This window comes from Rhamphochromis sp. 'chilingali', assembly GCF_963969265.1.
Source record: "Rhamphochromis sp. 'chilingali' genome assembly, chromosome: 7".
NCBI classification, from domain to species: domain Eukaryota; kingdom Metazoa; phylum Chordata; class Actinopteri; order Cichliformes; family Cichlidae; genus Rhamphochromis; species Rhamphochromis sp. 'chilingali'.
Window position 1 is genome coordinate 6,981,113 of NC_137934.1, and position 72,089 is coordinate 7,053,201.

Here is a 72,089-nt window from a genome sequence, read left to right on the forward strand (position 1 = left end):
AGGAATTGGCCAAAATTTGTATAAACTATGAAATAGCAGAACAAAAGTAAAAAAAAAAATCTTTATCTGTTATCAGAATCAAATATTTGATTAGAATAAAAAATTTAACTTTCTGGAAGATTTCTCGTTACATCTGTCATAAAAGTAACAACATCTCAGAAAAGAAACATGATAGCAACAGAAAAATATGATAGCAGTGTGATGTGATGGTCCCTGGCCAGATTTTTACACATATTATAAGCCCTGTGACACAAAAACCACAGAACTCTGACACGCACAGACTGTTTTCCTTCGTGCTAATGAAGAAAAATGCTGGTCTGGTATGTAAAAGGGAATTTATTCTTCCAGGACCTGAAGCTCCGTAATGCAGCCCTCCAACAGCCAAACCTATCTGTTCTCTGATTGTCTTGATGCATGCTCAATCATCCAGGTAAGTAAATCTCCAAAAGTTGATTCTGTTCATCTGGACGTAGCGCTTGCAGCATTTTCTCCCACTGAAAATGCTACGTCCAGATGAACAGAATCAACTTCTGGAGATGTTCTCTGATTGGATTGTTTAATTGGTGATTGACATGAAATTGACCAATCAGCTGAAAGGAAGAAAAATAGGGTCAAAATTTGGATGTGTAAGTATAAATCCACACACAGCCAGGAAAGCCGAGCGCAGAGTTGTTTGTAGCACCAATTCAGCCAGAGTGGAGCCAGATGGATTTTCCATCCATCCACACTGTAAAGTCTATAGACCAGCAAGTGATAAATTAACAGTGTTGTTGGTATTTTCTAAAACAGTTGTATGCAATAGGAATTGCTGTTTATAGTCCTCCTGTATATCTGCATGTTCCCTCCCAATTAAAACCTGTGATAATGGAGATTCAAATTCATGTCATACCTATACCAACAGTTATCAAGTATCCAGATCGACCTTTACTGATGTGCTCTGTCAGTGCGCCCCAGGGCAGCTGTGGCTACAATGTAGCTTGCCATCGCCAGTGTGTGATTGTGTGTGTGAATGGGTGAATGACTGAATGTAGTGTGAAGCGCTTTGGGGTCCTTAGGGACTAGAAAAGCGCTATAAAAATGCAGGCCATTTACCATTTAAAGGAAAATTGTTATTTCCATGTATTTTCCTGTTCTGCCTTCAACTTTGAGGACTTCCCCCCACATTTCTAGTTGTGACAGTGCACCTACAACAAAAAAAATCTGCTGTGATTTACATTTGTTGAAAGAGCAATTTTGTAAAATAGTCTATTTTTGTATGCACAGTTTACAAATCTGTCCTGTACAGCATGGACTGATTGCATGCTAAAAAGTTGTTGCTTAAAAATAAAACAATAAATTTTTAATTAATAACATCAGCAGAAAGCCTTGTTATTAATTAGATGTACAATTTCTATAGAATACGAAACAACTCAGTTCATTTTTGATCATATCAATACCAGCATATTACACAACTAGTGATGGGATTTTCGTCTCTTTTTAGAAAGCCGGCTCTTTCGGCTCCCAACCGGCTCTTCAGGTTGTTTTGTTGCTTTAATTAATTTATTATTAACAACAATATAAAATTATGAACAAAAGGAATTACTAATGTAAAAAAAGAAATGTGGTTTTATTTATATATGTTTATATATAAATATATATGGTGGCCCCTAGAGACAAAGCATGTACAAACTCCAAAACCCATTTCTAGCGTCAACTGAACTTCCAAAACAGAGCTATCTAGATCACTTAATTTACACAATTGAAATCATATGTGTATTTTTTGTGTATTTATACACAAGCACTCATATATATTCATAAAAAATTCCAAAAGCTGTTCATTTACCTGTTACTACCACACACCAAATCCGGTCGTTGGTACTTCCTGGCTTGTGTAGCCACTAGGTAACAAAATCTCAACACTGTGCCTAGCATCCTGGAGCACTTCTGTTGTGTTTTGTACGTGCTTTGGAGTTTGTACGTGCTATGGAGTTTTTACGTGTTTTGGGGTTTGTACGTGCTTTGTCTCTAGCAGCCACCGTAAATATACTTTTATTTATTCTCTCCACATAAAATGTAATAAATAAATCATATAATACAAAAAAAAACAACTATTTACATTTCAACTTTTAACTATTTAAATTTTCAGCTTTTTCCTTTTAAACAAATTTAAAGTGAAACAACACAAAACACTGCAAACCACAACACAATTAAATATAAATTATAATATGAAAACAAACAGAAGATGCACATTCTCTGTCATATGGGCCTGCATGAATAAACTTTCTGAATCCTTTATCATCCGCAATTGAAAATAGTTGTGGATGATTACTATACCTTTCTAATGTGACGTTGTTGTCCCTGGCTCTCTTTCTCTCTCTCTCCCTCCTGCTCTGTTACTGTGCTACTGTGTGTGTAACAACCGCCCCTCCCCCCTCTTCCCAGCGCAAAGCACAAGGCTCGCATGCGGAGTGAAGCGGAAAAAAAGTGCGAGAGAGAGGGTGAGAGAGAGAGAAAAAACACGCTTGTGACGTTCACTTCAAAGAGCCGTTTCGTTTTGACCAACACATCACTAACAACCATGATGAAAAACGCTCATCTGCTTCCATCACCATCAGCTGATTAACATTGAGCTGCTGCAGTCAACACCATCAAACTAATTTACTGTTTAATGTTATGTTATTGAATGCTTTTATTTTTAAATCTTTACCAGCGCTTAAAGACTGTAGATGTTCACACCTGGTGTTAGAAAACCGAGCTCACTGCAGTATTTTTTTTTATAACAGGAAATTTAAATTTTTATTGGTTACCGTGTTTATTACCACTTTTATCAGTAATGTACTTCCTATAAAATATGGATTTGATAAGTTACCGGTTTATTGAAATCAGCTAGTGAACACATCGATCACTTTATTGAACTACACGCCTTACACTCTTGTGAGCTCTGGTTACTAACAGCAGGTGTGAATGTTTGGAGTCCAAAACGCAGATAAAGATTAGAATAACAAGGCAATGTAAAATCAGTTTAATGCAGTTGACAGTAGCAGCTCAGATGGAAATCAGCCAATTGTGAGGAGAGCAGAGGACCAAAACTGTCAGAGTTGTGGGTCAAGTGAAGAGAACACTGTTGGCATTATTGTTAGCATAAAAGATGAAAATTAAATAAATGTTAAATTTTAAAATAGATCATTGCCTCCTGTGCCTAAATAAATATATATACTTAATACCAATAAAAAAAAAAGGATGCCCCAAAGACCATCACTTTTCAAAAATAATAATAATAATAATAACAAGTAATACAAATAATATGAAAGTTACTTACATGTCAAAGATGGTGCTTGTGATCTTGAAGAATCTAAACGTGATAAGGAAATGAAAGAAAGTGCATGAGAAAATACAAACATTTTTGTTTTTTCCCAGGATAATTCAATATAAAAGATTCTCTTACTAATGCACAAAATGAACAGTGTAATTAAAAGTTTGAAAGGCACTGCATGTGTTTATATGATAAACTGACTAATTCAAGCAGCAAACACTAGCAATGCAAAAATGTATCTAACTAGCTGACAGACTTTAAAGTCACAGGAAGATATATCAAAATGGTGACTTATGCCAGAACAAATGACTTGACAGACATAAATCCTAAATTCCTTTAAGTAAAAAAGGAATTACTTTTTTATAAGTGGTCCCTAGTGGTTTTCAAATTATTACATGGCTTGTTAATTTTTTATTAAATTATTAAGAAGCCAGATGAGTTCAAAACATTTACAAATTACTATAAAGCACTATCCAAACTTCAAATCAAGTGGCAAAATCTCCAAATTAAAAGTACTCGCAAACTATAAAAATTTGATTAGTATACTTAAAAATATGCAAAAACTAATTTAGTGGAATTTTTACCTGCTCAAGAATACATTGAACATGCAATATTTAATTGAAAAGAACAAAATTTGTGTACTTTTAGAAAGGATTATTAAATATTTGGGGATACTAGACATAAAGAGGGTCTCGTACATTTACGGGCATCTAATTTCCTGGATTTAATGGTTTAAAAGTTTAATAGGTCTTTGAAGTTGATAATAAAATTGAGTCCATTATTAGCAAAAAGAATTAAAAAAAAAAAAAAGAGCAAAAAAATGCTTAATATATAATAATTGTTTTAAACTTAAGCTTTGTAATTGTAGCAGATTTCATTATGTCTGTAATTTTTTATTTAGCCCCACAGTAGTAAAAGCCATAAATGGGAGTTAGATTTATTACTAGTATTTTACACAGCATTCAGCTATAATAACATGTTCTGCATTTTCCTACTCCACCATCTGATCTGAACAGCTGCACTCTCTTAATTAATTAATGACCTAACATTTCTCAGTAACCAATAACTAGATGGAACAGCACAGTATCTAAGAGAGTGATCAGACAGTGTTTGAGCTAAAGACGCTGTGTGTTTCTTTTGGGGGCTTTTTACACACTGATCCACCACCGTTTTCCCATAGTACAATGCATATCTGGTAACATTACCGTATTCAGATCAGAAAACCGTTTCAGCTGCAGGCATCTACTCCTGTAATTTAAACAATCACCTTGCTACACTGCACATGAATATTACGTAACATGGTATGACTAGCTCATGTTCAGACATTTAAGATACTGTTCAGCCATTTTGTTTACTGGGTAGTGCATAATGGCCGAGTTAGCTGAGCAGGAATCCACTAAAGCCAAAAAAATAATATAAATTTTTTTAATTAATTACAAAAACCTTATAGGAAAACCCAAGAAACAGTTGCAGAAGCACAGAAAAAAACTGCCGTGTACGTTATAGTGTGTAAATTCAAAAACTGTATAGAGAGAATGGTGCAATGAAAACAGAATAAGATAAGATGAACTTTATTGAGTAGAATATAGGCAGTAAGAGTTTTTTAATTAACTTTAAATTATGTTTGCCAAAGACAATGCAGCAAATTAACCCAGTTCTACCTGCTAGCTAAAGATGTTATGCTTCTCCCCCTTATACCGTTTAGGACGACTATAGAAAGTTACTAAAATAACCATTGATGAAAACGTATCAAACTTTAAGTATTTACCTTTGTCATAGTTTTCGATTCTTTGGTATCCTTTTGTCCTCCACGTTCTTAAACACCAGGGAGAGAAAAGGCGCTACAGACGAAAGACCGCGAAGACTAGACGCTAGGCGGTGCAATCTGCTCCTCCCTCTTTTTAAACGAGCCAATAGGAGCTGCTCACATTAAAAACAACTTTATTTAAAAAGTCGTTTTACACCTGATACAAAAATTTTAAAAGTCAAACAATGCACAAGTTTAAAAGAACAATTTTATTTTTAAAAGTTTTTTAAGCATAGGGATGGTTAATATGTTTTAAAAAGTAATATATAATATTTATCAAAAAGTGTCACCCAAATCAACATCATAATAAAAATATAATTAATAAAAATATAATAATGATAAGAAGAAGAATAACAGTTTACCTAAAAGCTCTTCTAACATTAGACTGGTTTTGAAAAGTTTCAATAGTGTCAATACACCATAAGGACAAGGGAGTTTCACAGTTGAAGTGTGACTGCTTGAAAGACCCCATTCCCTCTCCTTTCCACTAGTTCAAAGAAAATATAAATTATTTCTGGTTATATAATTTGAGGGCACAAGTTTGAAGAGTAACATTTTAACAGATCGGTAATATACTTCAGGAGCTTTACTGGATCTGATTAACCAAAACTTCCATCTTCCATGTAACTAACTGTCTTTTCTCTAATACAGTAGAGTGTGTCTGATCTACTAAAAATCCTCAACTGCATGTTTGCTCAAGTAAATAGTCTTAATTGTTTGAACAACCAGTAATCCTTAATTTGCAAATGCCAAATCTGGATTTTGTCTGTGTAATTCACTTTTATCTTAGGTTTTTTATTCGTATTTTTTGCTTTTCTTTTTTTCTACTCTTGTGTCCGTTTTAATCACTTATTATTGCTGCTGTGACAAGTGAATTTACCTAAGAAGAATCATGAAGTCCTTATTTTATCTTATCTGAGCCTCACCATGCAGCCTACCATGCAGAGTTCACATTAAGTACATAAAATGAAATCTAAAATTAAAAAGTAACCAGTTTCAAACCAGTTATTTGGAATAGTGTGCAGAGTGTTTTGAGTAACATTGAATGTTCAAAAACACCAAAGTTCCTATAGTCTCACTTGACAGCTGGGTTGTAGTGTCTGATAACACATAACATCTTGAGGTCTCAATGTGGACTTTGAGTACATTTGCTAGCCAAGGCTAAATACTGAGAGGGTCAAAAATGAAGGGTCAAGAACATCTGACTGTACGTAAGGGTAGCAAAAGTGATAGACTGAGGTTGTGCCAAATATGTTAAAGTTAGGGTGATTTCTTAGAGAATGGTACCACATGGGTGCCGTCTGCAGGTTATAAAAGAGAGTTATGTTCATACTTTCTTTTGAGATTATTTTTACAATTTGACTTTCAGAACTCCCTGGGTTGTGCGCAATCTGTGATGGGCTTGTTTGGAATAAATCCTCCTTTATTCAAATAACACTTTCTCAGGCTCTTCACAGAAGAAGAATCCTCACATAAGCATGTGCTACCATTTTGAACCAATGTACACATTTACCATCACTAACCCAACTAGGACCTACATTGGATGCCCACCCATATGGATTTGATGTTAGAAACGCAAGTGGGTCCCATATATACTAAACAATCTTGAGCCCATGTAAAATATATGCCCATATTAATTTAACACAACCCATTTGGGGCCCACATAGACATGTTTTCAGGGTCTGACTTGCATTTGCCCATGTGTGACACATATAGTTTGACCAGGTGGGCCCCACCTATGTCATCAGTACCAAAAAATATATACCGATTACCTCACTTTGCCCCACCTGGGGCACACAGCAAATGCTTTTCTTTAAATGACTGTGTTTGCCCATGTCTAACCCAGGTGAAAAACCCAAGTGGGTCCTACGTGTGTTTCCCATTTTGAAACAAGTGAAGTGTTTCCCATGTTTGACCCAGCCAGGACCTACTATATGTTTCCACTCGGTTTTGCCCATATGGCTTTAATGTGAGAAACCTAAGTGGGTCCCATATATACTAAACAATCTTGAGCCCACATAAAATATATGCCCATATTAACTTAACATAACCCATATGGGGCCCACATAGACATGTTTTCAGGGTCTGACTTGCATTTGCCCATGTGTGACCCATATAGTTTGGCCAGGTAGGCCCCACCTGTGTCATCAGTACTAAAAAATATATACTGATTACCTAACTTTGCCCCACCTGGGGCACACAGCAAACGCTTTTCTTTAAATGACTGTGTTTGCCCATGTCTAACCCAGGTGAAAAACCCAAGTGGGTCCTACGTGTGTTTCCCATTTTGAAACAAGTGAAGTGTTTCCCATGTTTGACCCAGCCAGGACCTACTATATGTTCCCACTTGGTTTTGCCCATATGGCTTTCATGTGAGAAACCCAAGTGGGTCCCATATATACTAAACAATCTTGAGCCCACATAAAATATATGCCCATATTAACTTAACATAACCCATATGGGGCCTACATAGACATGTTTTCAGGGTCTAACTTGCATTTGCCCATGTGTGACCCATATAGTTTGACCAGGTGGGCCCCACCTGTGTCATCAGTGCTAAAAAAATATATTGATTACCTAACTTTGCCCCACCTGGGGCCCACATAGACATGTTTCAGGGTCTGACTTGCATTTGCCCATGTGCGACCCATATAGTTTGACCAGGTGGGCCCCACCTATGTCATCAGTGCTAAAAAAATATATTGATTACCTCACTTTGCCCCACCTGGGGCCCACATAGACATGTTTTCAGGGTCTGACTTGCATTTGCCCATGTGCGACCCATTTAGTTTGACCAGGTGGGGCCCACCTGTGTCATCGATACTAAAACATATATTGATTACCTAACTTTGCCCCACCTGGGGCACACAACAACAGCCTATCCTTAAATGACTGTGTTTGCCCATGTCTATCCCAGGTGGAAAACCCAAGTGGGTCCTACATGTGTTTCCCATTTTGGACCAAGTTAAGTGTTTCCCATGTTTGACCCAGCTAGGACCTACTAAAAGTGCTCACTTGGGATGGCCCATATGGGTTTAATGTGAAGAACCCAAGTAGGCCCCATACAAAAAGCCCAGTTTGAGCCCATGCCCACATGGTACCCATCCAGCCCGAGCAAAAACCAGGTGGGGCCCATATATACATGTTGGCTGGGACAGTGGTCAATACAGACCAAAGTGAGACATTCTGTTGCCTTTTTCTGTCAGCGATTAATTTGCACCTAAACACAACATTTATGAGAAAATCCTAAAACTGTGAAATGTAAAGAAAGAAAAAAAAATGAACACAACAGAAATAAATGAATAAACTATCATACTCAAAAATTAGAGCTGGAAGATATATTCCACCTCTGTGCTTTGACGGCATCTGAGCAGAGAAAATTACTACTGTCTGTACAGCTCCTCATTCATTCTCTTGCTTCTGTCAGCAGTGAAATTATTAATAAATGCCAGTGTGCCAGTTCCAGTAACAGTCTTACATATTCAAGCCATAACAAAAGCACTACTGTGTTTGGCAGAAGAGAAGGAGCTTTGGGTGAAGAGCTGTTCCTTTTCTTTTTCTTCTTTCCATTATTTTGAAAGGACTTGATTTTTATCTCCTCAGTTCACAGAACTTTGTGCAGGTTTTGCTTATAAAAGCTTCACTTGATTGTTGACAATAAAACATCCCTACATGTCTACATCCTGGATTGCATTTGTGACTGTGCAGACATAAAGGGCTGGATCCCTTCATTCATGCCATTTCTCTAACACTCCTGACAGTGGAGGTTTTTGATACGGGCAACACGGGCGGTTGCCCGGGGCGGCATCGTGGTTGGCATCATGGGCATCGGCAAAAAAAAAAAAGAAAAAAAGAAAGAAATGCTCGTACTCATGCAGCCCAGACGTCGTGCCAGTGCATATTGGGAATGGCATAGGCACCGATCGGTTTTCTGCCGCACATTTGCTAGGACTAAGGGCGCCCTCCGTTTGCGAGGTGCTCCTGCTTGCTGCACAGGGAAGAGGGCAGGGTGGCGGGGGATTCTCTGGCTGGCTGGAGCAGCATCTAATAACCAACTCGTGAAATAAAACAAAATAAAAACAAACCAACAAACACGAAAACACCAGACATAATGATACAGTCTTAAAATTTGCACCGATGTTTTTTCGAAATTCTGTATGGGAAAAGTGAGCGCGAGAGCCCTCGGTGCGCCTGCTTGCTGCTGTGCTGAAGTCAAAGTAAACTTTATTGTCATCTCCGCTATATACAGTACAATATATAGAGACGAGATGACAATGCTCCAGTTACAGCAGTGCAAGTAAACAAACATCTACCCATCGGTACATCTACCCATCGGTATGAGAAGAGTAAGAAAATAAATATACACTTTAGGTCTAGGGGTAAAGGGACCAATAACAATTTAAAATTTATAATTTACAGTTTGATGATTTAAAGTCTCACACACATAACCCGTCGAAAGGGGAGGGGGCCAGCTGCTTCCAAATAGAGCGCATTTCATGTATAATGTTGTAAATCCAAGTCCATTATGTATTCATGATTTGAATCCTGGGTTGTGTGAAATCCCAGAAATAAACTCTAGACAAAGTGAATCTGTGAATTAAGGTGTAGGTCTATTACGTTATGTTGTGGTGATCCTCGAGTTGGGGGATTTGTGTTCATACTGGAGTGCAAAATCAAAACCAATGAAAGATGGACAAGAAAGGTTCAAAGTCATCAGGTGCTCAGTTTAGAAAAAAGAGAAAAGTAGAGGAGGAGAAACGAGCAAAAGATACAGGTAAGAAGATGTGTCATTGGAAAATGGCAGGTCATCCTGAAACAATCAGAATACTTTATTAATCCCTAAGGAAATCATGTGGGTTACAGTTGCTCCAAGGAGACATGGTAAAACTAGTAACAGTAACAGACTAAACTCCGAACAACACATTATGTTACAGCTTTTAATATTGTGGTGGCGCGAATGAGGGATAACCGGGGACGATAAATAAGATGTTGACAACGCCACCGGGGGGAGGGAGTTACACTCCAGGAAAGATTTCTCTAGCTAATGTAAGTGTTACACTGGCTACCAAAGCCCACAGACTCGTTATTAACAGCAGAGGTGAGACAGATAAATTTTACAAATCAAAATTGATTAAGAAGAACTACTAAAAGCATAGAATTGTAAAATCAGAAAGGTACCTAAGGTAGCAGGGTTGAGACGGCAAGATAGTTAATTAAAACACTTTATTAACAACCAATGATTAAAATGACCAGACTCCCTACCACGATGGTACCCTAAAATGATGAATTTTTATGAATTATTATGTCAATTTTTTTTATGTTTAAGGACAACAGATGGAAATTTGCCTTTGGCTATAATCTGGCATGTTTACATTCATGTAATTTTTTTTTTTTTTTACATTTATGTTCATTAACATGCACTGTCCTAAATAAATAAATAAATAAAACAATCACAGCTTGATTAAAAGAAAAAAACTAACTAAACAAAATAGTGGAGACTGGCCACTTGAGGAGGCAACCTACAGGGAGGAGTGCCCAAGGGTGCCACCAATTACTCACCCGTGTAATTCCACTGCAGACCTCACTGTCACTCACACTGAACTCTAAATGGTGCAACCTACCTATGGCCGGTGTGTACACTCGCTTGCATCGGGGAGGGGATTCCACCTCACGTGCCTAGCCCCTCAACAGGCGGCCGCACCTCCACTAAAGCAATAAAACAAAGCATAAAACGTTAAATTCAGTGTGGTTCCGACAACAGTTTTATGTTAATGTACAATCCTTAATATGTTTTTTTGTGTGTGTGTGGGGGGGGGGGCAGACAAGGGCCAGAGGGAGTGTTCGCCCAGGGTGCCAAATAGGCTAGGACCGCCACTGACTCCTGAACAAGGCTTGTCATTTTCCCCTTTTCAGTTTCTTTTAGAATAAAGTCAACATTTGATACCAGCTCCCACTGATAGATCTGTTTAATTCTTCATTAGATTAATATAAGGAGTAAAGAGTCAGACGTGTAATTGATGAAGATAACGACCACCAACTTCAACTAATTGGAACCTCCAGGTCTATGCTTAGTTTTTTTTGTGTTTTTTTTTTTATATTTGCAAATGATCTGAGAACACATTGATCTTCACACCAAATATATAAAAAGAATAACTTAGTAATACATTTATTTATTCACTTTTCAAATTAAAGTTTCAAAGTGCTTTAGAGGACAACGTAGGAAGTAAACAACAAATAAAACATTCAAGAAGACAAAAGTGAAAACATATAAAGGATAAGGTGTACTGGAAGCAGAAGGAGACAAAAAGGGAGGGGGCAATTACAAATGAAAAACAGACAAAATTAAAATCAAATAATAAAAAGAAGGAAATAAATTAAAAATAATTTCTAGTGGAAGATGATAAAACAGTAATGAAGGGCAACACTGAAATAATTCAAAGTGGAGAAGAAGAAAAAGCCTGCTTATAAAAACATGTCTTTAAGAGACATTTAAAAGATGATAATGAGCTAGTCTGTCTTGTCTACTCGATTCCAAAGACTATGTGGCCTGAAAGAAAAAGTCAGATTGCCATTGATTCTCAGCTGAGATTTTGGGATGGCCAAAAGAGCCTTGGCTTAGGACCTCAAGTTATGACCATAAGCATACATTAACAGATAATCTAAAATACACTTTGGAGCCCCGTCTTAAAATCAAATATAATATGAATAGATAACAAAGGAAGGGAGGCTAAAGAGGGAGCGATATGCTCCTTTGTGAGGAAAAAAACCATGTATAACAATCTCCAGATTTTTTTTCAATTTTTAATATAATTGAGCTGAGTTTACTGAATCTCCGTAGCTACATAAAACAAGACTGAACAGCTGAACTCACATGCTTATTTAAACTGAGGTGGTTGTTAAAAGTGACACAGAGGCTTTTACAATATTGGCCCAACTTTATAGATGAGGAGCTCAGGTGTGTTGCACTGAGTGTGCTAGATGCATCAAAACTAATAACAATCACTTCTGTTCATTTTTGTGATGTCCAGCATATAAAATTTTATTAGCTGTGCAATTTTTTGAGCAAAACTCAGTTGTGAAAATATACTTGTCAGCTTAAATAACCTAAAATGGAAACACAATATATAAGGCAAAGAACAAGCTTGTGGGATGACCACCTTTATTCTAACTCAACACAGTCTGAATTGTCTTTCTTGTAATTCCTTTAAGTAGTCATCAGGAATACTTCTCCAGGTTTCTTGAAGGACATTCAAGGCTCTTCTTTGGATGTTGGCTGCCTTTTGTTTTGTTTTCTGTCATAATCCCACATTGCTTCAATAACATTGAGGTCCGGGCTCTGGGGAGGCCAATCCAATAATGTTACATTATGTGCTTTTCTATCCAGGTATACTTTTACTAGACTGACAATATGTTTGGCATCACTACCATGCTGTAAAATGAAGCCTTTGGTAATGAGATGATTGCATGGTGGATCAAAATCTGATGGTAATTTTCAGTGTTCATCATTTTTGAAAAGATCCCCAACCCACTGGGTGAATTGCAGCCCTAAACCATGACAGAGCCTCCACCATTTATTACAGATTGCTGTAGACACTCACTGTTGTATCTCTCTCCTGACCTCAATGCCAAATGTCAAATCTGGATTCATCACTACAATGCTACAACTTGTCACTGATTTTCATTCCAGTTCTTGTGTACTTTGATATATCTCAGCCTTTTCTCCGAGTTTCCTTTACTGAAGAATGGCTTCTTGACAGCCTTCCTCCACTGAAACTATTTCTGATGAGACTTCAACGAACAGTGGATGGATCAACTGAAGGGCCAGATGCATGTGTCAGGTCTTAACTGGATTTCCTATTTCCTAGCGACATTTCAGACTTTCAGATGCTATTCATTGGGTGTAGATAGCTTTGTGGGTCTCCCACTTCCTCTTTTGTGCTCCACTTGTCCAGTTTTCATCAAATTTTTGAAGGACACGGTGCACACCATGCCGAAATATGCCAAGTTTTTCAGCTAATAGCTCTTAGGAAATTACCTTGTTATAGCAAAAATACTATTTTCTGCCTGTCAGACTGTTTTATCTTTGGCATTTTGTAGATACAGCTAAAGAAATTGGAACAAATGTGTTTTTGGACAGACTGCTTCTTACATAGGAGTCTAAAAAACTGGTTCTTTGCTTAGTCTTCACTTGTGCGTAGACACAACACAGGTTCCTCTCATTCCTCTGAGTATGGCATGCGGAATGAATCAAGAATGAGTGAAAAAGCAGCCAGTGCCCAAAATACACTTTGAAAGGCCTTCAGAAACCTTGAAAACCACTGTTGAAGACCAAAAATGACAAGAAGGCCTAGCTCCTTGGGAGCAAAAATAAAGAAATCAGGGGTCGCTCATTTGCACAGTATCATAGATATTGATCATATAAGCTATATCACTCTGTGCTGTGAGGCAAGTCGAAGCATCCCTTGGGATTTTCTGTCAATCATATATTATGATTGTGATACAAAATCAAACAAAAGGTAATGACTGAATTTTTAATGTACTATATTAGTATGTTGAAGGCCCTCATTTACCAACACAGTCGCAACATACGCTACATTACAAAAAAACATAAAACCTTCTGTCAAAGAAAACCCGAGTCTGTTTTCATAGTTACCAGATGGTGGAAATTATTACAGAGTGACACATCAAAGGCCCTGGATTGATATCAAGGAGGATAACAAAATTTGTAAAGGGGTGGATCACTTTTTTGTGTGGAGTAAACAACTAATCAGCAATATGAGTCACCACCCGAGGAAAACAGGGAAAAATGTTGGTAGAAACTATTGGGAAAGCTCCATGTCTTATGGCTTCAGCTGGACTGAGGATGTCCACAGGCCTCAGCATGAATGCGCCATCTGTCAGGAGATGTTGGCTAATGCTAACATGATGGCAAGCAAGCTAAGAAAGCACTAGAAAATCAAACATCCCTTCCGAGAGAAACTAGGCCTACTTCAAAAGAGGACTGCAACTGAACTGAAGGGAGCAGGGCTTTTTGTTGGACTGTGTAAAAGTGTCTGATAAGGTTATGGAAGTGAAGTATTTACTAGTGGAGCTTAGTGGAAGGAAGGAACTGTAGGTGTCATGCAAAGTAAAATCAAATGGGCCTTCATCTAGAAAAAAAATCAATCAAAAGAAGAACCGATGACATGTCAGACGACAAAGAGGCTGTTTCACATAGATATGAATACACCTGAGCCTTGAAAATTTGGTTTGCCCTTGGGCGTAAACTTTGCATTATATATTAATGGTTGTTTACTATTCGTCAGAGGCTTTGAGGCTTCACAACACTACGCCCCCAATTAAATCCGTATAGGAGTTGTATGGTGTATAGATGAGTGTTCTCTTATCTGCTAGATTTTTTTGATTCATCACTCATCCCGCTGAACAGCAGGGTGTGCACATTTTTGTTTTCTCGTTTTTAAAGTGGAAATGCCACACAGGTGCCCAGGTAACACTTGGTAGCTAGTGTTCAATTACTTTTGAACACTTGTAATCTGGGTACTTTGTGTTAAGAGGGCTCCATCTCATGCACAGTTCTTTAAATATTGGCATAAGCCTGCTTAAATTAAAGCCGAGACCATGCATTTTAATGTAGTTTTAGCTTGCTTCCAATTAAATGTGCTGAAAGCCAGAAGAAGGCTCGAAGAACAGAAGGTATAATTTTCCAATTTAGTGTGTGTGTGTGTGTGTGTGTGTGTGTGTGTGTGTGTGTGTGTGTGTGTGTGTGTGTGTGCGTGCGTGCGTGCGTGCGTGTGTGTGTGTGTGTGTGTGTGTGTGTGTGTGATTTTTTTTTTCCCCCCATCTATAACATAAATTAATAAAGTCAAAAACAGATCTTCAGAGAGAGGGTCGTTATTAAGTGTGGACACTTATGATTAGCCATGAAAAGTGATCTGTTCTGTCTCTAAAACATAATTACAGACAAGCACAGTCTGATTAGCTAATAACACTTGTGCAGTTGTGGTTTTACATCTTGACTAAATACTGAATAATTCCTAAAAGTGCAGGCTGGAAAAAAGTGAACTCTTGAGTCAGTAACGTGTAAACCTTCTTTCAGTGAGCATGAGGGGAGATTTGGGATTTGGGTTGTCGGTATAACAGCCCTCTTAGAGTCACAATATCTATCAGGAGTCCAAAACATGCATACCCCCCCCCCCCCCCCCCCAATCCTTCTTTTACTGATTCACTTGTGTGCTTTAAATTATTGTCTTGCTATGTTATGCTATGTGTTGATGAAGCATGATGCTTCCTCCACTGTGCTTCAGACTGGGGTTTTGAGGCAGTATCTTTTTTCCCCCTCAAAAATAGTGTTGAGCATTTTTCTGAGAATTTTTTTTTCTCCCCTGACTATTTTCTGGTCTCTTCAAAGAACATCCAACTGTTCTTTGCAAACTGGAGTGGTGCTGCAATACTTTTCTTTCTTTTTTTGTTTTCCTTTTCCTTAATCTTATTCCATTTTTTTTTCTTTAAAGTGGATGTATGAAAAAAGATTTCACAACTTCTTAAAAATCTGCAACTTCTTTGCTGTTACCTTGGGTTATTTTTTTTTAAACATATTTTCAGGATTGCATATTTAGCTCTTGGTGTTGTTATCTTTGCAGGACATCCACTCCTGGTGAGAGCAGCAACAGTTCGAACTCCTTTCAGTTTGTAAACAGTATTGCTTTATTGTGGACTGATGAACATCCAGATCTTAAGAAATACTTTGTAACCATTGCCAGCTTTGTGAATCTCTGCAACACTTCCTCTAAGGTCCTGTCAAACTTGTGATCAAGGCAAGAGCCGTTAGTCGTCAGTTACCAGACTTTGTATGCATTTATTTGTAGGGAGGGGCCTTCTACAAACCACACTTCCCACGCCTGACTCCAGACACCTTTTGGAGAAGTCAGAGGTGACTTTTTCCAGCCTGCACTGTGAGTAAATAATTAGCAAGTACGACTGCATGAGTGTTATTTATGTACTTAGGTAGTGTTTGCCGATCATTTTGACTTCGATGAAGATGAGAGAACATTGTGAAGAAGAAATGTAGAAATTCCAAACAGTTTACCATCCAGTGACAACACTTTTATGCTTCATAATTGTAGAGATGAATATGTTAACAAAACAATGTCTGATCCCATCAATGAACATGAGAAAAATACAAACAAATAAGAACATAAGAAACTAGCTTCTCTCAAGGTTCACCATTGTTACTTGTTGTAAATTAAAATGAGTCTGGTGTTGTTTTCCTCCTATCATTATACATGCTAATGTTTCTTGAAAAGGGGATTTGTACCATTATCGCAGGTGGTGGGTGGTTTCCAAATTCAAAAGGTGCAGATTTCTCAACTACTATCATTACAAATGCTGAATTAACAGTAAACGGAGAAATGGGGGATAAAAATGCACAATTACTCGAGTTTGAGTAAGCCGCACCTTTGGCACAATGGGATCTTCTGCATTCTGTTAAATTAAAAACCGTCTAAATAGTCCCATGGCATAATATTTATTCATAAAGGTTATGCATTTGTAAGTAAACTTTCGTAATAAATTATTTTGTGCAATTTGCATTAAATTTGAATATTTTTACTTAAAATTTAAAAGAGAATATTGGGGATATTGACCCAGCAAAACCTCCTCCAAGCAAAAGTCCCTGAGGCTTTACAGAAATGTAATTGACACGCCAACGGATATAAGAACACCATAATGTGCAGCACAGTTGTATATATAAGGATGTAGACCCAGTGAAACCAGGCACAGCTGTTGTGAAAACATCCTCCAGTAGTACGGTTTCTTGGATCAGAACCCTTTCGGCTGACAGATGAAGTGTGTCTCTTTCTCAGAGTCTGTGGATAACCCTGTCCGACCTCCAGGAACATCAGTTTGTAGAACATTGTGTTAGAAAATCCTCCTGGGATGTGAGTCGGGGAGCTCTGGAGCTAATAGGTACAGATATCCATTTTCTTCCCTGCCTGCACTTTCTTCTTCATTCGGCTGCACTGCAAAAAATGTCCATCTCAAACGTACTTGCACAAATAAAGTGGCAGCTGCTGGCCAGGGCTGAAATGGTTTGAAATGAATGGCACTGTACTGCAGCCAAAATAAATTAATGGCTCACTCACACTGCAGTAACAACAGGACGGCAACTTCCTTGCAACTACAAAAAAATGAGTATTTGCCCGGTGATTATTTTAATTTAATTTAATTTTTTTGCTGTGGGACACAGATTGCAAGCAGTTTTAGTGACTAACTGGTCACCCTGTGTTTAAGTGTTCAGCATCTTCAACCTCCGCATGACCACTTTGGATCATATGGCAACACAATTTTTTTAAAATTTAAAACTTGTGTATATGTAAAAATTGTGTATGTTTCTGTTCTGTGTCTTGTGTACTGTTTGTTTGTATATGTGTCTTTCTTGCTGCTGTTACACCCAAATTTCCCCTTGTGGGACAATTAAAGGATTATTCTATTCTATTCTAACTGCACATGTCACCTGGTGAAATGCTACATGTCTCCAAAACAACTGACTGACTGCAGTCACTCTCAGACAGACTGGCAAAGGTTGGCAAATAACGGCCACCTAATTTATAAATGCGACCAGGTTTCCAACATGTTGCAATCAACGTGTTGAATCAAGCTGCATCTCATCTGCAACATATCTCTTTGCAATATGGGTCTTCAATCCTTTGGTTGCCAGTGATTGTATACGTGTTATATTCCTATACAAAAGTAACATTGCCAAGTGCCTATTTCATTTTGCAGTTAACTCGCTGTGCCACAGCTTCATTATTTTTGGAGGAAATTCTGTTTTAAGTCTGTGGATTTCTGGCTGGACTCTGGATGAAGGTAGTTAATTCTGTAGTTAAGTAGTTAAGTTCTGTTTAATGTGACTTTCTGTGTCTGTAGACAGCAACAGATTTTCAACAGACAGCAAAGGATTTGTGATTTTTTTACAGACTTATTGCAGTTTTATTGGCATACTATTACAGACAGATTGCATATAATTGCTAACTTTGCCCCATTCAGTCACAAACGGATAACAGACTGACTCTGTCTTATTGCAGTTTATCAAGTTGCTTGGAAGACAGCAGCAACTGTGAGTCGTTGCACATCTGGTGCCTGTCTTTGAGGAGGCTTTTTCAAATGCAGTGAGATCACAAGTCCACTGCACACAGTTGCACGGTCAATTTTGGTTGTAACACAGTCTCCAACCATTTTTCCCTGGTCTGACATTGGTATATGGGGAGTTGCTGTAATATATGACTTTATGAATACACACACAAAAACAGACTAGCATGTGGCAGTGACTTACGGAATGCCAAGGAAATTCAGCAAGCTATAGTGATGACACATGCAAAGCAGGTCAAAGCTCGTCAATTTTGAGGTGAGCCATTAACAAGACTACCAGTAAGAGCTAAGAAAACTCCTGACTTGAATGTAATTTTAAGATATCCACAATGATGGTGATGAGCTAATTTTGAGAACAGTTCACCAAATGATTGGAAGCCAGTTGTGGCTGAGCAAAAACTTTAAATGAATCCATATTCATGGATTCTAAGTCTTCAGCAAAGGAGAGACAGCGTGTGCATTTTGTTTTAGTATTATATATGCGTATTTGTATATATGTGTGTGTGTATTTTGCCATAGTTTAAATTTTCTTCTATGTAATTGAAAATATAAACTAAAAGTGCTCATAGAGTGACAGAATTAGTTTGTGTGTCAAAGATGGTGTTTTTTGGCTGATTATTGTAAATTACTGTCCGTTACTTTTTATGTTACCACAGGAAATAACACACATGTACAAATCTTTGGCATAAAAGGAACCAAAAATGCCTGTTAGCAGTTACAAATTAATGAATCTTTATGAAAGCTACTCTTTTGAGTTTAGCAAGTCTGAGGAGGAATGTTGCAAAGTATATAAATTTAGTGGTTGAGGTACAAAGACTGATGAAATTTCTGCTCTTGGTACTCTATAAATGGCGCACACTACAATTCAGTGAGAAGTTTCTTACTGCAGTTACCTTTGTTATACATCAGTGAATGCTTTTTGATATGATTGCACATTTAGGTTTCTAAACATTACCAATTCATTCAAATATTCTCTCAGATTTAAAATGGAAACGTGGTTCTGCATTTGTGCTCTATTGCGGATAGAGGGAATCAACCAGTGTGGTAAATGGTAAATGGCCTGTATTTGTATAGCGCTTTTACTAGTCCCCCCTAGGGACCCCAAAGCGCTTTACACACCCAGTCATCCACCCATTCACACACACATTCAAACACTGGTGGAGGCAAGCTACAGTTGTAGCCACAGCTGCCCTGGGGCAGACTGACAGAAGTGAGGCTGCCATTTCGCGCCATCGGCCCTTCTGGCCAACACCAGTAGGCGGTAGGTGAAGTGTCTTGCCCAAGGACACAACGACCGAGACTGTCCCGGCTCGGACAGACACAACAACGGAAGGTTTGACAGGCATTCCGATTACAAGGCGAACTCCTAACTCTTGAGCCACGATCGCCCTGTGGTGGCTACAGAGACACAATCCCAGTCAGTTGGCTTGTAAAAGAAAGAAGGACAAAAATGGTGGGAAAAGGGGTCAAAGATTAAATAAAGAATTGATGAGAAGCACAAACAGCAGCTTCTGATCCTGCATGACGTCTGTCTTCTCTGAGCATCAGGAGCTGAGCAAAAGGACCAACAACAGCACAAAAATGAACCTCACAACAACACAAGACCAGCTCTTGCACATATTTCCCCCCACATAGCTACAACATATAGACACAGATCTCTTGAGTTCTCTGTGGCACCTGTGAGCTCCCAGAGCAGCACCTTGCCCAGACCTTAAGTGGTGTTTACTACCAGACACAAAAATAAAGTAGCTATAACTTCAAAAATTATTGCCATTAAATTTGAGTTGTCATTGGAGGATAGTTATGAGTGCAGGGGACCTCATGTACTTGATCAGTCACAGCACAATCATGAGATTTTCCTCTGTTTTGAGGGATCTTTGCAAGGACTACAAACTATCTTAAACGGATGCCGGTAGGTGGCCTTATTTTGAAATAATGAGCCTTTGCTGTTTTAGACAGCACTTCAGCTCTCATCGCTGGCCTGCGTGACTCGTTAATTTGGATATTTTTTGCAGCGCGCTTCACCTCTAACAGAAAAAGACAGAGACGAGAACAGGCTTCTGGGAGATGACTGACGGCTGCTCTCGGCCAACCAGAGCAGGGATGCTGCGCGCACCTCGCCTGCTTCTCTGACGCTATTGGCTCCTCTCTGGAGAGTCGGGGGTTTGTTCTAATATTAATGACTGCCGAGGAGACGGCGGCGCATCTATGTGGTCCGCCTGACACTTGATCGAGAGGGAGAGATGCGTTCGTAACAGCCGCTGTTAAGACGAAGGGAAGGGAAGGAAGGGAAGGGCACGAGGATCACACGAATCTTTCTCCGTTCCTTCGCCACACTGCTTTTGGACTTTGCCGTTTCGCCTCATGCAGAAACCCGTGCGTTTTCCCGGGGAATAGAGACCACAACTGATTCCTCATCAGCTGCGTGAGAACAAGAAGACCACACATTGTTGACTGGCTTTATGTTGCGCGCTGGGGCTCTCTCCCGTCATCGGAGGGGCGCACTTGATGGGAATACAGACACAAAACTGCTTTGTATCCGAGGGTGATGAAACCCGGTAAGTTTACTCTGTTTGCTGCTCTAATTTATATTTGTCGTTTTCGTCCGTGTCGCGCGATTGCGTCTGCGCAACGGCTCACAAGTTCACAAAAAAAAACCCGAACGAAATTGAGCGATTCCTGTGTTTTTTGTCGCACACACAGAGGAAAAAATACACATCAGGTTGCTTCCTAAATGTCAGTCACTCATGTGCCGATTGCAGAAATTAGGGACAAATACTACTGGATAACGAATCTTGTGACTGGCCTCGAATCTCCCTGTTTGGATGTAGGGACGCGCTTTTGCGCAACTATGCAGGATGCGCCTTTTAACCGGACCGGATTTTGGCTGTGTTTGGATTAAGAAGGAAAATCAGTTAAAGACAAGAAAAAGACAAGCCCCCGTGGTTGTGTGTGTGTGTGTGCGTGCGTGCGGGTACGCTTCTATGTTTGTGTGTTGGTGGATGGAGTGATTGGCTGGCAGCTTCATGTCCTCGGGTGCTGCTTAGTGAGCACACACCAGACACGTCTCTAAGAAACCCACAGAATGTCCCCCCCCCCTCCTCCTCCCCTCACTCTCCCCCTCTTTGTTAAACCTTCCTGTTGCAAACACAGAAGTCGATACCCACACATGCCACGAGAGTACACGTCCACTGGCTTTATTTTTCAAACCCCACGCTCCTCAAATTGCTTCCTCCGCGGCTGTGCCATACACCGGATCCAGGGCTTTTACTTTGTGATTAACGCATCTACCGGAAAGCACCTTCTTGCGCATTCACCATCACCATCATCATCCCTTCACCTGCTCGTGCCTGTACACCCACACATCCAGGGATCCGGCTGGAGAAAGAGAGGGTGGCATTCAGTAATCCCTTAACTGCATTGGGGCGTCTTTCTCTAACCCCCCCCCCCCCCCCTCAAAATTCTGCCCCTCACAGCCTCTCCCCTCTGTCCAAAATGTATTCCACTCAGCAGATTTATTATTCCTGAATAATTTGGATAAACAGATAATGGCCAATAATGACGAATGTGGATTTTCACCAAAGCAGGCTATCCAATTCTGATTGCTGTAATCTTCTGTTCAAATGTGTTCTGTGTGCGCACACACGTGTGTGTTTGTGTGTCCGCTTGCTTGTTCCAAGTGATGGATACAATAGATTTTGGCCTCCACAGTGCGAATGACTCACCCAAAACAGTTGCTCCATGTGAACCACACAATGAAATGCCACACGAGAGCCATCGTGCCCTCACATCCGACACCATGCCACACTGAGAAAACCTTAGCCCTTCACATGTGAAGTATATGGCTGGCTACCCGCAAAGCAATGTATTATAGCATTCGACCACCAGTGTTTGACAAGCAATCCCCGCAACATATTTATCAAGTGAGCGAGCAGTGGCAGCTGAGATTTAATGTGATGCAAGATAGAGCCGCAAACTTTGTGAAGCTCAAAATCAAGTATAGACTCCTAACATGGCAGCCACTTTGCAGTTTCTCCCCCAAGTAGTAACAAAAGCAGTAAAACAAACCCGTATTGGTTTTCTTCATTAATTCAGGCACACTTGTTCAAAACAAATCAATATTACATGTCCACCAACAAGTCATACGCTTAAATTGTGTGGCTTTGTGAATTGCCTATTGATCTGCGTGAGAAGCAGAGGTGGGGTGGGAAAGGTACTGCGCCTGCAGTGGCCTTGTGGAGGCTTTGAGAGCATGATCGGCAGCACGGTGTGGGTGTTCCATATTAATTTTTCTCTATAGTCAGAGGGCAGCAGGTTGCAGCGAGGTGAGAATTATGTGTGGGTGCCAAATGCTACTATTGGTTTGAAATGGAGTTCAGAAAGCTCCAAGTGTAAGTGCCATCACAATCAAGTTCTTCCTTTTTTTTGTTTTTTCTTTGATGGCGATAACAAGATGCAGAAGTATCCATCAGGGGACTCCTCAGTGAAATCCATGTAAACATATTCACAAGACGGCTGCGGGGGATCAGCCCGTGCAGCCAAGCATAGGCTCTCTGGTAGCATCTCCATTCCCAAACAAACACAGGCACCCGTTAAAATGGAATAAGCAGAGGCAGAGGGAAAAAAGGAACAGTGGGGAAGAGAATGGTGTGCATGTTTGTTTCGGAGCTAGTGGGTGGACTTGAAAGAAACAAAGAAAAAAGAGCTGTGGATCAAAACATGCCACGATGGAAACATCCATGACATTTTACAATTTTTCAGTCCGTATCAAAGGTCAAAACAGGATGTGACACTTCCTTTGTATCCACTGACATTTACTTCTTGGATTTGGACTTTTTGGTACTTAACTTGGGCACATTTCTGGTGGGAGTGGATTTAAGGATTTAGGAGTGCCAGAGCACGGCTTTACCAAAAAAAAAGGTGCACTCAAAACCAGACCGTGTGTTAACAGCAAAATGCCAGGCCTGTGAGAATCTAGGACTGATGCTCACAATAAAAATCAAAGCTGCTAACCGCTAATTAAGCTGCTCTTCGGCAGACTCACATCAGAGCGGTACACGTTAGCGACATATGCCCATATTGCAGTTTAAAACGCGAGCAGAGACGAAGGAGGACATCTGAAGGGCCACTGCTGTGCGGTCCATCTGCTCTGCATTCTGACTGATACGTATAGGCCTTTAGTGTGCTGACGGAAATGGTAGTGATGCTGCATCCCTAGAACAAACCCAGCTGAACTGTTGTTGAGCTGCCCTGACCGATGCACAAGCACACATGCTCAGTTGAACGTATGTGCCAAAATGAGCATGTATACAGAGAATATCTGCCCGCAGACACAGAGCATTTTGAAAGAACCCCGTCTTTGGTCTTTTTGGGCGAAGAAAGAGTAGCTGGGAATGAAAACAGAAAAGAGAAAGCCCATATCAAACCCCATGAAATCATAATAAAGAGGCCCAAGCCAGCGATAAATGCATTTCAGTGGCATATAATGATTGATTCCATCTTCTGTGGGAACCTATTCTCTGCAGGCTTGTGGCCCCTTGACCAGCCATATATTATTCATATAAATATAGATAGGTGCGCATCTTAGAGGGAGCTCGCATGCCACATTTGCACCTGCAGATTCAATTTGGCTCTGACTTTGAGGGATATGCCGCTGGCTCCATTTCCCCTGCCTTCCCCCTCCACCCCACCCCACACCTTCCTCTTTCATTCTAGCTAGCAGCTATACATGGAACATTATGCAGATTTTTGTCAAGAGTGAGTGCGATTATGTTTGGGGAGAAATGAGTGTTGGAATGTTCGCTACGCCTTTGACCTTATCAGCGGCAGCCTTAAGCTGGATACCTTGGCTTAATTTTAATAGATGCAGCACTATGCGAATTAGACAAGGGGACCTAGCTGTGCTTTTTCACCGTGTGGCGCATTCTGCATGCATTATGCGAATGAGCCCCTGCGTGTTTGGGTTCTATTTTTTTTTTCTGCGAGGACGCAGTCTGCTACGTTACATGCCGGCAAATGCACAGATCTCTTTTTCTCATGTATTTGCATGTGTTCCTGTCTGCTGTGTGCATGCGCGAGGCAGGTGGGTGCGTTATATAGTGTTCAATAGTCCACCTTGTGTGTGTGTGTTCTCCCTCACTCAGCCCAAGGGCATGTCTTGTCCAGAAAAGAGCTGAAAAACCAGAGATAGGGGGTCCTGTGGTTAATTTGGAACATTGATTCTACATTAAGAGTCGACTTGCCACTGATTCATGGCTATTCAAGTGCAGATGTAAGGGGAAAGGTTTCCATCTGCTCCCCCATGGATGCACACACGTACACATACATATAAGTACAGGAAGCTTCATTATGCATACACACATAGAAGGTTCTCTTTAATGGACTCTCTCTTGCCTTGGAGAAAGTATAATAGTAAATCAATGAGGTGAAGGGCAGAAGGAGGGACAGTTAAGCCTTCTGAAGGCCTCCACCCAATATGAGGCTTAACCAGAATGTATAAAGGACTCGTTGTGATTGCAACATGACCGTGCTGCATGTTCACCACAGGTCCAAGTGCTGCATCTCTGAAAAGAAACACATCTTGAAAAGTTGTGTTTATACAGTAGAGCAGCAGCAGATAAACTATAGCTTTCCAATAATGCAAAGTGGCTGCATGTATTAAGTACATAAAACCACAATCTTGGTCTTAACACATCGCTAATATATTTATTACTCGTGTGGGTGACACTTGAGAAATACTGCCGTCAGTAAATAATAAAATTACAGTTAATGAAACTTTAGTAGTCATCTTACACAAAGTCAAGCTATTTAATCATCATTGGTAATTTTCTAACTTATTATTTATGCCATTAAGTTCTGTGATAAAAGATATTTAGGAATTCGGTAGTATCTCATTCCCCTGGAGTCAAATGCTGCCATTCAGTTGCTGGCATACCAGAAATGTGTACAAGGTCTTTTATTGGTGGCTCCAAAATGCACTTTGAGAGTGCTCTCACATACATCTTGTCATATTTTAACTCAAATCATGATCATTTCGTAAACCTAATCCAGTCGTTTGATTGGATTTAGCTGATGGCTAGTAAGAACAACAGTGGACACAGCAGGACACGAACCGTGTCTCTGTTATTTGAAACACAAGTAACACTTGATTACTTAAAACAAGCACTTAAATTTTTTATAACAATCATCTAAATACGGTTTGTAGGAACACTGCATAGCATTTGTGATCATCTCAGAGCTGTTTTAAAAAGATCAGTCGCAGCTTTCCACGAAAGCATCCACTAAATTTTCATAGATATTTTACAAACCAAATTTACAAAATGTACAACATTTTACAAAAGTTCAATCAAGTGTTACCCCTCACATTACAGTTGGTAATTAGAAAATAGGAGCCATATGGTAAGACATGTATGCACAAGACATAGCATGGCAGGGGTGAAGAGTCTTGGGAAGGCAATTAGGCCAAAAGCAGACACTATGCAGGATAGGCATAGAAATATATAGTGAGACACGATGACATGCTGTCATTCTCCACAGCCCAATGGCTGGGCAGATGATGATGCAAACAGACAACATAAGGAGAAAAATTTCTCAATAAGGACGAGCAGAGAAAAATGTGAGAAGAGCAGGTTTATAAAAAGAGATATTTGGCTTGTATTATCATGAGAAAAAGGGAATGACAGAGTGAATAGAGAAAGAAAAGAGCCCGAGCTAGGGAGAGGGTGATGGGTGAAGAAAGCCTTGCAAGGCTTATTACCAGTGGATCAAAATTCCCAGTGAACCGTTTCTACAATACACAGGCTATTCTCCTGAAAGAGGAGGCAATTCGACTGCGCCCTACTTTCCACTTACGTCTGACCTTTATGTCTTCCACCCAGTTTTACCACAGTAAGTTTAATATCTACCTCTCAGCAGATGCAATACTGCCTTGTTACCACTTAAACCATGCAGGCCTCATAATCATCTCCCCGAGGGCCAATATGCTTCCCACAAAAAGAAAAAAACTTACGTCTTGATCTCACAAATTTTTCTCCGCCATTCCTGCCGTTGCATGCAGAACTTGTGTTTTGTATAATAAATGATTGCATTTTCTTTCTTAGGTCAACTTGTCTCCACACAGGGCACTGATGAGCACCCAACCTGTGACAAAGCAATCACCTCTCTTTCCCCGCTTCGCTAAATCCCATCCAAGCCCTGTGAAGCGAGCGGGAGGATTTATAATAACTCATTTCAATAAACAGAATAAAACAAACAGTTCTGCCCGGCTGTTTGGCCGCCCGACGACTTGAGTCAGGGTTTCCTGAATTAGCGCCGCAGAGCCACTTGGACCACCGCTTTCTGGCCCTCCTGTGCATACTCATTAATTTCAAGTGGTCATATCTCACTGGTCTCTAATCAAACTGTATTTGTGCCATTACTATCCTGTGCAGCCACAGTGTTAGGATAATGTAGATGGTCTGGTGGGAAAGTAAGCGAGGTGTTGCCAAGATGTGAATGAAAAAGCTTTTCACCTTGACAGCGCGTGAACCTCTTAACCGAAGCCTTGTCCTAATTCGCCCGGTGCCATTTGCAGATTACAGGAAATCTCTAAACACTATGAAACATATAAAATAATCTATAAATTACAGAATCAGATTCATATTTAAAAAACAAAAAGCAAAAAAAAAAACAGGGCAGCAACATGTCAGCGTAAATATGCAGCATTTTAATGAGGAGAGATTCGAAGGCTTTCAGTTGTGTCAAAGGTCATTCTAATTAAGAGTGAAATGTGCGGCTAACAAGGTCTAAAGCCATAGCGGTTCATAAAGGTGACGCAATCACGCTGTCATTTCTGAACAGCATCTTTATTGGAATATGTCAATAACTACAGAAGCTCCTTACTCTAAGTGATGATGCAATAACTCTGCTAAATAAAAGCATCTTAGGCGCCTACACAGAATTTGTGTTCTTGTCAAACATGTGCAAATGAGACGCAGAGGTGAAAAAGTGCACATTGCAAAAAACATTTACACTGAGGTGATGTGGAAACCAGTGATAAAATATATATATATATATAAATAAACCATGATGTACCTGAAGCATGAAGCATGTTTGGGAGCAACCTGCCTGAGGAGATAAGGCTGATTCATTGACGTCCTTTGAAAGGATTCTAAAAACACATTTTTTTAGAGCTGTATGTATGTTTGTGTGAAGTCTTTTTTTAAATCACTGTTTGTGTGTCTTGCTTGTTTTTATCATATTCTGTACTTATTATGTCATTATGTTAAGTTTTTATTAGAGGCTGACCAATATATCAGCGGGTCTGATGTATTGACTGATAATAGTTCCCTGTGATGGATACACGGACACATTATTTGCAGATATTGCTGGTACTTGTAAGGATTCAGTACACATAATAAATGTTAGGGAAATCTGTTTATGTTTCAAGTGTCTGAAAGAAAAAATATCACCCGATACATTGGATCTTTAAAATCACCAACTATCAGTATATGGATCAGTCTTATAAATCCTATATAAGTCTAATTTTTTCTTTTACTTAATTCTTACTAAATTACACAACGTTAATCAAATTTGTTTTTGTGTAACCTCACAGTTTGGCTTACCAGTCTTATATCTGTTCATATTATTATTATTAACTATTAACTACAAATTTATGTGGTACACAGTTTCTAAAAGTACTGCATTCATTAATTTGCAGATATATCGAAACCTTTGGCTACTAAGAAGCATCAACTGAATGGCTGTGTTAAATTTCAAGACGATCTCGTGTAGTGACAAACCCACAAATAACAAACCACCTGACTCTGCAGCTGTCTTTAGCGCAGCAGAGCTGTATAGCATCTTTCAGGTCATAGCGTATATTTCAGCTGCAGCAGGCAGCTGTTTCCTGCAGCACGCTATCAGCCCAGCATCAAACAGCAGACAGTCAAAGTTCTGCCTGGTGAATATATCGTAGGATTTTGTTTCTCTTGATTTTTGTGCTTGAACGCAAAAGAGCTAAACAGAGACTGAATTTTGGACTTGCGTACCTCAGACGGATTGAAGTAAAACCCCAAATTGGGCGATAATGTTTAACCACACAAGCTCAGCCTGTTAATAGGTATCAGATCTTTCATTTAACTGTTATAAGATTATAATGTGTCAGTGTCTCTTCAGGCTTTCACCTAGGAGATGGAGAGCAGTGTTGGTAATGAAACCCAGTGGTGGTAAACAAACCCGTATTTCACCCAGCTAAGGCAGTCTTGAAACGAGGCAGATACAAGCAGCTTGTTTTGCTGCGATACTCCCAGCCAGGATTAACACTGCTGAAAGTGGAAAGCCCATGGGCTACACTGCCAGCCTCCCACTGTAATGGAGCTGCTTGCCCACCACTCTCTTTCTCCTCTGACACCTTGGAACTTGTGCTCCATGAGTGAACACCTTAGCCTGACCTATAAAAGGTCCCCTGAACAAATGTCAAAGCTTTGGCTTAATGCGTTAGCGCAGGTAGACATTAGGTTGCTGGAGATCCCATTACAAGCTTTCCGTGTTCTGTTCTAAGGTGTTGATTTTGTACCTCAGTACTCAGGATTTAGTAAAGCTTTTCCACACACAGATTACCAGCATCCATCTTTGAATTCAATTTACCCCAGCCATATTAAGCACATTTCTCTATGTCCAGCAGTTACGTAATGTTTTTTCTTGTTTCTTTCTTTTTTCGACTTTGACTAGAATTTGACTGGATCAAGCTAAGATTAATATTTCTTGCAACGACAGCATTACAAGGGTCAGTAGAGGTTAATAGCTCAATGCCACAACAGAAACGAAGACGTTTCTCCTCTGGCAAGTCACTTTGTCCTCCAGATCTCTTCTTTCCCTTCTCCCTCCACTCACGCTCTGCCTCAGTTACCAGCAACTGAGCAGTGGACTGTGGGAATTAGCTCTGTATAGTAGCTGTGTGTGTGTGGGGGGGATGTGGTTCGGTAACTTGACTGGATTTTTACTAATAGGTTTGTACAAGTGGTAGTCATGGTGCAAGGCCTTCAGAATATAGATTGCCTGTTCAGTGGGCTCCGCATTATTCAGTCGCACAATACCAATTTATGTGATCAACTGCCTGTAGATGATTAGGATAGTGCACTTAAAATAATGCAAGTATGGGACAATATTCCAACCTTAAGCGTATTGAAACTCTATTAGGGATGGGCATTTCAAGCAAAAGTACTGCTTGTATTCACTGGGAGGTATTTGGATATCCCTCAAAGAGCATTTCAATTGAGGCTCTGTCGTTGAAAGCTTTACTGTTGTAACATCTTCCGTTTGTCCGTTTTCTGCAAGACACACACTGTTGGCCACAACCATATCTAAGATCTGCATTTTTATGAACCACATGTTGGATTATCATTAATAGAATTTCATCCTCATTAATCAGCAGGGAAATATGTTCTTCTTGCTGGCCTCATCATCATGCACATTGTCCTGTAAAGCCTTCCTAATCCAGTCCTTGATTTTTGATGGAAAAGCAAGCATTAGCGTCCGCCAAACCAAAAGAAATCCCTCTCTCAATCTGTCCCTATTTCCAAAACCTCTTTAGTGTCCACGATGTCATCCTCACATCCATCCTCGCCAGAATCTAATGGAGAAGCAGTGTGCTGTGAAAATAGGGCAGTGCTGTGTCTTACAGCACACCAATTCCCTTAGCAGGAAATATTGATTGAAACATTAATTAGTCCGAGAGTGTTCCCTCTGACGTAACTAGCTGGTAAAACAAATAACAGCAGCCCGTCTTGGAACCACCTGCAGCGAATTCACAGTAAAGCTAAGCCATAACAGTTAACCTGACCACATTATGCTGCTGGTAATTGTGATTACTAAGGAGAAAAAGCCAGGGCGAGCAGAGGTGAGAACTAAATGCGGTAGGCTGTATTACAAAGTCTGTCCTGTGCTTCCAGGATATGGATCAACTGCATAGCCCACGATGGAGAGCCGGTGCTGAGGGAGAGAGGCTAAGTCCTGTTTATCAGAATTCTCTGGGTGTAGAAGCTTATTAAAGTGCCAGGTGCTTTTGAAAAATAATACCCCCCCTTTCCCCCCACACACACCACCATCCCCACCTTCTCCCTCTTTCACAACCTTACTGTCTGCCGTCCCGAACCAAACCACGCTCTAGCCAGTGATGGCACACAGGTTGAGGAATGAACCCTCGGCTTGGCTCCACCAGCGGGCAAACTCCAGCATTTCTGCTTCCTTCAGAAGTTCTTATTCATTTAGTTATTTATTTATTTCACCCACCACCACCACCACCACATCTCCCCCGTGGTGGAAACAGCGAAGGTGATGAAATGAAATCATTTCTCTTCCCTTGTTTTCACTTTCCAGCCACCGTCACAGTTCTCCTCTTGATTCTTTCTATTTCATCCGCTGTCTCTTCTGACTTTTCTCATGATGTGGCGCCTGATCTCATAGGCCCCAAAATATCACAAGCACCATCAAACCCATCTGTTCAGTAAGAGGCAGTCACATATGACAAATTACATACACTTCAACTGTGGAGCTTCTGCCACGTCAGGATGTGATGGAGACACTAATCATACAACGGTGCGAGAGACAGTAGATAGAAAAGATGTGTGAGTCACATGAAGGAGGAAGCATCTAAGCTATACCCATATGGAAAAGAAATAGAAAAAACTTATAAAAGACTTGCATCAGCTTTAGCTTGCTTCATATAGTGAATCATATAAGGCTTATATGATTCACTCATGAAAGTGGCCACTTTCTCATTACTTTCATATATTGTTTTACGGAGTATCAAAAACATACAAGTTTCATTTATATAATTTTTTCAAGGGATCGTATATCTGTTTTCACTCTTGTATGCTTTTCATACAAGTTTCACACAAGACAGATACAAACTTTATAAGATTTATATATATTTTTTCCATATGGGTAGTTATATATCTACAATGCTTATAAATGGAAATAATCATACAATAGTCTTTGTTACATAAGAATATTGAACAAACTTACAAAGGCCAAATATTGTTACAGGTGAAATTGTTTGCCTTTTACTTTGAAACGACCGAAATCTGCCTACATTTCCCAGAATTCCATTTTAGGAACATCTGTAAATACCGTATCACTCTTTAGAAATAGTTAGCGGCACAAACATATGCGTTTTTAACAGTTAAAAAAGACCCTGAGAGCAAATATGTTGACCTACAAATGAAGTAAAATATGCACAATAGCCTTGAGCTTTCACTCAAATCAGACTGTCTAAAATCAGTGCAATGGATTTTACCCATTGCCTTTAATTTAAATGTCTCAGAGAAATTAATGGATAATTTACTAGCCTAAAAAAATCCCAGAATAAAATGGAAATGTCAGAGAAGTGTGCAACACTTTCTGCTAACAGCACTGTACTGCATTTTATAGTTCCTGTTGAGCCCATGAGAGTACATGACCTTAAACTGTCTTGTATGAAGTGTAATGAAAGGGTGAACAAAGGCAGACAATTCAGACAAATACTAACTGCACTGGGTAGATAATTGAATTTTAATTTATAGTATTTGCTTCAATTTATTATTCAGACAGGATCATCAAAATGAAAACACTTATTGTGCCATGCCGTGTTTGGTAATGATGTTTTTGTTTTACTTTTCAATGCACCCATTTCCTTTATTACAACCCTGTTCATTTATGTACTTATAGATGCAGCCGAATGACAATGAAACGTCAATGAAATGCATTTTTTCAGTTCAGTAAGACCACAGATATTACATAAAACTACTAAACAATCGTGACACTAATCACCGACCTAAATGACTGTGATCATTCTCAAATTTTAAATGAAAAAGAACATAGATTTAGCTGATGATCTTCGATCTGTGACTATTTTATCTATTATTCAAATATCCATGTTCAAGACAATACCATAATAATCACTTATTTTCTTCACTTCAGGCACCTTTTAGTAATCTGTGTCCATTGGTAAACTGCATGACCTGTTTTTCCAGAAATGCTAAATCCTATTAGCATACAGATGTGCTGATTGCTAAAAAGATTAATTACGTCAACACGTTAATGCATTTTAATTTTCATGGCAGTCGGTTGTTTCGTCTCCTAACAAACAGGTGCAAACTGCATCTAGGTCAACTGTTTAGTTTGCATTTACTGTCATGGTCCCTGTGCCTCCCCGGCCAGCCCAGTGTGGCCACAAGTGTTTGTTGTTTTTCTCTCACTCTGTCTCTCCTACCTGTCTGCCTGGGCGGAGCTCTGATTGGGCTCCTGCCCTTGGCCCACGCACCTGCAGCTGATCTCGAGCGGATTGCAGTTCTCTGGCTCTTAAGGCTGGGGCTCTGAGCTGTTCATCGCTGGAATATTGAGTAACTCTCGTTAGTATTGCCTGGCTTCCTTGCGATTCTACTGTTCCCGTGTTTGCCTTCGACTTACCCTCGTCTGTGTAAACAGGTTTACCTGGATCAGCCCTTTTGTGACCCCTGGACCCCGTGAGTAGGAGAGTGAGCTGAGCTGCTTGTGTGGAGACTGTTTGGACGAGGAGCAGAGCGAGTGCGAAGAAGTGTGTCTCCCCAGCCAAGTGATCCCCGGGACCCTGGTGTTTCCCCCCCCTTCACGTGTATATAGTGCACCAGTGTGATTAATAAAGTGTCGTTGAACTGTGCTACCTCAGTCTGCGCCTGAGTCCGTTCCACTCCCGTGACATTTACAGCCTAACCGTCTCACTCCATTGTGTATTACTGGCTGCCCATTTACTTGTTGCTATAGTGACTGACATATTCTAGCGTCTTTGAGTAGCTTGCCCTAAAGCGTAACGCTTAAGCCCTAGGATGTCTGCCATTTAAGAATCTTAATGAAGCCTTCTCTTTAACCAATAATAGACTCATACTGCTAGCATCAAGATTTAGTGCTATATAGTAGTGGTACATATGGTACATCCTCAGAGTGAAGTCTAGAAGGTCAAGCAGATATAAATCCATTGTTCTACGTCTTGAAGGGAGCGTGTATAAATGTCAACATGCATCAGTGTGCCTATAACAAATGTCAATATGTCCAAATCCTTTTCTTATGACATTCTCTGACCATGCCCATTATCTGGTAATACTCACATGTTTCTCTCTGTCTTGTTTGTTTTACGCAGGTAGGAATGGACTGGGCTGTGGATTCTGGAAGCTAGTAAAGACAATCAGTGAGGACGGTTATCTTTAAAGAAAGAAGTTGTTTTATGGATACCTATAAAGGTTCTTAATATAAGTCTTTTGAGGTGTAATATTGGTCCAGGTTTTTTTCTTTTTTCCGCCTCCCACCTATTTTTGGCTCGCCTGATTGCACCCTTGGCCTCAAACCCTGACACCAGCATTGAGTGAATCAAGGGCATCTACATAGGAAGACAATAAAACACTAGGAAGCCCTGTGGCAGTTGCGGCAGGGCTGATGAGTCAGTTGCCACAGCGGCTGCAACAAATGAGTAATTATTTGTAAAGTTAATAGCTGAGACCAATCAATCTACAAGGACCAATTTCTGACTGGAGGAAATCGGTCCAATATGAAGGACTTGTCATTTGTGGATCATCTCTTTGTTGGCTTGGCCATGGCCTCTTTTGTTGTGGCCACTGAGCTGAGGCCTGATTGCCCAAAGCTTTGTGTGTGTGAGATTAGACCCTGGTTTTCCCCTACTTCTGTCTACATGGAGGCGCAGACAGTTGACTGCAATGATTTGGGGCTCTTTAGCCTGCCAGAAAAATTACCAGTGGGCACGCAAGTACTGTTACTGCAAACAAACAACGTCGAGAGGATTGACAGACCTTTGGATTACATGCCCAATATTACAGAGATTGATTTATCGCAAAACAACTTATCCTCAATCAGCAACGTCCACCTTGGGAATCTTACTCAGCTGCTCTCCCTTCACTTAGAAGAGAACTGGATACGAGAGCTTCCTGAGCAATGCCTGTCAGAAGTGGCGAACCTTCAGGAGCTCTACATGAATCACAATCTCATCTCTTCTATCGCTCCGCTGGCTTTCCAGGGTCTAAGCAACCTTGTGCGACTCCATCTCAATTCTAACAAGCTGAGTGTCATTAAAAGAGAGTGGTTTGAACCTTTGCCAAATCTGGAGATCCTAATGATTGGTGAAAATCCAGTTCTTTCTATTGATAACATGAACTTCAAACCTCTAAGTAACCTCCGCAGTCTTGTTCTTACCAGAATGAACCTGTCCCAGCTTCCTGATGATTCACTGGCTGGTCTTGATAACTTGGAGAGCATCTCTTTCTATGATAATATTTTTCCCGAGGTTCCTCACTCTGCCCTGAGAAATGTCAAGAATCTTAAGTTTTTGGATCTAAATAAAAACCCCATTACTAGAATACAAAGAGGGGACTTTGTGGATATGCTTCATTTGAAAGAACTAGGGATTAACAGCATGCCAGAGCTAGTTTCCATTGACAGCTTTGCCCTCAATAACCTCCCTGAGCTGACCAAAATCGAAGCAACCAACAATCCTAAACTCTCTTATATCCATCCTAATGCTTTCTACAAACTCCCACGGCTGGAAACCCTTATGTTAAACGGCAATGCTCTCAGTGCCCTCCACAGGATTACTGTCGAATCTCTTCCAAATCTGAGGGAGGTAAGCATGCACAGTAACCCAATCCGCTGTGACTGCGTAGTCCGCTGGATGAACATGAACAAGACCAACATCCGTTTCATGGAGCCTGACTCATTATACTGCGTAGAGCCTCCGGAGTATGAGGGCCAGCATGTCCGGCAGGTGCACTTCAGGGAGATGATGGAGATTTGCCTGCCACTGATATCACCCGAAAGCATGCCAGGGCACATTAAAGCACAGAGCGGGTGCTCAGTGTCACTTCATTGTCGGGCTTTTGCCGAACCAGAGCCGGACATCTACTGGATCACCCCATCTGGCACAAGGGTTCTGCCTAACACTGTATCTGACAAGTTCTACATGCACCCAGAGGGAACCTTTGACATCTACGATATAACAGAAAATGAAGCCGGTGTTTACACCTGTGTTGCCCATAATTTGGTCGGTGCTGATCTTAAATCCGTCTCTGTAGAGGTAAACGGATATTTTCCTCAACCTGTCAATGGTTCTCTGAATGTTGAAGTCAAATCAGTGGAGACACACTCCATTCTGGTCTCATGGAAGGCTGGCCCTGGCACTTTGGCTCCCAACATTAAATGGTACACTGTTTCAGATGCCAACCATCCCACCATGGCTTTTACCACCAGGGTTCCCTCAGATGTCCAGGTGTACAACCTTACCCATCTCAGCCCCGCCACTCACTACAAAGTCTGTGTGGATATCCGCAACATCCACTACAACCATGACACCAAATGTGTCACTGTCACCACTAAGGGATTAGAGTTGGCAGCCAAGGACACAGAAAAATGGGATGCAGCAGTAATCACTGTCTTTGGTGTGCTCCTGGCTGTGATTTCAGTGGCCTGCCTGTTTATTTATGTGTCTCTGAGGAACCACCACCTTTATGGGGATATAAGGAAATGGGACTCTAAAGCTTCACTGATACCAGTGGAAGCTCCCGGTATGCACTCATCTTTCTTTACAAAGCTGTGGGTTACGGGTAAGGGACTGCCAAGTGGAGTGGAAGTGAAAGCCACAGTCATAAATGTATCTGACAATGCCTTTTAAGAACCACAGCTTTGTAGAGCACCACACACCTACAGCAAATGGACAAGGCCACTGGGCAGGGGTGGACGATGATATACTGTTTTCAAAGGCATACCCATTGCCCGTTCCCAGCTCAGATACACTGGGAGAACTATTAATGGAAGGGGATGGAACGGTTTAAATTGACTACATGCTATCCCAGTTTCAACCCTAGTTGAAGTGGTGGCTTTGTAACCATCAAACCAAGCTAACATCAACAGGAAGGGGTATTTACTGCAAAAAAAATTCGATTACAGTACCATTCATACAGAAATGCAGGCAGAGAAAAGAAAGTGGACGTGTTGAAGGTCAGCTCTCTTGTAATTGACTGTTAAATGTGTTCAGAGTTGTGGAACTGTCCGTGTGGTCCCAAGCAATACCGTCTGTGCTTTGTCAAACATCCATAGACGAGTTAGAGATACAGTAATAACACCTGTCTATTATGGGAAGGGAGATTTATTAGAGTAGACAAAAAACAGTGACTATGGTGTAAGCCTTTTGATGAAATATACCCCCCCTTTTCTATTTAAAAACGGATTCTTGATTTTTCATGGAAATATTGTTATATATTCTATTATGTTGATGTAATGACAAATCCTCTGTATGTGAACAATTTAAATGGGTTTTAAATGAAGGCAAGGAGCAGACTACTTTTGATTACAACATCACATTAAGCTTAATGAAATTCAGCGACAAAATGGGTATCTAGAGAGGATATTTGCCAAATGGCTGTTTATGCTTTGTAGTTCTCATTGCAATGGTGACTGGCAAAAACACTGGACTCAAACAAATATATTGAGTTGTTTAAAACTAAAACAAGTGATGTTTTATCTCCTCAAGAGGTGGTTTGTTAATGCCCTGGTAAGTGCCTACAACAAGAGCTACGTGAGGTAAACGGAGAGGAAACTGAAGAAATTCATCAGCCACAGCAAAACACAGTCATGTCATCATTGCAGTCACAAGCTATTCTCCAGTACTTTTAGTGGAAATACTTTCTCAGTATTTTTAGCATACATATTTTAAGAAAACATTTTGTTGTTGCTTTGGGTGTCAAGTTAAAAAGCCATTTTTATATTACCTGTATTATATGTGATCAATGGGCACAACAGACTAATTAAGAAAAGCGCTAAGAAAAAAAAAATAAATGTCATTGTTTCTTTTACAAACAATTGCCTACTTTCTCTCATTTTATTCTCATATTTATAACAACAGCAAAAGGGACCTGTTATTTTCATTTTCATCTCTTTTTTTGGGCTCTACTTGAATAACTTTGCACGAGTTACGGTCCTAAATAACGATTATTTGTGTATAAATAACCCCTAATTTATACATTGGGCCTTGGTGCAACCTCTGCTGCCTGAAACAAGCCCTTATAGAGCCCTTCCCCCCCCTTGAAGCCAACTTTCCTCTTATTGGCTGCCCCTAATAAACCATATTCAGAATATCCTCTGTCAGTGAGATCATACAGAGGCAAAGGCAGAAAATATTGTCCGAGTATAAAAGCAGTCTGATGGCTGAACTTTTGGCTGTGATTTATTGCCAGGACGATGTTATCGGCCCATATTAACTATTTCCGATTTATTGGTATCGACATTTGTAATTTGACCATAAACAAACATTAAACAGCAATAGATAAAGTCTGGGAGAAACACCCTTCAACCATGTTACAGCTATTGATGTTGCACAGTGTGGTCCACCACAACTTTACCCTTGGCAACTGTTTTTGAATGTGCTTTGAACACCACAAACTCAACAAGCAGCTGATCCAAGCAGAGTCGGACTAATCTACTGCATGTTTGACAATAAAACAAGTTTATATTTAAAACTCATTATCATAATATCTTAGTGCTGACTCACACATAACTACACATAACAAATGTTAGGGAAATCTTTTTATGTTTGTCTGAAAGATACTAAATATTGGCTGATATATCAGATTTCCCCCCAAATATCAGTACTGATATTGGAAGCCATTTTGCTTATATTGTATTGTTATTTGTCATGCATAATGACATTCTCACATTTACATTTTTGCTTTTTAACCTTACTGTTGTTTTAAGTCTTAGTTAATTTGCCTTTGTTTATATGCATCAGAATATCGGAATCTTTACTCTCTCAGTTTTAAAAATTCCTAAATCGGGATCTAATTACCTGGACATACATTAACCTCTTTGTTCTAAACTTTGGTCTTGTTTAAAAGGCACACCCATGATTGTACAACAGTAGAAAGATGACAAAAACAATAACAAAAAGCATAGTTAATCCCCTTTAGTAAATATACTCATGTCATCATCTTGTAATGGTGTACAGTGAAATGTGCCTTGACTTTTATATGACATTTCAACTGCAAGAATGTAAAACAGAGTATTGATAATGAGCAAATGGTACAGAAGAAAAAAAGTCTTTTGAATCAGACCACAGGGGATGAGTCAAGGGACTTCAGCTGAATGGCTGAGTGGTCGTCCTGACCCTGGGAAGAAAAAGAAGAAGAAAAAAAACAGCAACAAAGAGCAGAACTCATTAGTCGCCTCATTAAGAACATGTTCGTCCTTCAGCTGGTCTGAATATAGTCACTGTGTTGCAGCTACAGCTGCTGCTGCTCGTGCTCAGACGGGAACACAACGTCCCTACGACACCGAGATAAAGTACAGTATACCAAAAAGTCATGTGGAGTGGCACGGAGCCGAGTCGAAACTTCACATTTTATTTGTCTTACTGAATTATCCAGCACATAGAACATTTCACATGAGAAAGCCAAGCATGATGAATGGCTGTCAGAGGCAGAGTGACATGGTGGATTTATCAAACAGGGCCTAACACTCATACATCAGGCCAGCCTTCAGCACCACGGACAGAAGCTTTTAGAGCTGAGCCATCTGTCAAAGACAAAGGGAGTTAAAATATGACATGCCGTGCTCCTCAGGTATCGCTCAGGTCAGACTAGGCCTGCCTCTTTGCAAGCACAGATGCACAAATGAAGCTTGGCAGAGCTCAATGCCACATGCTTATGTTCTTACATAGATAAAGAAAAGCAATTCAAGGTCACTCGCTGACACAGAGGGACTCCAGAAGAAAACAAAAACACTTATAGGCACAAACAGTTAAGCTCTGAATCATCCAGTCACTCATACCTGAAGTGCTGCAGTTCAGTCCTGACAGTCAGAGGCAATACTAAATGAGTTCACTGACCAAACATGTTCTTTGAGATTAAAGTAGCCCAGAGACATTAGCCTTATTGCCTTTAAAAATATTTCATTATAGTTTTTACACCTTCTGATGTGATTACATATGTTGTAGTTGAGTGAATACACTGAATGTAACCAGGAAACTCATCTCTCCTGCTGTCGCTCCCAATTTCATGCATTTCCACGATCTCTTTGTTTTATCTCCCTCCGCTAGCCGCTGACAGTTTGGGAGATAGCTTCCCCCCCCCTTCCTCTTTCCTTTTGTATGAATTTGTACATTCAAAGGAAGCCATATTAGAAAAAAAACTGTGGCTTTAACTTAAATCCCACATGAAAAGAACTAGTGAGCTGTCACCATTTAATCCGCAGTGAGGACGAAAAAATTATGTTTCTCGCTGAATCTTCAAATATTTCAAATATTAAAACCCACCTTGTTCTATTCAAAGAAAGCCATCTGCGCCATGGCAGATATTAAAGCATTCTCTGTGAAGGCTTATGGATGGGTGTTCCTACTGGTTACATATTCATTTTAATTTTGTAAGGATCATTGTCAGCCTGTCTGAGATTTGATGCAGCAAACCACCAATGGGAGGTACAAGTTCAATAGTGTATTTATTTATTCTACTTTTAAGTCAGTGGCTAGAAGGTAATTTTCCTTATATGTTATCAGATTACATTTTATAGTGTTAGTCTGTTGATCCTCACTTACTACTACAACAGTGTACGTATAGAAGCATCACCAAAATGAGAATGTAGGAAGGTGCTATTTAAACACTTTTTAGTCCATAATTCTCCAAATAGGTTGTATTGATAACAGTTTTATCCATACAACAGCCTGAATAAATGCTTTTTTTCTATACTGAAAGCTACAATTAAATATTGAATTCCCTCGCTGTCCAAGATAAAATTAAAGAAAAAACTATAACACAGCAAAAGGCTGCAGAAAGCAAACAATGTTCACAGCGCTACAGGCATTTTTATACGTTTGAATTATCAGCTTATTAAAGTTACAAACTTCCACATAGGTCAGTCAGTGTAGCTACGGGCAACCACGTTCCAATGAAAAGTGAAATGTCAACATGCATTTACAATCCTGCTGCTAACACTATATTTAATGCCACTGCTTGCTTTTAAGAGGCCTTTATAGGCAGCCATTGGAGAAACAACCAGATGACCTATGGACTGCAATAACAACGCACTGATTGCTTGTAAGTCTGAATAAAAAGGGATTTGCCTTTGGAGGCAGGTAAAGTGCTTCTATATCATGAGCGGAGGGAGGTCTTTGTTAATGGATTTTTTAAATTATTATTATTATTTTCTTTTAAGCAGCGTGAATTGTTTAACTCTTCACAGGCTTTTTGATGGGTTTTACATGTGTATCTTCAGTGAGCCTAGATTTGTCCAATGCATCGTCCTTCTGATCATGCACTGCTGTATATTTCCTGAAGAGTAGATGCACAGTGTCAAAGCAGATTTGGTACGACTCGTCGACGGGTGAGCAGTCAAAAGCTATTTGTGTGAGTGCATTTCGGCTCTGCCTGGCCTCTTCCTGTCGACGTTTCCATAACTGTCCATCACTCACAGCGTGTCCCACCGAACAAATGTTGTGCTTTTTTTAATCCTCTGGTTGTTTGCACACATTTACACTTGCATGAATACTAAGAAACGCAGACCCAACAACACAGTAATTATTAAGTACTTCAATTTTAGATGTTTCCTGGCTCACAGGAAAGAATTCACAAGGCCATGCAAATTGGAGGTTTCTTAACATAAGTGAAGTGTCATATTGATAAATACACAACCATAAGTCTTCCTGGGGCTACTGTTAAGAATCAGCCTGAGCTGAATGTAGGAATGACACGACTCCACAGAGAGCTTTCTAACTAATTGGATGACCCATTTTCAAACAGTTGATTAGTTTCCTGGGCTCCTGATTGATCACTGCCTCTCTTTGTCTCACTGTTCACCTCCATGACGTGGACACAGAACCTGTGCCTGTCAGATCGATACAGGGGCTAATAAGTTACTCGCATGCATTTGCTCACATTAATAATGTATTGCAAATTAGGGGAGGAAGGAAAAAAATGGGAGGCCCAAAGTACCTAACAAGCAAACATGTCAGGAGATGCAGGGGCACTTTTCTTCTGGTTTTAAACAAGCACGGTCAGCCTCGTGGCACAGATGCACCACCGCTCCCATTAGATTAGTGCTGCAGACGCATCGATATTCCAGTTAGACCACATTAATCATTACTGAACATCAGGGTGAAGTTGTGAAATGATAAGATAAGATAAGATAAGATAACTCTTTATTGTCATTGCACAGTCATACATAGTACAGTAGTACAATGAAATTGGAAAAACTGTCCTACGTCGGCACTACATATAACACAACACGACACGATATGACACATCACAACGTAACAAACAACACAACACAGTATATTAACTTAGTATAAAAAAGAAGAACAAGTGTATGTGTATTGCACACTGTTATTATTGCACATTAATTATTATTGCACCTTGTTATAAATATAAATATTATTGTTATCGTTTTAAACATTGTTACCTCCCCCTAAAAAGTCCAGGGAGGTATCCAGTCAGGTCAGCTATTTACATTGATCAGGGCTATTGCCCTGTTGTAAAAGCTGTCCTTGAGTCTATTTGTTCGGGACCTCAGCAGCCTGAACCTCCTGCCAGACGGCAGCAGCTTAAACACCCGGTGTCCTGGGTGTGTGCAGTCCCGTAGGATGCTGCGTGCCCTCTTGAGACAGCGAGTGCTGTACAGGTCCTTCAGGGAGGGAAGAGGATGTCCAATGATTTTTTGGGCCATGTTGATGACCCTCTGGAGTGCCTTTCTGTGTGCTGTGGTGCAGCTGGAGAACCACACACCGATGCAATATGTCAGCACACTTTCAATGGAGCAGCGGTAGAAGACGGTCAGCAGCTCCTTCTTCAGGTCCATTTTTCTGAGGATTCTCAGAAAGTGGAGACGCTGTTGGGCCTTCTTTAAGATCGCAGAGGTGTTAGAGCTCCATTGGAGGTCTGTGTCTATGTGCACACCCAGAAACTTGAAACTGGAGACCCTTTCCACGCACTCCCCGTTGATGCTGACAGGCTGCAGCTCGGACTTCCTCCTACTGAAGTCAACTACCAGTTCTTTTGTTTTGGTGGTATTGAGGTCCAGGTTGTTGTCTGCACACCAATCTGACAGCCTCTGAACTTCAGCTCTGTATGCAGTCTCATCTCCCCCTGAGATGAGCCCCACCACAGTGGTATCATCTGCAAACTTGATGACTGTGTTGTCTGGGTGGGAACTAACACAGTCATGTGTGGTGGGAAATGGGAAATGGTGGGAAAGCCAGCTACAGTTAAAGACCTCGTAAAAAAGAAATGTTTGTTCCGCAAGCCTATTAATGTAAGGCTTCCATCTGCAGACAGGTCTGCTGCAGATTTTGTTTCCCACTGGTAGGTTTGAAGACGAGTTGGATAATGACTGGTTACAGTTGAGGTTGAGTAGACCAATTTCTATTACTTTTGTGGCTTAATAATAATGAATACCCCAAAAAGCTTTTTTATTTTTTCAGGATAAATACCAGTTCACTCTCTGATAATATGCATCCACGAAACAGATAAAGCATGTGGGATAAGTGTCACCATTTTTCACTTAACCATGGGAAGCATCCAAGAGGTGGAAATAATGGGGAGTTATAAAATCTCATTGGTTCAGCTTTTGTGTGTGTCATATATCCGTTAATTTTTTAAAAATAATAATAAGAATAAAATAAATAAATTAAAAAACACAACAATTTTTCTGTGAATAAAGTCACAGCTGTGCTTTGGATAAAGCATCCTTTTCTGTGTCAGCGTTGGTGTTTTTCTGAGCTCCCGTGGTCTGCTGGCGACAGGTCTGCCAGTGAAGGACTGTGCAGGTTCAAACAGAAATATACAGGACTCAGCAGAAATTGAAGTGCAGCGCAAAGTGCAAATTTGGAACAATAACCATATATTCAGCCACAGCCTCAGCCATCACGGCCAGGCGGAGCAGCAGCAGCTGCGCTCACATCTAGTAACCAAACCCTGTCACAATTCAGCCTGTTAAAATGAGTAATAAGTGCTAAATGCATCATAAAGTTTCACACCTCCTTTCGGCAGTGTCTGCAGGGTTTTTCCCTTAACAAGCGGTGTGTAATTGGACTGGACCAACACAACCTCAGCTGTTTATACGGAGATAGAATGTATAGTATAATAAGGGAAATAAAGATTTTGTTGCCCACTGTATTATATTGTACAAGAATGTGAAGGAAAGAAGTAATCCTTGAATCCTGCACTATTATAATATTAAAAGGACTGGACTACTAATAATTACTGATACTACCCAACCTGCTCATCTCATCAGTAAATACCATTATTTTTATGCATTATTATGAATTGTGAGTGTGGTCAGAGGTCAGATAGGAGGACCAAGGAGGTCAAGAGGAGATCAGACTATTTCTTAAAATGAAAACATATAGACTTACAATACATGTGGTGCGCTTTCTTTCATGAATACAGTAAGGATAATGGCCCAAAACATTGAAAACATTCATTTTAATGGCAAACAGTATCATTTCCTTGGATCCACAGCACCATAAAACCTACTGAAAAGCTGGGGAAAGCAATACAATAGTGACAAAATGCTTAACGGGGGGAGGGGGGGCGGGGGTTGGGGAAGCAAGCATCGGTGATGCTTAGACACAATAACAGGATAAAAGTACAGTTTTGTTTTTAGATTGCTGGCTTTGTGATGTTGTGCTTGTGCTGACTTGTGTGAAGTGTCAACACTGGCTGACAGCAACAACTGCAAAAATAAGAAGCAAGTTGAGATTAAAAAACATTTAGAATCTACTGTGCTGGGCTGTAATGACTCAGACATGTAATTTAGTTCTTCTTGGCACAGCCCAAGGTTTAATGTTACATGGGTTCTACAACAGCTCTTATTTTGAAATGAAGTTAAGGTAGATAATTGGTCACTGGAAGATGCCCATGCGATAGTATTATTAGACGTTTTTTTGCTGATGGCTGACTAATTAAAATGATGCAACGCTTGATGACATGTTGACTTAGGCAACATGCCTCCATGCAACTAGGCAACATGATGATGTTATAATATATCTTGTATAAATCAGATTTTGTGCATATGGGAGATGCTATTTTGTGAAATTAAAATGATAGGATCCCTGCATAAAGTGTGTTAGGTGCACAAGGGCAAAAAAACTGGTAATTTTAGCCTGTTGCTAGGTGGTTACCAGGCAACCTGATAGTGTCCTAATATGTCATGCAAAACTGAAGTATTGTGGGTATAAATTAGATGTTATTGTTGTGAAGTCAAAAAAGATTAATTGGTGGCTGCTAGGCATCAAGATGACATCATAACATCAGATATAGATAAGAACCTTCAGGAGCAAAAGATGTCCCCTTGTGACAAGGTTGGTTGTTCAACTCCTGATAGTGTAGGAGGAGAAACAACAAAAACACAGACATACAGTTTGTGTATTATGAAGCACTGTAGATTGTATGCTTGGATTGGGCGGTCTGCTTTGTCATGCCGTAGACCCAAAACACTGCTATATTCTAATAAGGCCATTAATTTAAACCTAATAATTGCTTTCATGTAATGAATTTAAGGCAGTTTTAAAAGACCTGGATGCATTTACAGATGTTTTTCTTCAATATTATCACCTGTATTTCTACCATTAATTACTCCTTTTGAGGTATTCATTCTTTATTGACACGGAACTTGAGAAATTGTGGTTGTTTCTGTGTTCTATTTTATTATTATTGCCTGTACTTAACTGGTGTATTGATTTTGGTGTGTGTGTGTGTGTCTCTGTGTGTGTATGAGCTACTAATTTATGCAACTCATGATTATACTGCTGTCTTTCTTGGCCAGAACACTCTTGTAAAATAGATTTTTAATCTCAAGAGTCTTATTTTTTGGGTTAAATAAAAGTTAAATAAAAGCAAAACTAAAAATTCATATTTGTATTTGCTGATCAGTAAAACGTGCAAATACATTTCGGTGAAGCTAGTAAAAACAAAATCATTATCAGACAATAGCCAAGGGTTATCAGCTTTTCTGCACATGCCAAACCTCTTTTTTGCTTTCCAAACAGACAGTTTACCTGCATGGAAACACCTGCCTGATTGGTCGACAGCACTCAGACTACAAGTGGACCACAAACAGAAAACATTAAGCTTCCAGCCTCTTTCCCATATATTATCAAATTCATACAGAAAGTGGTTGTAGAGCTTCTGATCCAGCTAACTTGATCATAAATGTGAACATACCAGGTGTTGTAATCTAATCGAGCTAGTAAGAATGGGTGTATTTTCTTAATCTCCAAAAACTGCAAATAAAATATCCCAAATGGGTTTTAAAAAAAGTTAGATTAATTACTATATTACAAACCTCCCATAAGGGGGAAACATCTTATTCTCACCATGTAATCATACTAGTATTACTTATATCCCTTATATGTCTTTAATCTTGCTGTCTGTAATCGAAAATTGATTAAACTATTGCACCACAGGGCTTTGATAAGCTCCAAATAAATGTTATGTTGTTTGGGCCTATGGCCTAAATAAAGTGATTCTGTTTGTGTGTGTGTCTTCCATCATAACTGGTGGCCTTATTCTTTGATGTAATGACGGCAGTGTTGGGTGGATTTTATTAGATGGGGGTCGAGGCTCATGAGAACCATTGAGCCGAAGAACACCTGCAGCTGAAGCACTGTGCGGTGCTTCTCAACCACGTGCGCCTCAAATTATACCTGACTGCACAACAAGCATATTTCTACACAAGATACTCATCTATTTTGTTCCTTGCTCGAGTTTTAATACTAATCAAGCATCCCTGCTCCCTGCTGTCTGTCAGGAGTGTTTACACCATTTTTTTTTTTTTTTTTTTTAACTAACTCCCAAAATGAACACAGAAGTGGCTGCAGTCCGCCATCAATCACTCTCCCGGCCCACCGGGGTGTGTGGATGGCAGCTCAGTGTGATTCCGTACACTGTGCGGCTGCATGTGGCTCGCAGTAAGGTTATACAAAATAACCATATTCCTTCAGTTCATTACACGCTTCCCTGGAAACTAGAACAACAATAACCAAGGCCGTGTCTTTGATCTTCATTATCTTTTTGATAAATTCTCCTTTACTCTCTCTGTCCTTGCTTGCTGTTGATATTTATACTGTTCTCTTCTCTCCAATGTGTTCCCCCTCATCTACAGATAAGACAAATCCACTACTTTAGACTGTGTCATGGCAAAACCGAGTGACCGTTTCATATTGATGATAATTGTGTTGCACATAAATTTCCCGTCCAGATTATTTGCAATTGAAATGAAGGGAATGGAGGTAGTTAACAGTCTGGCAATCTGCTCTCCTCCATAATGTACGCAACCCGAATGATGTCTCTACTGACTGAAAGCTGTTCATCTATGAAATAAAAGAAACCGAGTGACCTATTAAATTGCATTATGTTAATGGCGGAATTAGCAGCAGAGTGTGGAAAACCATCACATTTATTATTGTCCCAATAACAAATTGTTCTCTCTGGAGGGCATGTTAAAACATTTGCCTCTCACTAGGGAATGAAGAGCACTTGCATAGTTTGGCGAGGGGGCTCGCTGCTGAATTTTTTGCCATCGCTAAAGAAAAAAAAAATGTGTCAAGAAAAGCTCTAAAAAATGAATGAACGTGACTAAAAGCCCTTTATTTATGTGCTCTCTGTGCGACGAGCTGTAGAGATTTCTGCCATTTGTAAACTCTGTGTCAGTTCTGTCAAAAGAGAAAGCTTTCCTCGGTCCTCTGAAGTGCATCCAAAAGAACAAGGGTGATAACGAGGGCCTGGCTTCTCTCTCTCTTCGTCCAGCAAGCCATTAGTGGGAAAGGCCTTTTTTTCTGGATCTCGATTCTAAGAAACAACTATTTCTGTCTCTGCTGGCTTTTCTTTTACGTCGGTAGGGCCTTATTGCTGAGTCCTCCCCGCTGGCATCAAACAAGGGTGTAAAGATTGAGCAAGTGCCATCAATTGCAAACCTGGCACAGGATTAGCAAGGTGAGAAAATGTGAGAAGGGTTATTGAGCCTCATCAGAATCAAAGGGAAGCCAAGGTAATGAGGGGGATTCAATCAAAGAAATGGGACCGCTCTTAGAACACAGAGGTTTTAAGCCCACAGCAGTGAGGAGACAGATACTCTATATATAACTCGACCAAAGCCACATTAGCGTGGGATTCAGGTAGGCTGCCAAATCAATGGATACCATTTTATTGTGAAACACTGATGGGGATGTTCCCTGGTGGCCCGAGGGTCATTTTGGCCTGTCATGAACAGTCAACTTAAACAGCGGTAATACAATAACAAGCACTGAATGAACCGACAGACCTCTGAGAATCCGTGCCACAAGACGGACTTTCTTGCTTTTGTCATAGACTTGTGGGAGGGAGGGTCACACAGCGTGCAGCTGTGCACACTAAAGAGTCACGCAGTCTCTCTTGGCAAGCCATGCAACATCTACCTGCTTTTCTTCCAATAGCATTTAAGTTCCAAGGAAAGGACATTCTGACGAATGAACCAAATGAACACCTCGAAAAAGGATTAAATAGTACTAATATGTTAATTTGACACATAACACAAATGTTACTTCACGTATGGTTACAGGCTCTTTATACATTTTTACAATACAATTTTTAAGCACACGTGATTTTGCCAAAAAAATGAAAACATAAAATAACACATGAAAACACATTTTTATAGATATTGCAGTTCTGTTGTCTATTATTACCTGTAACAAGAAGGTTATATTTTTGTTAACGTTCGTCTATTTGCCATTCTGTATCTAAACACTATAGACTGAAATGATTTGAATGAATACTGTTTAAATGCACAATAACTTGAATACATGTACAATGTTCCTGAATTAATATTATTGTTTAACCAAAATGAGATTGTGATCGAAAACTTTTTCACTGGATATTTAATACAAATAAACAAAATCTTCATAAATTAAAAAATACAAGAATAATTACACTAAAAATTATGTCAAGCATGTTAAAATGGGTTACAGGCAAGTAACAAAAACCTGCACTCTCCACTTATTTCTTCTGCACTACAAACATTATGTTTAAAAAAAGTTAAAGAAAACTATAGAATACTGTTCCCTTAAGAGTACATACATACTGCTCAGAGAGTGAGCAGCCTTGGCGGACATTTTTATGCACTGAGAGTGCTTCTTGTTTTCCATCCTTTTTTTATTATGTTCATATAAAGCAGATTTTTCTTTCTCATTGTGATTTCTCTGATGGTGAAATTGATGTGTTTTTGTTTTGTGAGTCTTGTAGAAACAATTTTGAGAGGCCAGTTTTTTTCTTCACATTACACGCTTAGCAGTGGAGAATCTTTGCCAGGTGATTGTTCTGATTATTGAGAGTGAGGCCTGTGATCCTGGAGGGGCTGCAGTGCCGGTGCTCTTCCAGTGATTATCATAGAGAACGAGAGGTGTTTGGACAATAATATAGAGGAGCTTGGTGAGTTGATTAAGACTCAGAGGGAGCATCATGAGCTGAGTTTGATGTGCTTTGAGGAGCGTTAGAGTGACATGTTGACACACACGCACACTTCCTGGATGATTCTGACCGTACCTGGCTTGAGGACTTTTCAGGTAGACAGTGACTTTAATTTGAGACGAAAGGTGGACGGATTGCACTAGTTGTGATTGAAAAGTTGTGTATTCCTGGTCACATTACTGCAATTTAACTGTTTTTTTGGGGTTTTTTTGCATGTTTCTGAATATTAAAGGTGTTGGCTGTTGGAATGTACCCGTATTACTTGCAGAGGGAAATCATCATTGCTGTCTGAATCCCCTTTGAATCAACACACTGCTTAGATTACTCTGAAGCAGCTAATGCGAAGGTCATTCAAATGATCGTCACCGTGGTGAATGTCTATAGATAATTCATGGATCCTGACAACTTTGTGTGACACTTAGTGAACATGCAATTGATTTTCTTTTTTCTGTGGACACATACACAATATCTTTACCCCCTTATTGTATCATATAAAAATCTACACTATTTTCTTATATTGTGGAGGAATTTTGGCTCACTCTTCTTTACAACATTGCTTCAGTTCATTGAGGTTTGCAGGGTTATGCAACAGAATGCATTGCAATACCTTCATTCTGTCATTTTTCAACTCTCAGACAGATGGCTTCACATTTGACTCGAGAATACTTTGGTATAGAGAGGAGGCTACGTGGCTACGAAACAAGCTCAAATCATCAGCGCTTCTCCACTACACTTAACAGTTGGTAAGGCTGGTCTTTTTCTGTTCTGTCAGGAAATTTAACGTTTAACATGTTGAGGCCAGAGTCTGAGATGGTCTTGGAATTTTTCAAAATTTATCTGAGCTTTGCCTGCTCTGATCTTGGGGAGAATTGGGAATTTGGTTGGGATGTCCCCCCTGGTAACACTTTGTCATTGTGTTCACACACCCCTGTACAGGGAGTGCAGAATTATTAGGCAAGTTGTTCAATAATAAAATTATTCCTCAAAAATACAACAACCATGTTCTCAATGAACCCAAAAAACACATTAATATCAAAGCTGAATGTTTTTGGAAGTAGTTTTTAGTTTGTTTTTAGTTTTAGCTATTTTAGGGGGATATCTGTGTGTGCAGGTGACTATTACTGTGCATAATTATTAGGCAACTTAACAAAAAACAAATATATACCCATTTCAATTATTTATTTTTTTACCAGTGAAACCAATATAACATCTCCACATTCACAAATATACATTTCTGACATTCAAAAACAAAACAAAAACAAATCAGCGACCAATATAGCCACCTTTCTTTGCAAGAACACTCAAAAGCCTGCCATCCATGGATTCTGTCAGTGTTTTGATCTGTTCACCATCAACATTGCGTGCAGCAGCAACCACAGCCTCCCAGACACTGTTCAGAGAGGTGTACTGTTTTCCCTCCTTGTAAATCTCACATTTGATGATGGACCACAGGTTCTCAATGGGGTTCAGATCAGGTGAACAAGGTGGCCATGTCATTAGTTTTTCTTCTTTTATACCCTTTCTTGCCAGCCACGCTGTGAAGTACTTGGACGCGTGTGATGGAGCATTGTCCTGCATGAAAATCATGTTTTTCTTGAAGGATGCAGACTTCTTCCTGTACCACTGCTTGAAGAAGGTGTCTTCCAGAAACTGGCAGTAGGACTGGGAGTTGAGCTTGACTCCATCCTCAACCCGAAAAGGCCCCACAAGCTCATCTTTGATGATACCAGCCCAAACCAGTACTCCACCTCCACCTTGCTGGTGTCTGAGTCGGACTGGAGCTCTCTGCCCTTTACCAATCCAGCCACGGGCCCATCCATCTGGCCCATCAAGACTCACTCTCATTTCATCAGTCCATAAAACCTTAGAAAAATCAGTCTTGAGATATTTCTTGGCCCAGTCTTGACGTTTCAGCTTGTGTGCCTTGTTCAGTGGTGGTCGTCTTTCAGCCTTTCTTACCTTGGCCATGTCTCTGAGTATTGCACACCTTGTGCTTTTGGGCACTCCAGTGATGTTGCAGCTCTGAAATATGGCCAAACTGGTGGCAAGTGGCATCTTGGCAGCTCATGGGCAGTTATTTTGCGCCTTGGTTTTTCCACACGCTTCTTGCGACCCTGTTGACTATTTTGAATGAAACGCTTGATTGTTCGATGATCACGCTTCAGAAGCTTTGCAATTTTGAGACTGCTGCATCCCTCTGCAAGATATCTCACTATTTTTGACTTTTCTGAGCCTGTCAAGTCCTTCTTTTGACCCATTTTGCCAAAGGAAAGGACGTTGCCTAATAATTATGCACACCTGATATAGGGTGTTGATGTCATTAGACCACACCCCTTCTCATTACAGGGATGCACATCACCTAATATGCTTAATTGGTAGTAGGCTTTCGAGCCTATACAGCTTGGAGTAAGACAACATGCATGAAGAGGATGATGTGGACAAAATACTCATTTGCCTAATAATTCTGCACTCCCTGTATGCTGTGGACCAGTGAACCACCAATAATTCTGCTTTTCTACAGAGATGCTTACACTTATTGATGAGTAGCTAACCAAGTGAATCTGATTATCAGCACATGGTAAAAACTCTCGTTTTTACATGACTGTATTGTTTTATATTTTTGTTTGTTGTAATTCACTAGTTTGTTAATATTTGTGATGGATAAAACATTTCATGTCTTCTTTTGAAGTTAATTATTAACTATATAATAAAAATGGGATATATTGTTAGCCATAATAAACAAATAGTTTAAGCTACAAAATCAGCAGTCTGGTGTTCTTGAACAGAGATGGAGTCCTGGCCTGAATTACTGTTTGGTCTGCCCCGGCTACTTATTTGTTTTCTTCAGATTGAAACATCCATGTTTTTTCCCTCTCATGAGAAGAAAAATCACACCCCAACATAAATTGTTTCACCCCAAACCAGTGCTTATGCTCATCACTCATACAGCTGGTTGCATTTCTTGTCATCCTCCTCCTCTTGCTTGTGCAGTGTATTTTCATAGTTCAGTAGTCCACATTGGATATTGTTTATGATGCATGATATTGAAAAGAGACAGACTCCGGAGGGACCGGCGACAGTCTCGTCAACTGACTGAACAAGCTAGCAAACAGATCCAAGTGATTTTTTTGTTGACGCTCGGAGACACACACCTCCCTGAGCACAACAAAGGTACATTCATTCTATATTTATGCCACCACTGAAGTGTCAGAAATATTGATGACCCTGGGCAGAAATTAGCCTGCTTGTCAAAACAGAATAGTGCAAATGCAGTTATTTTTTCTGCTTTTCATCCAGTGCGGCGCTCGCAGCCTCTCATCACGTAACCAGAAAATGTGACTGAACAAGCACAAAGCCCTGACACGCTGGATCATTGTCAGTCTAAATTTAAACTAACGCACATCTGTCACTTTGTCTCAATAAAGCACGAAAATGCTCCAAGGTTATGGAAGTTACTTGCTTAATTGAAGTGAGACAAGTTGTTTTCTGTTGTTGCCATTAGGGAATTTCAATATCAGCGTGAATCTGTCATTAAATGCAAATGTGGGAATAAGTAAGACTGAGTAGGTGCTTTAAAGATGACTATTGAGGAGGAACACGCCCTCTTTTGTTTACATTTACTTTGCTAACTGAGTTAGGGAACTTTAATTCAAAAATCACTTTTCACACACACCCAGACTTGTAAGTAACAGATGAAAACATTGATTCCTGCCTTGGATCGATTCCTTTATTTCCTTGACTCAAAGTTCACCATCAAACTCTTAACCACAGAGAGCCATGCCAGGAAGAGAAAACAATCAAAAAATAACACCACAAAAAAACAACAACAACCAAAAAAAAAAGATCAGCACCCACAGAAGACAATGGCAATTGATCAGGCATTCGGCGAGAGAGGAGGCATCTCTCCTATCAGATTCATTAGTTTTCCGGCCGCTCTGACATTTCCATTTGCACACTCCAATTGACAAAATAAAATACCCGTTTGGCTCTCATCCCTCAGCTCTGCGCCCGGTAATCACTCCTCAGCCGCACCATACATTCAACCCCCCCAAACCCCCCTCTCTTCTGCCATCTCTCCAGCGCAGCCTCGTCATGACAGCATATAAAACATAAACACAACGCATGCCCTTTTTTTTGGCTTGAGTTTAAGGAAGAGGCATGCCACTGAGCAATCTGAGGTCACTTGCGCAAATCACCTCGGGGAAGGGCACATTTCAGCTTTTCATTTTCCTCCCATCACCACCTCTTGTTTCTCGCTCCCTCTGTGCGCCTCCCTTGCTCTGCCTGCATACCTAAACAACTCCTCCGAAGTGCAGCCTTCTCCTGGAATCACCATCAGCGTCTCCCTGCCAGGCTATCGACTGGCAGCGCACACAGAGAGTCCCTCAGCCATCTATTTCATTTAGACGCAACTTTTTGAATCCACCACATGAGGGGTCAAACGGCCTCTTTTCAAAACAGACTCAGAACAGAGGTAAATTACACAAATTGAGTGGCAGGAGGGAAGGGAGCGTGGCTGAGCCTCGACAGCGCCGTGAACCCAGGCGACCTCGGGTTTTCTTAATTATGTCTTTGCCAACCCAGACGGAGACACATCGGATGATTATGCCGCAGATGGAGCAGAAATCTCTCAGTCTTTTCCTTTCTAAACCCCCTCCTCCTAAACCACCTCTACCCCATCCATCACGCTGATGCTTTCCTCTTTCCCCTCCATTCTCCCCTGCCTCCTCCTTTCCATCTTTCTCCATTCCACTATGCATCCATCCTTCTCCTCACTCCCTCCCCTCCACTATACATTTATCTTCCCACTCTGAGACTTTCTTAAGAACTCCACCCGTTTGGAGCAGTGGCAACATGCTGAGAGACTTTGGTCAAATCTGATGATGCTCTCTTCCACCAGTGGCATTTAATCAATTGAAATCTTATTTTGGGGATGAGCAGAGAGGAAGCTGTTTTTTTCATGAGCTGCACTATAATAGAATAACACAGCCAGAAGGCCAGGTCCCTCATCACTGGGGACTCCATAGATTAAGGTGATCGAGTTGTTCGAGGATGAATTTTGAATACTGCCTATGCCGGCTGGCAGGCTGTGCGCCACTGTAACTTGAAATTCAGTAATAGCATGTAAAAATGTCAATAGCAATTGTGAAAGGAAACACAAGGTCTTGTACTGCTGAAGAGCATCCACAAAACTCGGTTTGAAACATGCAAAAAAGACCATAATTAACAGTCACACTAACAATAACATCTTGGAAGCATGTTAAATTTTACTGCAAGGGCAGTCATCTCAGCACAGTTTTCGAAAACACAAAGGAAACCCTCTTAAGTTCTCTTGCAAAAGAGCAGCCTACAAAAGCCAAGAAGGTAGACTTAGTGGCCAGCAACAAACTCAAATGACCTCAAGTCTAAAGACAAATGTTTGGGCCCTAGTCACGCAGGCCTCGTGCCCAGTCAGTGACCCCACTGAATCCGGTCATTGCTAGAGAAAAGTGTATTTGGTGACGGGTTTGTGAGAGATTGCTGACAGGCACTACCTTGAAATTGGTTACAAAAAGGTATAGGGCACGGCAGACAAATCGGTATCTTCCATGCAAACTACAAAGATGCTAGCGACAGCACTACTTGCCAACTGGTAGGGGGGAAATACACATTTTTCTGTAGCAATTAGAAGTTGCCAGGGGATTACCAACCAGTCTCTAGGCCTGTGTGACTAAAACGTAAGACACTAAAACTACGTAGAACTGTTTAGACAACAAAACAACGTTATTAGGATTAGTAACTAAGACTAGGTGACCACGTTTAGGTTAAAATATAAGCCTTCAAAACAAAAACAAAAAATCATAAAAGGTCAATTTTCACTGTCTTCAACAAGTTACCATGGCATTTCTTTGCTTGCTTGTGTTTATTTTTGACATTGAGGGGCACCTTTTGAACTACTGGCCAAACCTGGACAACATTTACACTGCAGGGATACCCAGCGTATTACACCTACCTTATGAAGGCAACATACTACCAACATCTAATGTTTTCACTCTTGTGTCAGCTCTTCCTAGCTGTAACTCAGCTCTTTCCCAGTGCTCTAGAAACTCTGTGTGCCAGCCAGCCTCTTCCAACCTGCCAGCTTCTTGCCACAGCACGACAAATGTCTGCCTGCTTTCTACTGGCAACTCAGCGACTCTCTTCTATCAACCTCACCTCTTAGCCATCCTTGGGGGACATCATTATTTATCAGTGCCTTGCAAAATCGGTCGAAACCATCATTGCACACATAAAAACACACTCTGTCTGACATCTGTGTAGCTAGAAATGTCAAGATAATTTAAAAATTGCTTGTAATATAACAATTACTTCTATTGAAAATCAAAATATCAACTTGGCTATGGTGATGACTTTCCACTCTCTGAAAACTGATGCTGATATTTTTACTTGTCTCTCTATAGAACCAAGGATGATGCATTTTGAATTGAGTCTCACTTCATAATTTCATGTTGGTGATATTTTCATATAAAGAACTGTTTGCAGCACTAATTGGCTATTGATATAACACAGTATTGATTCCACCTACACACAGTTCATTAAAGCTTTGACATTTGCTGTTTTAAACCAGCAGAAACAAGTCAGTGTGCCTCCAGCCAGGAAGAGAAATAAGCAATGCCATGCAAGATTTGAAAGATTTCGATTGTGCATGTGCAACTTTAAAGGATGTGTTGCAAAGTGATATTTGATTTTATTCCAAAAATAGAAAAATCATTATGGAACAGATATGCCCTTTGCCCTTCGTACCTCAACTGTTCTTTTGAAAAAAAAAAGTTGCTACAGAAGAGGAAAAGTTTCCACAACTTCTCGCTGGCTCCACTCATGAGCATGCTGGAGCTGTGAGACTGCAGGATATGAGCCCTGCATCAGATCCGCCATCTGAGAGAAGACCGAGCCTGTGAAAGCTTCCACAACAGATGGAGCGATGAATGGTGGTCAGGTGTCATGCACACACAAACACAGGCCTCCTCACACACTCACAGACAAGCAGGTGATATGCCTTCGCTCACAAAGCATGCATCGTGCAAGTATGCATGTAAGGACTTATTTTTTTAAGCAGTTCTGATTGCATTTTGTATTATATATACATGTAGTCTGAGTTCCATTTACAAATCATATCCACACAGGTGAGGAGTGCATGTGGAGAGGGACTGGATTCACCAAAATGATGCCAAAAAATTATGACTTACCTTCTTATTAACGTTTCATAATTCACACGAAACTGATGGAAAGAACAGGAAGTCTTATGTAGAAATATCTGCTATCTACAACTAAACCCATTCAGAAATCCTATCTGATTGGTTCCCAGAATAGCAAAAGAAAAAAAGACAATGGGGTCAAAGGACAGAAATTGCAGCGCTCATTATTGCTCAGTGGCAATAGAGTAAAAATAAATGGCAACCTTGTTGCGATTGGTAAAAATCAGTGGTTGCCCAGTGATTGAATTGAATATTTTTTATTGTGACAGATTGCAAGTAGCTGCAATGATCACCTTCAATCACAAGGTGATTGCTCAGGTTGCCTGGTGGGAGGCAACCTGTCTCCAATCAGTTGCAGTCCATTTTGGGCTGACTGCAATCACCGTCAGACAAACTTACAAAAGTTTGCTAATAATTGGCATCTAATTTTAAAACACAGACAGACTGCTAACATGTTGCCTTCAATATGAGTCAGACTGCACCAATGTCTGTCTTCACAACACTTGACTCAACTGGTTGCAAACTGGTTGGATTGTTGTTGCAATCCTATATTAAAGCAAGGTTGCAGAGCACCTGTGTCAATTTGAGGTTAGAGTTACCATCCTGTTGCAACAATGTCACCATTTATGAAAGAATTTCTGAAAATTCTGTTTTAAATCTATCAGTTTCTGCCTTAATATGAATTTATATGAATGTTCACAGCAACAGATTTGCAATGCTGTCACCAGTGTTGGTCAAGTTACTTGAAAAAAGTAATCAGTAACTAATTACTGATTATTTCCCCAAAAAAGTAATCCCGTTACTTTACTGATTACTTATTTTCAAAAGTAATTAATTACTTAGTTACTTTTTAAAAATCCAATTTACAACCTGAATAGGTAATAAAGTGATAGATCTTTCAGCCCAATTCTACTTTTTCTGCATAATCCATCATACAAAATGTAATCAAATGGAAAAGTCTCTTTTTAAAACTTGTTTTATTCGTTTTAATCTTTTAACTTTATGCATCAAGCAAAAATTTAATTATATGTAACATTCTCTGACTGGAAGAAATTTGTTTAATATTTAAACCTATTTTCTGCACATTCCAGCACATAAAATAAAATATTTTTTTGTGTTTACACTCACTCTTTCAAATAGATGCAAGTAAAACACAGCAGAAAATAAATCAAATCAAAGACTCAGCGGTCCTGTTGCTCTATTTTCACCTGTAAAGCAGGAGTTGGGTAGGCGGAGGTTTGCCCTGGTGCAGGTGTGCCGCAGCGGTCAGTTGAAGAATCTGTGAGTTTCTCTGTGAAATTCCTCCTATGTCATAGCGCACTCGGTGCTTGCTTGGAAGTTTAGGGGTTTTTTTTCACGGTAAAAAGAAGTTTTCTTCCCACGCAGTGAACAGTGGACGCTAATGTTTTTGTCACTTTTTATGGAATCAAACTTAAAGTAAGGTCAGTACTTCCACGCTTTAAATACTGCACGCTCATACTCTCTCCCGCACTCGATATATTATCCATTCGTGATCTGCACACAGCTGTTGCCACGAATGTCGCACTCACTTACGTCACAGTCATGAGACATCCTCGCAAAAAAATCATGGTTTTAGTAACCCAGTAACGCAGTGTTCCTACGGGAAAGTAAGGATAATCTAATTACCCTTTTTGCAATAGTAATCCCTTACTTTACTCGTTACTTGAAAAAAGTAATTGGATTACAGTAACGCGTCACTGCCCATCTCTGGCTGTCAAGATGCAAAAAAGTCAATTTGAAAATGGCAACTGACAGCGAGAGGTTGCAGACCTGGCTTCTGTCTCCAAAAGATCTATGTCAGTGGTGAGAGATTGGAAGCTAATTGACCACAGTCACAATAACTTTGGTCATGATGCTGTCTCAAACCACTTTTTTCCCTGGTGGGACTGTGAATTTAGGTATAAGTGAATCCTGCTAGCACCCTTGAGCTCACAAAAGAGTCTATTCAGCTTTGCCACTGCTCCTAAATCGACCTCAAATCCTGCAACAACATAAACAAGGCACAGGAAACTTATGCCTGTTATCAGGAACACACACATACACAAACAGATTCACACAGAGGCTGATGCAAGTTTGAGTGATGGTGATGATGATGACATGACACTTGGCAGGTCACACACACAGATGGTGGACACCTAGCGATCTCACTGGCTCACTGCAGCGTGTTAGATTTGGAACTGAAGCCTGACATTCATGCTGTGTCCTCAGCAATCACAAGTTCAGAGTGAAAGGGAGAAAGCCTGGGCCCCTCGCATTAACAGAGCAGATGTTCTCACCTCCTCCATCACTGGAAAGATGGCCAACACTGACTGCAGAGAAAGGTTGGCTTAAGTTTGGACTTGAGTGACAGCAGCACAATGACTGCAGCTTGTCTGTGACTGTGTGAATCTTTATCTAGATGGAGCTCCTTTGAATTCTGGGTCTCAATTTAGTAGCACTCACTCTCAGAAGGGATCTTTCAGGCTGGCAGGAAGCCACCTAATAAACACCAAACCATTATACTCCTCTCACTTTTTACTGTATCTTTTAATGGATCAAAATAAGATAAGTAAACATGTGCATGACATTAGCGGCAACCCATCTGCGCCCTCTTTTCAGTGATATGATTCCACAGAGGGAGAAGTTTATGTTGTGTGTATTTTGTCGGTACAGAGCACGTACAGTAAAAAGAGAGAATAGGCTTGGCTATGGTTGGAATAGCAATGACCTTTGTTGTATTGATTTTGGCTAGTGTTGCTCTAGGACAAGCAAAGGCTTTGTATGCGTCTCTGAGTAACAGTGAAATTTGTAGCTTGGCATTTTCTTGGAATACAAACATTCCTTCATTATGTCCCAATTAGGGTCCTCACCGACTGACAACAAGAGCTGCTCAGGCTTCCACTCATGTTCCAAGATAGTACAGATAGTAGTAAACCCGAGGACACGATGTACCTACTGAATATGTAAACTATATGTTGTGCCTTAGACGCCACTTCTTAAAAAGACACAGGTGCTTCTATGAGAAGTGCCTTTTTCTAACTTTGCCCTTTGTCTGTCATTGATATTAACATCCATCCATCTATCCATCTTTCAATCTAACCAAATCATTTCTTTATCCAGTGGATAGCCCTATAAATATCTCCTAATATATAATTTAAAACCATGACCCAAATGGAGACACAACAATTGAAAGAGACAAGAAAAGCAAACAAAAGGTAAGTTGAATAAAGCGATGAATAACAGAAGGCACTGCAGGGTTAGGCTGGTGAAATCCACACCCTTTTGATTTCATCTTAAACCACAGACTATGTAGAAAAAGATGGATGCAATTATTATGATGTCACCTTTTTATTCTGGACTCCACATTATGAGACACCAACATTCGTATAGTTGGGGTTTTTGGAGCCAGAAGTGGTCATATTTTAAAGTGGGTGGAGTTAACTAATTCTACCAACCTTGGTTAGTAAACTTTCTCCATAACTGCTAATTAGTGCTATGTAACAGAATAAGAAAATGCTAGCAAGTAGCAAGTAACAGAAGAGCATACATTGTGTTAGATAATCCATTTTTTTAAAAAGGGTCCAAAAGCACAAACTTTGTCATGACTCCAGCTCAGTGATTCATAAAAATGGATGGCATGCCTAACAAACAGCTGTTGCCACATTTATTAAAATGGCCACACCTTAACAGATGAATAGGAAAAAAGACTGTTTTTCTTCTTGTTTAGATAGCTCTGTGCCCCAGGCATTCTCACCATTCATATAAAGTGTGTGACAAATTTTTCTTTCCTTTGTTATTTATTTATTTTTTTACCAAGGACATAATAAAAAATGAAATAAAAGATATAATAAAATAAAAACAATACAAGCAACCTCTTAAACTGATCACATGCATAACATTAAAGCATTATAATTCACCCTCTAAAAAAAGTTTGAAAAAGAAGTTAGGTATATTAACATAGGAGTCTACAGGAATTCAGTCACTTTTGGAGCTAGCCTCAAGTGGACATTCAGATTTTGGCATTTGTGGTTCAATTTTTGTTTTCCTAAAAGGTTGTGGCAGGGAGAAAAAAACAAATAAAAAAATAAAAAATATTATGCAGCTGGACTTATTATGCAGAATGTGGAAATATGTGGATCTGTTCACTTGGGTCTGCTGTGAGCAAAGGGTGACCATTACAAGAGCATCTCAGAAAATCCACTCTATGCATTCTTACCATGTTATTTCATACAGACTATATAAATTCTAAGACAATGAGTACACAGAAATAATAGCAAGAACTAGTCACAAAACTGAATCACAAAGCCAGAAATAAGAACAAGATAGGAAGCAAAACCAAGACAGAAAAATATCAACTAAACAGGAAACTATTGAAAGCGCAAGGGAATAAAACATATTAGAAGAATAATAAGACATACAACAGTGATAATAATAATAAAAATAAATCTTTATTTGTAAACCAGTTTTCAAAGCAGGTACACAGTATTTTACAGAACAAAATAAAAACGTTGAGAAAACCTAAAATTCTTCTGGTAAACCTTTAAGGCTCTAACAGAAGATACCTTTTTATAATGAGGTGCAATGAGGTGGGCTATGGGAACCATTAGGAAAGTCGCTCAGTTCAAAAGGTCTGACAAAATCTATAATGTGGGTAGAAGTGAGGCCATGTGAGCCTTTAAAAGGAATTAAATACAAATTTAAAATCAATTCTGCACCAATCTGTGTGCATGTATGCATATACACACATACAAAGACATGCCATAATGACAGTTTAAGGAAGGCCAATGTGCCTCAGAGTCCAAGAAACATTGCAGTGGAGATTAAGTCAATGAAGGCCCTTACTCTGCTGCACTGTTATGTGATTATAGTGCTAGATTTCCAGATCAGTGATGGTACTAAAGAACACATTGCTTTTAATAGCCAGGGTTACACAGAACAGTGGTGATCACAGTGACATAAACTGAACCCAGAGACTCAAACACAGTGACTAATTTCTAGTTTCCCTGGAAGAACAGGGAAACTAGAAATTAGGTTAAAGGCGTTAAGGCTGGAGACTATAATGCTGAAAGCAGTGTGCTCTGAATTTACTGTGTGAGCGAGAACTCAAGAGAAGAGAGGCAGAGAAGGAGGTCTTTAATGGGCTTCTCAGATGACTAACTAAAGATCCCAGGCGCTTGGCTGCTAATTAGTTTGATTCGCGAGCCATGCCTTAAGCATTGTGGTTTGTTTTGCTATTATTATTTCCTGTCCTGTGTTGGCGTCCACTCTTTGGGGCTCCATTTAGTGTGCCATCTGAGGCCCTATGAAGAGGAAACTTAGAGAGGAGCCCACCCCCGAGTTAAAAGAAAATTGTTATTTTCTTTTCTCTGTGGTGTAAAGAGGTTTCACAAACCAAAGTAGCTTGAAATTAACTTTCCTGTAACAAAGAAAAAAAAGTTAAGTCAGATGAAAGCAATAAAAAGCAGGCAGAGTTTTTAAGAGAAGCAGGGTGAAGCAGTACAATCTCATCATGGATAGTTTCTGAGTCGAGGCACGCACCTCAGCAGGCAGTAAGGTGGCAGCAGTCAAACAGGAACAAATATTACCAAAAGGTTAAAAGCTGAAAAAAATCCATGTTCAAAACAAATAATAACTTCTGGCATAATTTAGCTTGAAAATTTAATAACATCTGGGTGCTAGGAGACTGCCAGTAGTTACATACTTTGGTAATCAATAATGTAATAACTTCACAGTTAAATGGTGAAAACTCAAAATGATATCCGTGAATTAGTTTGCTACCTACTGTTTTAGCTTTCAGGTGTCAAAAAACAGTAGCTTTGCACATTTCAAAATTTCAGCTACTGGCTGCAAGCGAAATATTAAAACCTTTCCTAAAGTATTTTACATTCACAAACATTGTGTTGACATGGGTAATACACATGTTACTGCAAATCCAAAAAGGTTCTGGCAGTGTGGAGAATGCAAAGCTTTGCAAACACATTTTATTAACAGTAGGAGATAGAAAACATATCAAATGGTTAAACTTGGAAAATGCATCATTTAAAGAAAAAAGAAATACATTACATGTTATCTAGTTAACAAACCTCTTAGTTCATTTACACATGCCAAAGATGTGAAAAAAGGAGGGTACTCTCATTATCATCTGATTCTTCACAGTTGGTAATGTTTCGCTTTGTATTCAGAAGATTTATTTATGTGAAATTTTTGTTTCTTTTCTTTGCACCTGAGCAACTGATTGTTGATCTGTCCATCTCATTAATGCAACTGTCTGATCAGCCAATCACATGGTAGCAACTCAGTGGTTTTAACAGTCGATGAGAGCATCATTAAGCATGTTCGTGGCATACAGGCTGGTCTATTTCAGCACCTGCACCTACACAGCTACCCCTCGACTTAACAGAGAATGGTCAGGTGCAGAGAAACGATCCTGTAACACAGCCTTAATTCAAAAACCACTTTTTACAATCAAGTTACACAGAAAAGTATCTCTAAATCCACAACCTTGAACCTTGAAGCAGATGTGCTACAGGAGCAGACGACCAATCTGGGTGCCACTTCTGTCCAGTTCACCAAAATGTGACAATAAAATTGTAAAATCCATCATCCAATGAGTCCTGATTTTTCCTAAGACAGAATTTGCCACAAACAATAATATAGGGATATTTTGTTGGCAAATACGTACCAAGTGAGCATTTTTAAATGCTACATCCTATCTTGTTTACTGTTGTTGACCACGTCCATCCCTTTATGATATCGTGTACTCATCATCCGATTGCAGCTTCTAGGAGGATAAAACGCCATGCCACAAAGCTCAAATCATCAGACTGGTTTCTTTGTCATTAAAATTAGTTCACTGCACTCAAAAGGCCTCCACACTCACCAGATCTCAATCCAATAGAACCCCCATTGGGAAGTGGGATAACAGAAGATTCGCATCATGAATCTTCAACTGACATATCTGCAGCAATTTGGTTTGTGATGCTATCATGTCAGGATGGACTAAATCTCTGAGGAATGTTTCCAGTACTTTGTTAAATCTGTGGCATAGAGAATTAAGGCATAGGAATAGTTAATAGTTTTGTTTGCATATATTTAAAACACCATTGAAAATTTAAAGAGTTTGAAAACTCTGTAATTTAAAGTTAAACCCTTGAAATCTATTTTCTTTGCTTTCAACATAGACCCCATTTTTGATCTGTATTGGGTGTTTACAACCAACAGACTATTTTCTACAGATTTACTCTTCTGCTGACTTTGACATTTAACTTCCATAAGCAACTTGCTTGAAAGAAAAATGCTGTGTTAGCTTCCCTGCACAGTGACAACAGCCTAACTAATGTCAGCACCTGTGTCCGTCTTTACCAACAGGAAACTATTAGAAATGGAATTCTGATGATTTGACAATCAGATAAAAACATGCCCCTGAAATGATGAGTGCTGGCGAAATATATACAGTACAAAACCCTTCAGTTGTTGTAGTGACTGCTGTGGTGCAATAAGCAACATGTTGGGGAAAAGGCTGCTGTCTCTGCAAATGTTTTCAGCAGTCTGCAGGAGCGGGCTGGGGGGGGGGGGGGCTGTAAAAGCCATTCAACACTGCACAACTACCACAAAGAACTTGTATCCATTACTAGGCGTATACAGTAATTTGAAAAAGAAAGTTTTCACTGGACTCAGAGCTGTCATGTGAAAAACTGAGTTCTTAGGCTTCCATAATAATTAGGAGGGTAGGTAGTATTGCTAATCAAATGGCTTTGTTTAACTGACTGTCAGCAAGTGTGAGCATAATATATAAAAACTGAAATTTTGATAGTTTGATGATCTAGAGCATTGAGGTGTCCGTTAACACAATGATACAATCTTTCTAGGAGAGGATATCCCAGCAAATTCCCTGTGCAGTAAACCCATTTCAGACTCTCCAGTAGTCCCAGCTAGCATATTAACTGTTACATTTTATGGCAGTGCAGTCACAAAATATCTAAAGCATGGCTTATTTGGGAGAGTTACCAGGGGAAAGCTTGAACATGGCACCATGACCTAGGTTTGTAAAGTTACATCTGAATAAACCACAAAATCTTTGTCCTTTGGAGAGAAGATGTCAGACAGTATGAATACTGCCACATTTGGTAAAAACCAAATATAGTATATCAGCCTAAACACTTTATATGAACTGCCAAGTACAGTGTTGGAGGGGTAATGATTTGGGCTGATTTTACAGCCACAGTAGCTGAGTCAAACATAAACTCCTCTGTATGTGAGATTGCCTGTCTACCAGCTAAAGCTTGGTCAAAAGTGGCACCTGCAACAAAACAAACACAGCAGCACATCTACAACATCTGCTATACAACTATGGCTGCAATAGAATGGCTAAAAATGAAGTTTGAAGGTGTTGCAATTGCCAAAATTGCAAAAGTCCAGACCTTAACCTGACAAAAATGCTGTGGGAGGACATTAAGAGAGCTGTGCATAAACAATTGGTCGCAATCCTTAGTGAATTGAAGCAATGCTGTAAAGAAGAGTGGGTCACAATTCATCCACAACAGTAATGTCTGACTGATGAAGTCATACGAAAAACAAGTTCTCTGAGTGATTGATGTTAATGGGATGCACTTCGTTTTTCAGATGACTGTCTTCAAAATGGACATTTCTGCCTTCGTCTGTTATGTAGGGGTAAACCCAGAGTCATAGCTGACTAGAAATAACTACCATTGATGAAAAGATCTGTAGTGTGTATCAAGCTGACAAAACCAACAAATGAATGAGATTTGTTTAGATTGTGTTTTTTTTTTCTAATTAGTTATACCGTGTTGCACATGATACGATAAGGACAAGTTCCGAAGCTGCAAATGAACATGATGTGATACTGCAGAGTGCAGAAAAGCAAAAGCAGTTGGAATGATTAGAACTCAGTTTCAGTGAGGGAATTAAAAGCAGAAGAGCTTTAATTAGTATCGCAAGCATTCTTACAAGTTCTAATTTGGAGCACTAATCAAAGCTACACTCAAGCTAGCAAAAAAATTAGCTAATGAAGCAACCTCTGTTTCTCTCAACGAGATTCTTTCCAAGCGTCCCACCTTTCCTACTATTCAGGCTTCCAAGCGAACCATTAATGACTGATTTATCTCTGCGGTGTCCTTTCTTTTTCTTGCTCCACCTGTTTTAGCCTTTCCCCTCCCCAAGACCCTTTCTCATCAATTTGCTGGTAGAGGGGAGGCTCGTCTGTCTCTCGCTTATCTTCCTTCACCCCTCTGCAGTCATATCACCCTGACCTGACCATCCATCTTCCGCCATCTCCCTTCAACATTATGTGTATATTTGTTGGTCCGTGTGTGTTTTGGGACCTTGAGCTGCCAAACAGCATTGTATTTTCCAGCCTGAAACAATCCACACTTCCTCTCCAACTGGCCCTGAAAACTCCTCTGCCGGCTGGCTGCAGCGCCTCTCGCTCAGAAATGCCTATTTGGTGTTGTGTAATAGAGAAAGAGAGTGTCAAGAGGTCTGCCTCGCTTTCAGCTCATACTTTATTGCGGGTGATGTATCTGAAGACAACTGCTGTCAGCTTTGCAACCCTTTGAACCTCACATCAAAGGATGACAAAATGGTGGGCACCCTCTGTGGAAATTTGATCGGTCGAAAAGAGCTGCAGCCATCAGACGTGGACTATCGTTTATCTGAAATTTAAAAAGAAAAAAAGTTTGTGAAAAGCCTGTTTACCCACTTTTACTGAATATTAAATGATTTCAACATAAGCTCTTCTGTGATGCAGCACTCAGGAACTGAATATTTGTTTACGGTCAGTGACCTGTCCTGATTTAAAGTTTTCTAAACTGGCACAAACTCCATGCCACATTTGCATGATGCCAAGCTGTCCCACTTATCAGCTGCTGCATGGACTAATGGATCTTAACTTTAATGGTTTTTAACTTACCGCACACATGCGATAAAAATCCTTTTGGATGCCACTGTGAAATTGTGTGCCTAAATACTGCAGGCTAAATGAACAGGTGCCAGAGATATGACTTTGTGGCATTTTGCTAGTTGCACAGCAATCTTTTTCGAACATTTACAGAGGATAGTAAGGGTGGGTTGGGGGGGGGGGGGGGGGGGGGTTGTTTCCAACAGACTCCAAGAGAAATAACAGATTTGAGGATGATGGGAAATAGCAGTAGTTGTCACATGAAAGTGCTCGACAACAACAGCGAAGCCAGAGAACCTCACCTGGACGTGGGCTGCAGTAAATGCACTGCTAGTTTTAAATTTGGTTTACACATAATTTACAAAGAAAGTCGGACTGATGTGATTGCTGTTAAGCCTTAAGACTGTTGCTATAGTAATATTTTTCCAAAGCAGTGTTGGAAGGCTTTTAAAAAATCCCATAAAGGACTCAAAAAGCCTGCAAATCACACTCACCGTATACTTTATTATGTACATCCTGCTGGTAACTTACAGAACTCTCTTTTGCCTGAAGAACTGTTTTATTCTTTGTGGCACTGATTCAACCAAATGGTGATTTTAGTCCACATTGACAGCATAGCTTTTTGCGGTTGTTGCACATCCATGATGAGATTCCCTCATTCTACCATATGCAAAAGGTGCTCTATTGGACTGACATCTGGTGACTGTGAAGGACACATGAGTGCAGTGAACTCATTGTCATCTTCAAGAAAGCAGTTTCAGATGATTTGAAATTTGTGACATACAATAAAACATCATGTCACTTGAGGTCTGGCAATTACTCGGTTAAGCTGTGGCGTTTAAATGATGTTCAGATGGTACCAAGGAAAGAAAATATCTTCCACACCACAACACCACATTACACCATTACACCACAACCACAAGCCCAAACTGTTAATACAAGAGAGGATGCTGTTTATGTTGTTTATGTCAAATTCTGATCGAGACTCATCAGGCCGAACACCATTTTTTCTAGTTTTCTTTTATCTTTTTGAGGTTACCTCTGTTTCCTCTTCTTAGCTTCCTAAGAGTGGCACCTGATGTGGTCTTCTGCTGATATAGCCCATCTGCTTCAAAGTTTGATGTGTTAGGCATTCGCGAATACTCTTCTTAATACCTTGGCAGCAACACCCAGTTATTAATTTTACTTTTGCCTTCCTGTCAGCTCTAAACATGCTCAATTTGAAGATTGTCTTGCCCATGTCTATAGCTTAAATATTAATGAACAGTTGAACAGGTATCTCCTCTAGCATCAACCTTTTGGGACCTCTGCCATTAAAAAGGCATTTTCATCCAGAGAGCTGACACTCATTGGATATTTTCTCCTTTTTAGACCATTCTCTGTAAACCCCAAAATTCCAATAAATCACGAGTTTCTGAAATGCACAGACCCCTTTAAAGTCATTTAAATCATCCTTCTTACCCATCCTGATGCTCAGTTTGAACTTTAGCATGTCATCTTCACTATGTCTACAAGTACAGAGACATTAAGTTGCTGCCATATGATTGATTGATTAAATATTTGAATTAGCAAGCAGTTGAACAGGTTAGTATCTAACAAGATGTCGGTGACTATACATATTATAACATTATTCATTAAGCATAAAATTATATTTAAAAAAAAAAAAACAGAATCACCTGAAACTGAGCTATGATGTGTCATCTTGCAATTTTAACCTACGTGCTAAAAAGTATAGTTTTAAGAGACCAACTGTGGTTGGAGCTGTCAAGTAAGAAGGAAATTAAATGTTTTCGATCACAGAAAGAGGTACATTTTGGCTCTTAAAAAGCTTTAACAGAGTAGAAAAATAAAATCCTCACATGTGAAAAAAAAGTTTAAAGGATCAACCAACATCCTTCTGGCAAAAGTAGGCTGGTGACTTTATCCGGTAGCCAGGAATTAACAAAGTCACAGCATGTCAGGAGCTTAAAAACACACAGAAAATGCCAGCAGGCAGAGAAGGTCATTCTGTCCACTTTCAAGAACATGAGAGCAGAATGTGATTATTTGAGTGAGAGACAACCACATGTGGGTTATTTTCTTTTTCACTTTGCGGATAGAAAATGCGAAGGATTTATCCTTGAAACAAGAAAAAAATAAAGCAACAAGGGGATGTGTATGTGGTAGCTAAAGTTTATATATCACAATATATTCTGCCTATAGTGGAGCATGCCTAACATACCAAATAATAAATAAAAAAGATTTTGCAACTCTGTGCCCAATAATTCTGCCCAAGTCAGCATGGAACCTCAGAGCCTCATAACCGAGACCCATTGTGTGCATGAAAGGCAACAATCCATCACTTGAGTCCAACACAGATCACTTGTGTTTCCTTTTGTCTTTCTGTCTCTGAACTACAGCTCATTAATTGTGTATGCTACTGTGTAGACAGCTTAGAAATGGGGTTGGGATCTAATTAATGCAAAACGTGATCTAAAATTCTTCACTCGCAAAGCATCTGCTGAGCATGCTAACATCCTTAAACGTCAGCATGCCGCTTCATATGTAATTTTGTTGACGACCAACGTGAGATATGCATCCCGATCAGTAACGCTTGCAGCAGGAAGGCCTTCAGCTATAGCAACTTGTGTTTTCGTATGGTGCACAGGAAGCAGCTGAAGAGGCTCATTAAGAGGATACACTGTCTGCATGTTCATAAACTCTTTGTTATTTTGCCTGTGTGCACGTCTTTCCCAGAGGATATGGGCTGCCTACTTCTTGTGAGTAATTATGGGTAATGTAGGATGACAGAAGAGCACAATCACATAAACAAAAAAATGACTAGTATGCTGACCAAAACATACACACAACATAAATGCTCAGCAGGTAAGAGAAGTGTGTAAAACAGCAGCTCACAGCCGTCCCTTAGTAAACACACATTGTGCTTGTCGAGCATGTTTCTATAGCATAAAATCAAATCAGCTGTGATCAGTGTGAGGCCATTAGACTGAGTTAGTCAATAAAAACTTGCAGGGAACTGTGAAATTAGATACTGCACAGCATGTCTATTCACCCCTGTACGTCTTTGTGTGCATACTGTATCGCTGTTTGCGTGTGTTTATGTGTCACCTCTCTGCATGGAGTATCACTGCCATCTCAGTGTGACCATGTGTTTGCATTTCCATCCAGCAAAGCAAGACAATTTAGTTTGATGCATAGCATTCATTCAATAGCAAACAAACAGCAAGCACAGTTTTTGGAACAATAATGGATATCTTCTTTCATCTGTTAACAATGAATCATCAGGGCTTGTTTTTTTTTGTTTGTTTTGTTTTGTAGTTTTTATTTTAACAACATAAACAGACCTCTATCCATCCATTAAGGCAATATTGCAGCACCACTAATCTGGGATGTTCGCCAGTATAAAAGGAGTTATTTGGGTATGTGATATGCACAACATGTCATCTCATATTATTTCTAACCCCCCCCCCCCAATAAATCACAAAATAGCTAGCTTAAAGGGTCTGATAAACAAGATGCAACAATGGCACCGCTGTGCTCGGAAACCCATTATTTCCAAAAGCTTGCACCACGCAAAGATGCACCGAGCAAAGCTCAAGCACAGCAGCAGCTTGAGAGCTCACATGTGCACTGCTGCACACCATGACGAATGCCAGCCGGCACCAGGCACAGAAAACAAAGTAAGGAAAAGTTGTCTGAACTGCATGATTTATATGATGCAAGTTCGGATTTATAAAAGACCAAGAGGAAACAAGGCTTCTAACATGTCAGTAATGTCTGTAATTTAACAGTCAATGTATGTATATGGAGATTGTGTTCTTCGTGTTTATGTAGCGCTCTATCATTGTCTCTTAATAATGTTAATGAGCAATAGGTACAGTTTATTGTTGCGATTTTGCAGTCACATGACTCCTAACCACCTGACTTTATCTTGTCTGCCATTTTGAATGTGTGGCACTGAAGGGTCAAGTTAATAAAGCCCTAACCACACCATCTGGCAGCTTCTCAGTTGCTAGGGGAAAATATGGGAAAAAATATTCTCCAACCAGTTGTAGAAAACCTTGCATTTGCTTTTCATGCTAGCAGATTGCTGTGGTCAACTGTGGTTTGGATGGAGACATGTTAGCATGTGTTAGAACTTGTTAGCATGTTAGTGTTTGCAGACAAATTAGGAACTTCTATGCTACAATGGCTACAGCCAATGGCAGCAATCTGCTGGCGACCATAGCAATCTACAAGGAGATTTATGATGTAGTACTCTCTTAGTGATTAATTTCACTTATTTCACCTAGCAGCTGCCAGAAACCGAACAATTGCTAAGCAATCAAGAAATACACACTCAAATGCAATGTCTTATATTCTAGTGATGTGTTATCTCAGTCCCGCTAAAAACCTTACACTTAATCCAGCAGCACAGGTAGTGCATGCTCTCTCTTGTCTGAAAGTCACACAGTATGAAGAAATACATCCTGAACTGTACTGGCTGAGTACTTTACATCTGAGTTGGTATGCTTCGAGGTGAGCAAGATCTTTTGTTTGAGACCTATGACTCGATACAGAAACTGTTGTGGTGTCTCACTGTCACTTTGTTTGGTGCACATGAGTTCCTGGAAGAGTTCTGTGTTGTTTTGCTCACCAAGGTGAGAATGGAGGAAGTCTTTAAGCTCCTCTACTGTCAGTTCATCCTTGTTCATTAGCATGTCTTTGAAATTACCAGGTTTGATAACTCTCATGACAGCCCTCACAATTTCGGCATCATTAAACTGTTCTTTGAGACCCTCTTCAATCTGGCGGCAGATGCTGTTATAACTGATGTCTGATCCCTGGTCTCCAATCTGGCCCCCGTGAATCTTAAACTCCCTGCGATGGAGGTAAGACAAGTCTCTTAGGGACACCACCTTGTCATGTCTCATGGGTGCTTGAGTTTCAACTAAGCTGTCATTGTGTGGTGTGCTTCTACAATGAGCCTGTGATGGTGTCTGAGAGGTGAGTTGAGAACCTGATGTGGGCATGTACTGCTTAATTTTCTTAGAGAGCTCTTCGTAACTGAAGAGTATTTTTTGTAGTTCTATATCACGTTGGGAAACAGCAGTAGAGCTGGTATTCTGGGTCACACTGTCAGTTACTTCTGTACCACTATTATGACCATCTTCTAAAAACATTGCATTAGTTGGACTCATTTCAACACTGACATCATGAGGCTGAGCATTTGGACATAGATCACATGAATCATTACCAGTGGCAGCCTGTATCTGCAAATCAGAAACATGACCCTGGGTAACAGCATCAACAACATCTTTCAGTGACAATAAGTGTGACATGCCCTGATCTTCTGACTCTAATAAAGCCTTACTGCACATGAAACCACTGATGTACTCAAAGCAGCTGTCTTCATCCCCTGACTTAAGGCAAGACTGATCCACTCCTGGCACTGGACCCAGAGACTTGGCAATCTGGAACAGTTCATCAGCAGAGAGGGTGAGAAGGTCTTTCTTGATGGCCCACACCAAGCTCCTCCTCTCACCTTCCGCCATGGTTGCTTCCCTATCCCTTGCAGTGGGTCACACAATGTCAGCTTTCGTACAGTTTTTGCCTTGATGGGCGATGGTCCGAGCACCAAGCAGCACCAAGCAGCACCAAGCAGCACCAAGCAGTCCTTATTTATCTTTTTTTCCTTACTACTTGTCCATTGCGCTAGTTGTGACACATGGCCAATGCATTTCCTGCACAATCAGTAGCATCTATTCTCCATCAGGCAGCAGCAGGTGTAGGTAACAACCAGCAGACTGGACTTGTCGGTGTTTTCTTGCCACTCTTGGCCCAAAGTACCGGTATTACTGGATCAGCTCCCAGCCTCAAAGGCAGGACTGATCCCGGACGAGCCCCCAGAAAACTGTTACAGGTACCGGGTGGCAGCACCTGTAGACAGCTATATATGTGTCCTGTAAACAGGAAAGAAATGATCAGACAGGGAGACGTGGCTTGCCGTTTCCTGAATACTCCGCCATTATTTATTCAAATTCACAATTATGCACTCCTTTCATTACTTTTACAGTATTACAACTGTGTATTTACTTATTCTTAACATAGCTCACACACACATTCTCCATAACACATTCCAATGTTATAAACATGACCAATTTTCTTGTAAGACTTTGTTCAAAATGAATTCCAACAAGACAAATCTATAAATCTCAAATAGCTTGAAAGAATG

At 40.0% G+C, this 72,089-nt stretch overlaps 1 protein-coding gene and 1 long non-coding RNA gene across 2 annotated transcripts in view; one reads left to right on the forward strand and one right to left on the reverse strand.

Moving 5' to 3' along the window:
* LOC308399760 overlaps positions 1–5,167 on the reverse strand; it is a 6,623-nt gene extending 1,456 nt beyond the window's left edge. The window contains exons 1-2 of the long non-coding RNA XR_013972250.1: positions 5,061–5,167; positions 3,299–3,331 (exon numbers count right to left, since the gene is read on the reverse strand). This is a non-coding gene — a long non-coding RNA (uncharacterized lncRNA). The remainder of the gene's footprint in view (positions 1–3,298; positions 3,332–5,060) is intronic.
* Positions 5,168–20,464: 15,297 nt separating this feature from the next.
* On the forward strand, positions 20,465–37,055 carry lrrn3b (leucine rich repeat neuronal 3b). The gene is made up of 2 exons (XM_080886419.1): positions 20,465–20,803; positions 33,379–37,055. The coding sequence occupies exon 2, from the start codon at positions 33,784–33,786 to the stop codon at positions 35,911–35,913; it is 2,130 nt and encodes a 709-aa protein (XP_080742545.1). The 5' UTR covers positions 20,465–20,803; positions 33,379–33,783; the 3' UTR covers positions 35,914–37,055.
* Positions 37,056–72,089: the final 35,034 nt, after the last annotated feature.

Excerpts from the sequence above, each read along its gene's own strand:
- lrrn3b (XM_080886419.1), top strand. The coding sequence starts at position 33,784 with ATGAAGGACTTGTCATTTGTGGATCATCTCTTTGTTGGCTTGGCCATG.